This window comes from Procambarus clarkii, chromosome 91 (genome assembly GCF_040958095.1).
Source record: "Procambarus clarkii isolate CNS0578487 chromosome 91, FALCON_Pclarkii_2.0, whole genome shotgun sequence".
NCBI lineage: Eukaryota > Metazoa > Arthropoda > Malacostraca > Decapoda > Cambaridae > Procambarus > Procambarus clarkii.
This window is the reverse complement of record NC_091240.1, coordinates 16,047,851-16,119,939: the sequence shown is the minus strand read 5'-3', so window position 1 is coordinate 16,119,939 and position 72,089 is coordinate 16,047,851. Positions and strand designations below refer to the sequence as shown.

Below are 72,089 nucleotides of genomic sequence, written 5' to 3'. Positions count from 1 at the left end.
TTCTGGTGATGTGATCTTCTGGTGATGTGATCTTCTGGAGATTTGATCTACGGGGGATGTGATCTTCTAGTGATGTGATCTTCTGGAGATGTGATCCTCTGCAGATGTGATCTTCTCGAGATGTGATCTTCTGGAGATGTGATCTTCTGGAGATGTGATCATCTGGAGATGTGATCTTCTGGTGATGTGATCTTCTGAAGATGTGATCCTCTGGAGATGTGATCTTCTCGAGATGTGATCTTCTGGAGATGTGATCATCTGGAGATGTGATCTTCTGGTGATGTGATCTTCTCGAGATGTGATCTTCTGGAGATGTGATCATCTGTAGATGTGATCTTATGGAGATGTGATCTTCTGGGGATTTGATCTTCTAAGGATGTGATCTTCTGGGGATGTGATCTTCTGGGGATGTGATCTTCTGGGGATGTGATCTTCTGGGGATGTGATCTTCTGGTGATGTTATCTTCTCGAGATGTGATCTTTTGGAGATTTGATCTTCTCGAGATGTGATCTTCTGCTTATGTGATCTTCGGGAGATGTGATCTTCAGGAGATGTGATCTTCTCGAGTTGTGATCTTCTCGAGATGTGATCATCTGGTGATGTGATCTTCTGGAGATGTGATCATCTGGTGATGTGATCTTCTGGAGATGTGATCTTCTGGAGGTGTGATCTTCTCGAGATGTGATCTTCTCGAGATGTGATCTTCTGGTGATGTGATCATCTCGAGATGTGATCTTCTCGAGATGTGATCTTCTGGTGATGTGATCTTCTGGAGATGTGATCTTCTGGTGATGTGATCTTTTGGAGATTTGATCTTCTGGAGATGTGATCTTCTCGAGATGTGATCTTCTGGTGATGTGATCTTCTGGTGATGTGATCTTCTGGAGATGTGATCTACTGGGGATGTGATCTTCTAGTGATGTGATCTTCTGGAGATGTGATCCTCTGCAGATGTGATCTTCTCGAGATGTGATCTTCTGGAGATGTGATCTTCTGGGGATGTGATCTTCTGGTGATGTGATCTTCTGGAGATGTGATCCTCTGGAGATGTGATCTTCTTGAGATGTGAACTTCTGGAGATGTGATCATCTGGAGATGTGATCTTCTGGTGATGTGATCTTCTGGAGATGTGATCCTCTGGAGATGTGATCTTCTCGAGATGTGATCTTCTGGAGATGTGATCATCTGGAGATGTGATCTTCTGGTGATGTGATCTTCTCGAGATGTGATCTTCTGGAGATGTGATCATCTGTAGATGTGATCTTATGGAGATGTGATCTTCTGGGGATTTGATCTTCTAAGGATGTGATCTTCTGGGGATGTGATCTTCTGGGGATGTGATCTTCTGGGGATGTGATCTTCTGGGGATGTGATCTTCTGGGGATGTGATCTTCTGGTGATGTGATCTTCTCGAGATGTGATCTTTTGGAGATGTGATCTTCTCGAGATGTGATCTTCTGCTTATGTGATCTTCTCGAGATGTGATCTTCTGCTTATGTGATCTTCAGGAGATGTGATCTTCTCGAGTTGTGATCTTCTCGAGATGAGATCATCTGGTGATGTGATCTTCTGGAGATGTGATCATCTGGTGATGTGATCTTCTGGAGATGTGATCTTCTGGAGGTGTGATCTTCTCGAGATGTGATCTTCTCGAGATGTGATCTTCTGGTGATGTGATCAACTCGAGATGTGATCTTCTCGAGATGTGATCTTCTGGTGATGTGATCTTCTGGAGATGTGATCATCTGGAGATGTTATCTTTTGGTGATGTGATCTTCTGGAGATGTGATGTTCCCGAGATGTGATATTCTGGAGATGTGATCTTCTGGAGATGTGATCATCTGGTGATGTGATCTTCTGGAGATGTGATCTTCTGGAGGTGTGATCTTCTCGAGATGTGATCTTCTCGAGATGTGATCTTCTGGTGATGTGATCAACTCGAGATGTGATCTTCTCGAGATGTGATCTTCTGGTGATGTGATCTTCTGGAGATGTGATCATCTGGAGATGTTATCTTTTGGTGATGTGATCTTCTGGAGATGTGATGTTCCCGAGATGTGATATTCTGGAGATGTGATCTTCTGGAGATGTGATCATCTGGAGATGTGATGTTCTGAAGGCGTATCTTCTGGAGACGGGATTTTCTAGAGATGTGATCTTCTCGAGATGTGATCTTCTCGAGATGTGATCTTCCTCTGGAGATGTGATCTTCTGGAGATGTGATCTTCTGGAGATGTGATCTTCCTCTGGAGATGTGATCTTCTGGAGATGTGATCTTCTCGAGATGTGATTTTCCGAAGATGTGATCTTCTGGCGATGTGATCTTCTCGAGATGTGATCTTCTCGAGATGTGATCTTCTCGAGATGTGATCTTCTCGAGATGTGATCTTCTGGGGATGTGATCTGGAGATGTGATCCACTGGGAATGTGATCTTCTAGTGATGTGATCTTCTTGAGATGTGATCCTCTGCAGATGTGATCTTCTCGAGATGTGATCTTCTGGAGATGTGATCTTCTGGGGATGTGATCTTCTGGTGATGTGATCTTCTGGAGATGTGATCCTCTGGAGATGTGATCTTCATGAGATGTGATCTTCTGGAGATGTGATCTTCTGGGGATGTGATCTTCTGGTGATGTGATCTTCTGGTGATATGATTTTTTGGAGATTTGATCTTCTGGAGATGTGATCTTCTCGAGATGTGATCTTCTGGTGATGTGATCTTCTGGTGATGTGATCTTCTGGAGATTTGATCTACGGGGGATGTGATCTTCTAGTGATGTGATCTTCTGGAGATGTGATCCTCTGCAGATGTGATCTTCTCGAGATGTGATCTTCTGGAGATGTGATCTTCTGGGGATGTGATCTTCTGGTGATGTGATCTTCTGGAGATGTGATCCTCTGGAGATGTGATCTTCTTGAGATGTGATCTTCTGGAGATGTGATCATCTGGAGATGTGATCTTCTGGTGATGTGATCTTCTGGTGATGTGATCTTCTCGAGATGTGATCTTCTGGAGATGTGATCATCTGTAGATGTGATCTTATGGAGATGTGATCTTCTGGGGATTTGATCTTCTAAGGATGTGATCTTCTGGGGATGTGATCTTCTGGGGATGTGATCTTCTGGGGATGTGATCTTCTCGAGATGTGATCTTCTGGAGATGTGATCATCTGTAGATGTGATCTTATGGAGTTGTGATCTTCTGGGGATTTGATCTTCTAAGGATGTGATCTTCTGGGGATGTGATCTTCTGGGGATGTGATCCTCTGGAGATGTGATCTTCTCGAGATGTGATCTTCTGGAGATGTGATCATCTGGAGATGTGATCTTCTGGTGATGTGATCTTCTCGAGATGTGATCTTCTGGAGATGTGATCATCTGTAGATGTGATCTTATGGAGATGTGATCTTCTGGGGATTTGATCTTCTAAGGATGTGATCTTCTGGGGATGTGATCTTCTGGGGATGTGATCTTCTGGGGATGTGATCTTCTGGGGATGTGATCTTCTGGTGATGTTATCTTCTCGAGATGTGATCTTTTGGAGATTTGATCTTCTCGAGATGTGATCTTCTGCTTATGTGATCTTCGGGAGATGTGATCTTCAGGAGATGTGATCTTCTCGAGTTGTGATCTTCTCGAGATGTGATCATCTGGTGATGTGATCTTCTCGAGATGTGATCATCTGGTGATGTGATCTTCTGGAGATGTGATCTTCTGGAGGTGTGATCTTCTCGAGATGTGATCTTCTCGAGATGTGATCTTCTGGTGATGTGATCATCTCGAGATGTGATCTTCTCGAGATGTGATCTTCTGGTGATGTGATCTTCTGGAGATGTGATCTTCTGGTGATGTGATCTTTTGGAGATTTGATCTTCTGGAGATGTGATCTTCTCGAGATGTGATCTTCTGGTGATGTGATCTTCTGGTGATGTGATCTTCTGGAGATGTGATCTACTGGGGATGTGATCTTCTAGTGATGTGATCTTCTGGAGATGTGATCCTCTGCAGATGTGATCTTCTCGAGATGTGATCGTCTGGAGATGTGATCTTCTGGGGATGTGATCTTCTGGTGATGTGATCTTCTGGAGATGTGATCCTCTGGAGATGTGATCTTCTTGAGATGTGATCTTCTGGAGATGTGATCATCTGGAGATGTGATCTTCTGGTGATGTGATCTTCTGGAGATGTGATCCTCTGGAGATGTGATCTTCTCGAGATGTGATCTTCTGGAGATGTGATCATCTGGAGATGTGATCTTCTGGTGATGTGATCTTCTCGAGATGTGATCTTCTGGAGATGTGATCATCTGTAGATGTGATCTTATGGAGATGTGATCTTCTGGGGATTTGATCTTCTAAGGATGTGATCTTCTGGGGATGTGATCTTCTGGGGATGTGATCTTCTGGGGATGTGATCTTCTGGGGATGTGATCTTCTGGGGATGTGATCTTCTGGTGATGTGATCTTCTCGAGATGTGATCTTTTGGAGATGTGATCTTCTCGAGATGTGATCTTCTGCTTATGTGATCTTCTCGAGTTGTGATCTTCTGCTTATGTGATCTTCAGGAGATGTGATCTTCTCGAGTTGTGATCTTCTCGAGATGAGATCATCTGGTGATGTGATCTTCTGGAGATGTGATCATCTGGTGATGTGATCTTCTGGAGATGTGATCTTCTGGAGGTGTGATCTTCTCGAGATGTGATCTTCTCGAGATGTGATCTTCTGGTGATGTGATCAACTCGAGATGTGATCTTCTCGAGATGTGATCTTCTGGTGATGTGATCTTCTGGAGATGTGATCATCTGGAGATGTTATCTTTTGGTGATGTGATCTTCTGGAGATGTGATGTTCCCGAGATGTGATATTCTGGAGATGTGATCTTCTGGAGATGTGATCATCTGGAGATGTGATGTTCTGAAGGCTTATCTTCTGGAGACGGAATTTTCTAGAGATGTGATCTTCTCGAGATGTGATCTTCTCGAGATGTGATCTTCCTCTGGAGATGTGATCTTCTGGAGATGTGATCTTCTGGAGATGTGATCTTCCTCTGGAGATGTGATCTTCTGGAGATGTGATCTTCTCGAGATGTGATTTTCCGAAGATGTGATCTTCTGGCGATGTGATCTTCTCGAGATGTGATCTTCTCGAGATGTGATCTTCTCGAGATGTGATCTTCTCGAGATGTGATCTTCTGGGGATGTGATCTGGAGATGTGATCCACTGGGAATGTGATCTTCTAGTGATGTGATCTTCTTGAGATGTGATCCTCTGCAGATGTGATCTTCTCGAGATGTGATCTTCTGGAGATGTGATCTTCTGGGGATGTGATCTTCTGGTGATGTGATCTTCTGGAGATGTGATCCTCTGGAGATGTGATCTTCTTGAGATGTGATCTTCTGGAGATGTGATCATCTGGAGATGTGATCTTCTGGTGATGTGATCTTCTGGAGATGTGATCCTCTGGAGATGTGATCTTCTCGAGATGTGATCTTCTGGAGATGTGATCATCTGGAGATGTGATCTTCTGGTTATGTGATCTTCTCGAGATGTGATATTCTGGAGATGTGATCATCTGTAGATGTGATCTTATGGAGATGTGATCTTCTGGGGATTTGATCTTCTAAGGATGTCATCTTCTGGGGATGTAATCTTCTGGGGATGTGATCTTCTGGGGATGTGATTTTCTGGGGATGTGATCTTCTGGGGATTTGATCTTCTGGTGATGTGATCTTCTCGAGATGTGATCTTTTGGAGATGTGATCTTCTCGAGATGTGATCTTCTGCTTATGTGATCTTCTCGCGATGTGATCTTCTGCTTATGTGATCTTCAGGAGATGTGATCTTCTCGAGTTGTGATCTTCTCGAGATGAGATCATCTGGTGATGTTATCTTCTGGAGATGTGATCATCTGGTGATGTGATCTTCTGGAGATGTGATCTTCTGGAGGTGTGATCTTCTCGAGATGTGATCTTCTCGAGATGTGATCTTCTGGTGATGTGATCATCTCGAGATGTGATCTTCTCGAGATGTGATCTTCTGGTGATGTGATCTTCTGGAGATGTGATCATCTGGAGATGTTATCTTTTGGTGATGTGATCTTCTGGAGATGTGATGTTCCCGAGATGTGATATTCTGGAGATGTGATCTTCTGGAGATGTGATCATCTGGAGATGTGATGTTCTGAAGACGTATCTTCTGGAGACGGGATTTTCTAGAGATGTGATCTTCTCGAGATGTGATCTTCTCGAGATGTGATCTTCTCGAGATGTGATCTTCCTCTGGAGATGTGATCTTCTGGAGATGTGATCTTCTGGAGATGTGATCTTCCTCTGGAGATGTGATCTTCTGGAGATGTGATCTTCTCGAGATGTGATTTTCCGAAGATGTGATCTTCTGGCGATGTGATCTTCTCGAGATGTGATCTTCTCGAGATGTGATCTTCTCGAAATGTGATGTTCTGAAGGCGTATCTTCTGGAGACGGGATTTTCTAGAGATGTGATCTTCTCGAGATGTGATCTTCTCGAGATGTGATCTTCCTCTGGAGATGTGATCTTCTGGAGATGTGATCTTTTGGAGATGTGATCTTCCTCTGGAGATGTGATCTTCTGGAGATGTGATCTTCTCGAGATGTGATTTTCCGAAGATGTGATCTTCCTCTGGAGATGTGATCTTCCTGAGATGTGATCTTTTGGAGATGTGATCTTCCTCTGGAGATGTGATCTTCTGGAGATGTGATCTTCTCGAGATGTGATTTTCCGAAGATGTGATCTTCTGGCGATGTGATCTTCTCGAGATGTGATCTTCTCGAGATGTGATCTTCTCGAGATGTAATCTTCTCGAGATGTGATCTACTGGGGATGTGATCTTCTAGTGATGTGATTTTCTTGAGATGTGATCCTCTGCAGATGTGATCTTCTCGAGATGTGATCTTCTGGAGATGTGATCTTCTGGGGATGTGATCTTCTGGTGATGTGATCTTCTGGAGATGTGATCCTCTGGAGATGTGATCTTCTCGAGATGTGATCTTCTGGAGATGTGATCATCTGGCGATGTGATCTTCTGGTGATGTGATCTTCTCGAGATGTGATATTCTGGAGATGTGATCATCTGTAGATGTGATCTTATGGAGATGTGATCTTCTGGGGATTTGATCTTCTGGGGATGTGATCTTCTGGGGATGTGATCTTCTGGGGATGTGATTTTCTGGGGATGTGATCTTCTGGGGATTTGATCTTCTGGTGATGTGATCTTCTCGAGATGTGATCTTTTGGAGATGTGATCTTCTCGAGATGTTATCTTCTGCTTATGTGATCTTCTCGAGATGTGATCTTCTGCTTATGTGATCTTCTCGAGATGTGATCTTCTGCTTATGTGATCTTCAGGAGATGTGATCTTCTCGAGTTGTGATCTTCTCGAGATGAGATCATCTGGTGATGTGATCTTCTGGAGATGTGATCATCTGGTGATGTGATCTTCTGGAGATGTGATCTTCTGGAGGTGTGATCTTCTCGAGATGTGATCTTCTCGAGATGTGATCTTCTGGTGATGTGATCATCTCGAGATGTGATCTTCTCGAGATGTGATCTTCTGGTGATGTGATCTTCTGGAGATGTGATCATCTGGAGATGTTATCTTTTGGTGATGTGATCTTCTGGAGATGTGATGTTCCCGAGATGTGATATTCTGGAGATGTGATCTTCTGGAGATGTAATCATCTGGAGATGTGATGTTCTGAAGACGTATCTTCTGGAGACGGGATTTTCTAGAGATGTGATCTTCTCGAGATGTGATCTTCTCGAGATGTGTTCTTCCTCTGGAGATGTGATCTTCTGGAGATGTGATCTTCTGGAGATGTGATCTTCCTCTGGAGATGTGATCTTCTGGAGATGTGATCTTCTCGAGATGTGATTTTCCGAAGATGTGATCTTCTGGCGATGTGATCTTCTCGAGATGTGATCTTCTCGAGATGTGATCTTCTCGAGATGTGATCTTCTCGAGATGTGATCTTCTGGGGATGTGATCTTCTGGAGATGTGATCTTCTAGAGATGTGATCTTCTGGAGATGTGATTTTCATGACATGTGGTGTTCTGGAGATGTGATCTTGTGGAGATGTGATCTTCTGGTGATGTGGTCTTCTCGAAATGTGATCTTCTGGGGATGTGATCTTCTCTTGATGTGATCTTCTGGTGATGTAATCTTCTCGAGATGTGATCTTCTCGAGATGTTATCTTCCTGTGATGCTATCTTCTCGAGATGTGATCTTCTCGAGATGTGATCTTCTCGAGATGTGATCTTCTCGAGATGTTATCTTCCTGTGATGTGATCTTCTCGAGATGTTATCTTCTGGAGATGTCATCTTCCTGTGATGTGATCTTCTCGAGATGTGATCTTTTGGAGATGTGTTCTTCTCGAGATGTGATTTTCTCGAGATGTGATCTTCTCGAGATGTGATCTTTTCGAGATGTGATCTTCTCGAGATGTGATCTCCCTGTGATGTGATCTTCTCGAGATGTGATCTTCTCGAGATGTGATCTTCCTGTGATGTGATCTTCTGGAGATGTGATCTTCTGGGAATGTGATCTTCTGGTAATGTGATCTTCTGGAGATGTGATCTTCTGGAGATGTGATATTCTGGAGATGTGATCTTCTCGAGATGTGATCTTCCTGTGATGTGATATTCTCGAGATGTGATCTTGTCGAGATGTGATCTTCTCGAGATGTGATCTTCTCGAGATGTGATCTTCTGGAGATGTGATCTTCTGGGAATGTGATCTTCTGGTAATGAGATCTTCTGGAGATGTGATCTTCTGGGGATGTGATCTTCTGGTGATGTGATATTCTGGAGATGTGATCCTCTGGAGATGTGATCTTCTTGAGATGTGATCTTCTGGAGATGTGATCATCTGGAGATGTGATCTTCTGGTGATGTGATCTTCTGAAGATGTGATCCTCTGGAGATGTGATCTTCTCGAGATGTGATCTTCTGGAGATGTGATCATCTGGAGATGTGATCTTCTGGAGATGTGATCTTCTCGAGATGTGATCTTCTGGTGATGTGATCTTCTGGTGATGTGATCTTCTGGAGATGTGATCTACTGGGGATGTGATCTTCTAGTGATGTGATCTTCTGGAGATGTGATCCTCTGCAGATGTGATCTTCTCGAGATGTGATCTTCTGGAGATGTGATCTTCTGGGGATGTGATCTTCTGGTGATGTGATCTTCTGGAGATGTGATCCTCTGGAGATGTGATCTTCTTGAGATGTGATCTTCTGGAGATGTGATCATCTGGAGATGTGATCTTCTGGTGATGTGATCTTCTGGAGATGTGATCCTCTGGAGATGTGATCTTCTCGAGATGTGATCTTCTGGAGATGTGATCATCTGGAGATGTGATCTTCTGGTGATGTGATCTTCTCGAGATGTGATCTTCTGGAGATGTGATCATCTGTAGATGTGATCTTATGGAGATGTGATCTTCTGGGGATTTGATCTTCTAAGGATGTGATCTTCTGGGGATGTGATCTTCTGGGGATGTGATCTTCTGGGGATGTGATCTTCTGGGGATGTGATCTTCTGGGGATGTGATCTTCTGGTGATGTGATCTTCTCGAGATGTGATCTTTTGGAGATGTGATCTTCTCGAGATGTGATCTTCTGCTTATGTGATCTTCTCGAGATGTGATCTTCTGCTTATGTGATCTTCAGGAGATGTGATCTTCTCGAGTTGTGATCTTCTCGAGATGAGATCATCTGGTGATGTGATCTTCTGGAGGTGTGATCATCTGGTGATGTGATCTTCTGGAGATGTGATCTTCTGGAGGTGTGATCTTCTCGAGATGTGATCTTCTCGAGATGTGATCTTCTGGTGATGTGATCAACTCGAGATGTGATCTTCTCGAGATGTGATCTTCTGGTGATGTGATCTTCTGGAGATGTGATCATCTGGAGATGTTATCTTTTGGTGATGTGATCTTCTGGAGATGTGATGTTCCCGAGATGTGATATTCTGGAGATGTGATCTTCTAGAGATGTGATCATCTGGTGATGTGATCTTCTGGAGATGTGATCTTCTGGAGGTGTGATCTTCTCGAGATGTGATCTTCTCGAGATGTGATCTTCTGGTGATGTGATCAACTCGAGATGTGATCTTCTCGAGATGTGATCTTCTGGTGATGTGATCTTCTGGAGATGTGATCATCTGGAGATGTTATCTTTTGGTGATGTGATCTTCTGGAGATGTGATGTTCCCGAGATGTGATATTCTGGAGATGTGATCTTCTGGAGATGTGATCATCTGGAGATGTGATGTTCTGAAGGCGTATCTTCTGGAGACGGGATTTTCTAGAGATGTGATCTTCTCGAGATGTGATCTTCTCGAGATGTGATCTTCCTCTGGAGATGTGATCTTCTGGAGATGTGATCTTCTGGAGATGTGATCTTCCTCTGGAGATGTGATCTTCTGGAGATGTGATCTTCTCGAGATGTGATTTTCCGAAGATGTGATCTTCTGGCGATGTGATCTTCTCGAGATGTGATCTTCTCGAGATGTGATCTTCTCGAGATGTGATCTTCTCGAGATGTGATCTTCTGGGGATGTGATCTGGAGATGTGATCCACTGGGAATGTGATCTTCTAGTGATGTGATCTTCTTGAGATGTGATCCTCTGCAGATGTGATCTTCTCGAGATGTGATCTTCTGGAGATGTGATCTTCTGGGGATGTGATCTTCTGGTGATGTGATCTTCTGGAGATGTGATCCTCTGGAGATGTGATCTTCATGAGATGTGATCTTCTGGAGATGTGATCTTCTGGGGATGTGATCTTCTGGTGATGTGATCTTCTGGTGATATGATTTTTTGGAGATTTGATCTTCTGGAGATGTGATCTTCTCGAGATGTGATCTTCTGGTGATGTGATCTTCTGGTGATGTGATCTTCTAGTGATGTGATCTTCTGGAGATGTGATCCTCTGCAGATGTGATCTTCTCGAGATGTGATCTTCTGGAGATGTGATCTTCTGGTGATGTGATCTTCTGGTGATGTGATCTTCTGGAGATGTGATCCTCTGGAGATGTGATCTTCTTGAGATGTGATCTTCTGGAGATGTGATCATCTGGAGATGTGATCTTCTGGTGATGTGATCTTCTGAAGATGTGATCCTCTGGAGATGTGATCTTCTCGAGATGTGATCTTCTGGAGATGTGATCATCTGGAGATGTGATCTTCTGGTGATGTGATCTTCTCGAGATGTGATCTTCTGGAGATGTGATCATCTGTAGATGTGATCTTATGGAGATGTGATCTTCTGGGGATTTGATCTTCTAAGGATGTGATCTTCTGGGGATGTGATCTTCTGGGGATGTGATCTTCTGGGGATGTGATCTTCTGGGGATGTGATCTTCTGGTGATGTTATCTTCTCGAGATGTGATCTTTTGGAGATTTGATCTTCTCGAGATGTGATCTTCTGCTTATGTGATCTTCGGGAGATGTGATCTTCAGGAGATGTGATCTTCTCGAGTTGTGATCTTCTCGAGATGTGATCATCTGGTGATGTGATCTTCTCGAGATGTGATCATCTGGTGATGTGATCTTCTGGAGATGTGATCTTCTGGAGGTGTGATCTTCTCGAGATGTGATCTTCTCGAGATGTGATCTTCTGGTGATGTGATCATCTCGAGATGTGATCTTCTCGAGATGTGATCTTCTGGTGATGTGATCTTCTGGAGATGTGATCTTCTGGTGATGTGATCTTTTGGAGATTTGATCTTCTGGAGATGTGATCTTCTCGAGATGTGATCTTCTGGTGATGTGATCTTCTTTTGATGTGATCTTCTGGAGATGTGATCTACTGGGGATGTGATCTTCTAGTGATGTGATCTTCTGGAGATGTGATCCTCTGCAGATGTGATCTTCTCGAGATGTGATCTTCTGGAGATGTGATCTTCTGGGGATGTGATCTTCTGGTGATGTGATCTTCTGGAGATGTGATCCTCTGGAGATGTGATCTTCTTGAGATGTGATCTTCTGGAGATGTGATCATCTGGAGATGTGATCTTCTGGTGATGTGATCTTCTGGATATGTGATCCTCTGGAGATGTGATCTTCTCGAGATGTGATCTTCTGGAGATGTGATCATCTGGAGATGTGATCTTCTGGTGATGTGATCTTCTGGAGATGTGATCTTCTGGAGATGTGATCATCTGTAGATGTGATCTTATGGAGATGTGATCTTCTGGGGATTTGATCTTCTAAGGATGTGATCTTCTGGGGATGTGATCTTCTGGGGATGTGATCTTCTGGGGATGTGATCTTCTGGGGATGTGATCTTCTGGGGATGTGATCTTCTGGGGATGTGATCTTCTGGTGATGTGATCTTCTCGAGATGTGATCTTTTGGAGATGTGATCTTCTCGAGATGTGATCTTCTGCTTATGTGATCTTCTCGAGTTGTGATCTTCTGCTTATGTGATCTTCAGGAGATGTGATCTTCTCGAGTTGTGATCTTCTCGAGATGAGATCATCTGGTGATGTGATCTTCTGGAGATGTGATCATCTGGTGATGTGATCTTCTGGAGATGTGATCTTCTGGAGGTGTGATCTTCTCGAGATGTGATCTTCTCGAGATGTGATCTTCTGGTGATGTGATCAACTCGAGATGTGATCTTCTCGAGATGTGATCTTCTTGGGATGTGATCTTCTGGAGATGTGATCATCTGGAGATGTTATCTTTTGGTGATGTGATCTTCTGGAGATGTGATGTTCCCGAGATGTGATATTCTGGAGATGTGATCTTCTGGAGATGTGATCATCTGGAGATGTGATGTTCTGAAGGCGTATCTTCTGGAGACGGGATTTTCTAGAGATGTGATCTTCTCGAGATGTGATCTTCTCGAGATGTGATCTTCCTCTGGAGATGTGATCTTCTGGAGATGTGATCTTCTGGAGATGTGATCTTCCTCTGGAGATGTGATCTTCTGGAGATGTGATCTTCTCGAGATGTGATTTTCCGAAGATGTGATCTTCTGGCGATGTGATCTTCTCGAGATGTGATCTTCTCGAGATGTGATCTTCTCGAGATGTGATCTTCTCGAGATGTGATCTTCTGGGGATGTGATCTGGAGATGTGATCCACTGGGAATGTGATCTTCTAGTGATGTGATCTTCTTGAGATGTGATCCTCTGCAGATGTGATCTTCTCGAGATGTGATCATCTGGAGATGTGATCTTCTGGGGATGTGATCTTCTGGTGATGTGATCTTCTGGAGATGTGATCCTCTGGAGATGTGATCTTCTTGAGATGTGATCTTCTGGAGATGTGATCATCTGGAGATGTGATCTTCTGGTGATGTGATCTTCTGGAGATGTGATCCTCTGGAGATGTGATCTTCTCGAGATGTGATCTTCTGGAGATGTGATCATCTGGAGATGTGATCTTCTGGTGATGTGATCTTCTCGAGATGTGATATTCTGGAGATGTGATCATCTGTAGATGTGATCTTATGGAGATGTGATCTTCTGGGGATTTGATCTTCTAAGGATGTCATCTTCTGGGGATGTAATCTTCTGGGGATGTGATCTTCTGGGGATGTGATTTTCTGGGGATGTGATCTTCTGGGGATTTGATCTTCTGGTGATGTGATCTTCTCGAGATGTGATCTTTTGGAGATGTGATCTTCTCGAGATGTGATCTTCTGCTTATGTGATCTTCTCGAGATGTGATCTTCTGCTTATGTGATCTTCAGGAGATGTGATCTTCTCGAGTTGTGATCTTCTCGAGATGAGATCATCTGGTGATGTTATCTTCTGGAGATGTGATCATCTGGTGATGTGATCTTCTGGAGATGTGATCTTCTGGAGGTGTGATCTTCTCGAGATGTGATCTTCTCGAGATGTGATCTTCTGGTGATGTGATCATCTCGAGATGTGATCTTCTCGAGATGTGATCTTCTGGTGATGTGATCTTCTGGAGATGTGATCATCTGGAGATGTTATCTTTTGGTGATGTGATCTTCTGGAGATGTGATGTTCCCGAGATGTGATATTCTGGATATGTGATCTTCTGGAGATGTGATCATCTGGAGATGTGATGTTCTGAAGACGTATCTTCTGGAGACGGGATTTTCTAGAGATGTGATCTTCTCGAGATGTGATCTTCTCGAGATGTGATCTTCTCGAGATGTGATCTTCCTCTGGAGATGTGATCTTCTCGAGATGTGATCTTCTGGAGATGTGATCTTCCTCTGGAGATGTGATCTTCTGGAGATGTGATCTTCTCGAGATGTGATTTTCCGAAGATGTGATCTTCTGGCGATGTGATCTTCTCGAGATGTGATCTTCTCGAGATGTGATATTCTCGAAATGTGATGTTCTGAAGGCGTATCTTCTGGAGACGGGATTTTCTAGAGATGTGATCTTCTCGAGATGTGATCTTCTCGAGATGTGATCTTCCTCTGGAGATGTGATCTTCTGGAGATGTGATCTTTTGGAGATGTGATCTTCCTCTGGAGATGTGATCTTCTGGAGATGTGATCTTCTCGAGATGTGATTTTCCGAAGATGTGATCTTCCTCTGGAGATGTGATCTTCTGGAGATGTGATCTTTTGGAGATGTGATCTTCCTCTGGAGATGTGATCTTCTGGAGATGTGATCTTCTCGAGATGTGATTTTCCGAAGATGTGATCTTCTGGCGATGTGATCTTCTCGAGATGTGATCTTCTCGAGATGTGATCTTCTCGAGATGTAATCTTCTCGAGATGTGATCTACTGGGGATGTGATCTTCTAGTGATGTGATTTTCTTGAGATGTGATCCTCTGCAGATGTGATCTTCTCGAGATGTGATCTTCTGGAGATGTGATCTTCTGGGGATGTGATCTTCTGGTGATGTGATCTTCTGGAGATGTGATCCTCTGGAGATGTGATCTTCTCGAGATGTGATCTTCTGGAGATGTGATCATCTGGCGATGTGATCTTCTGGTGATGTGATCTTCTCGAGATGTGATATTCTGGAGATGTGATCATCTGTAGATGTGATCTTATGGAGATGTGATCTTCTGGGGATTTGATCTTCTGGGGATGTGATCTTCTGGGGATGTGATCTTCTGGGGATGTGATTTTCTGGGGATGTGATCTTCTGGGGATTTGATCTTCTGGTGATGTGATCTTCTCGAGATGTGATCTTTTGGAGATGTGATCTTCTCGAGATGTTATCTTCTGCTTATGTGATCTTCTCGAGATGTGATCTTCTGCTTATGTGATCTTCTCGAGATGTGATCTTCTGCTTATGTGATCTTCAGGAGATGTGATCTTCTCGAGTTGTGATCTTCTCGAGATGAGATCATCTGGTGATGTGATCTTCTGGAGATGTGATCATCTGGTGATGTGATCTTCTGGAGATGTGATCTTCTGGAGGTGTGATCTTCTCGAGATGTGATCTTCTCGAGATGTGATCTTCTGGTGATGTGATCATCTCGAGATGTGATCTTCTCGAGATGTGATCTTCTGGTGATGTGATCTTCTGGAGATGTGATCATCTGGAGATGTTATCTTTTGGTGATGTGATCTTCTGGAGATGTGATGTTCCCGAGATGTGATATTCTGGAGATGTGATCTTCTGGAGATGTAATCATCTGGAGATGTGATGTTCTGAAGACGTATCTTCTGGAGACGGGATTTTCTAGAGATGTGATCTTCTCGAGATGTGATCTTCTCGAGATGTGTTCTTCCTCTGGAGATGTGATCTTCTGGAGATGTGATCTTCTGGAGATGTGATCTTCTGGAGATGTGATCTTCCTCTGGAGATGTGATCTTCTGGAGATGTGATCTTCTCGAGATGTGATTTTCCGAAGATGTGATCTTCTGGCGATGTGATCTTCTCGAGATGTGATCTTCTCGAGATGTGATCTTCTCGAGATGTGATCTTCTCGAGATGTGATCTTCTGGGGATGTGATCTTCTGGAGATGTGATCTTCTAGAGATGTGGTCTTCTGGAGATGTGATTTTCATGACATGTGGTGTTCTGGAGATGTGATCTTGTGGAGATGTGATCTTCTGGTGATGTGGTCTTCTCGAAATGTGATCTTCTGGGGATGTGATCTTCTCGTGATGTGATCTTCTGGTGATGTAATCTTCTCGAGATGTGATCTTCTCGAGATGTTATCTTCCTGTGATGCTATCTTCTCGAGATGTGATCTTCTCGAGATGTGATCTTCTCGAGATGTGATCTTCTCGAGATGTTATCTTCCTGTGATGTGATCTTCTCGAGATGTTATCTTCTGGAGATGTGATCTTCCTGTGATGTGATCTTCTCGAGATGTGATCTTTTGGAGATGTGTTCTTCTCGAGATGTGATTTTCTCGAGATGTGATCTTCTCGAGATGTGATCTTTTCGAGATGTGATCTTCTCGAGATGTGATCTCCCTGTGATGTGATCTTCTCGAGATGTGATCTTCTAGAGATGTGATCTTCCTGTGATGTGATCTTCTGGAGATGTGATCTTCTGGGAATGTGATCTTCTGGTAATGTGATCTTCTGGAGATGTGATCTTCTGGAGATGTGATATTCTGGAGATGTGATCTTCTCGAGATGTGATCTTCCTGTGATGTGATATTCTCGAGATGTGATCTTGTCGAGATGTGATCTTCTCGAGATGTGATCTTCTCGAGATGTGATCTTCCTTTGATGTGATCTTCTGGAGATGTGATCTTCTGGGAATGTGATCTTCTGGTAATGAGATCTTCTGGAGATGTGATCTTCTGGGGATGTGATCTTCTGGTGATGTGATCTTCTGGAGATGTGATCCTCTGGAGATGTGATCTTCTTGAGATGTGATCTTCTGGAGATGTGATCATCTGGAGATGTGATCTTCTGGTGATGTGATCTTCTGAAGATGTGATCCTCTGGAGATGTGATCTTCTCGAGATGTGATCTTCTGGAGATGTGATCATCTGGAGATGTGATCTTCTGGTGATGTGATCTTCTCGAGATGTGATCTTCTGGAGATGTGATCATCTGTAGATGTGATCTTATGGAGATGTGATCTTCTGGGGATTTGATCTTCTAAGGATGTGATCTTCTGGGGATGTGATCTTCTGGGGATGTGATCTTCTGGGGATGTGATCTTCTGGGGATGTGATCTTCTGGTGATATTATCTTCTCGAGATGTGATCTTTTGGAGATTTGATTTTCTCGAGATGTGATCTTCTGCTTATGTGATCTTCGGGAGATGTGATCTTCAGGAGATGTGATCTTCTCGAGTTGTGATCTTCTCGAGATGTGATCATCTGGTGATGTGATCTTCTGGAGATGTGATCATCTGGTGATGTGATCTTCTGGAGATGTGATCTTCTGGAGGTGTGATCTTCTCGAGATGTGATCTTCTCGAGATGTGATCTTCTGGTGATGTGATCATCTCGAGATGTGATCTTCTCGAGATGTGATCTTCTGGTGATGTGATCTTCTGGAGATGTGATCTTCTGGTGATGTGATCTTTTGGAGATTTGATCTTCTGGAGATGTGATCTTCTCGAGATGTGATCTTCTGGTGATGTGATCTTCTGGTGATGTGATCTTCTGGAGATGTGATCTACTGGGGATGTGATCTTCTAGTGATGTGATCTTCTGGAGATGTGATCCTCTGCAGATGTGATCTTCTCGAGATGTGATCTTCTGGAGATGTGATCTTCTGGGGATGTGATCTTCTGGTGATGTGATCTTCTGGAGATGTGATCCTCTGGAGATGTGATCTTCTTGAGATGTGATCTTCTGGAGATGTGATCATCTGGAGATGTGATCTTCTGGTGATGTGATCTTCTGGAGATGTGATCCTCTGGAGATGTGATCTTCTCGAGATGTGATCTTCTGGAGATGTGATCATCTGGAGATGTGATCTTCTGGTGATGTGATCTTCTCGAGATGTGATCTTCTGGAGATGTGATCATCTGTAGATGTGATCTTATGGAGATGTGATCTTCTGGGGATTTGATCTTCTAAGGATGTGATCTTCTGGGGATGTGATCTTCTGGGGATGTGATCTTCTGGGGATGTGATCTTCTGGTGATGTGATCTTCTCGAGATGTGATCTTTTGGAGATGTGATCTTCTCGAGATGTGATCTTCTGCTTATGTGATCTTCTCGAGATGTGATCTTCTGCTTATGTGATCTTCAGGAGATGTGATCTTCTCGAGTTGTGATCTTCTCGAGATGAGATCATCTGGTGATGTGATCTTCTGGAGATGTGATCATCTGGTGATGTGATCTTCTGGAGATGTGATCTTCTGGAGGTGTGATCTTCTCGAGATGTGATCTTCTCGAGATGTGATCTTCTGGTGATGTGATCAACTCGAGATGTGATCTTCTCGAGATGTGATCTTCTGGTGATGTGATCTTCTGGAGATGTGATCATCTGGAGATGTTATCTTTTGGTGATGTGATCTTCTGGAGATGTGATGTTCCCGAGATGTGATATTCTGGAGATGTGATCTTCTGGAGATGTGATCATCTGGTGATGTGATCTTCTGGAGATGTGATCTTCTGGAGGTGTGATCTTCTCGAGATGTGATCTTCTCGAGATGTGATCTTCTGGTGATGTGATCAACTCGAGATGTGATCTTCTCGAGATGTGATCTTCTGGTGATGTGATCTTCTGGAGATGTGATCATCTGGAGATGTTATCTTTTGGTTTTGTGATCTTCTGGAGATGTGATGTTCCCGAGATGTGATATTCTGGAGATGTGATCTTCTGGAGATGTGATCATCTGGAGATGTGATGTTCTGAAGGCGTATCTTCTGGAGACGGGATTTTCTAGAGATGTGATCTTCTCGAGATGTGATCTTCTCGAGATGTGATCTTCCTCTGGAGATGTGATCTTCTGGAGATGTGATCTTCTGGAGATGTGATCTTCCTCTGGAGATGTGATCTTCTGGAGATGTGATCTTCTCGAGATGTGATTTTCCGAAGATGTGATCTTCTGGCGATGTGATCTTCTCGAGATGTGATCTTCTCGAGATGTGATCTTCTTGAGATGTGATCTTCTCGAGATGTGATCTTCTGGGGATGTGATCTGGAGATGTGATCCACTGGGAATGTGATCTTCTAGTGATGTGATCTTCTTGAGATGTGATCCTCTGCAGATGTGATCTTCTCGAGATGTGATCTTCTGGAGATGTGATCTTCTGGGGATGTGATCTTCTGGTGATGTGATCTTCTGGAGATGTGATCCTCTGGAGATGTGATCTTCATGAGATGTGATCTTCTGGAGATGTGATCTTCTGGGGATGTGATCTTCTGGTGATGTGATCTTCTGGTGATATGATTTTTTGGAGATTTGATCTTCTGGAGATGTGATCTTCTCGAGATGTGATCTTCTGGTGATGTGATCTTCTGGTGATGTGATCTTCTGGAGATTTGATCTACGGGGGATGTGATCTTCTAGTGATGTGATCTTCTGGAGATGTGATCCTCTGCAGATGTGATCTTCTCGAGATGTGATCTTCTGGAGATGTGATCTTCTGGGGATGTGATCTTCTGGTGATGTGATCTTCTGGAGATGTGATCCTCTGGAGATGTGATCTTCTTGAGATGTGATCTTCTGGAGATGTGATCATCTGGAGATGTGATCTTCTGGTGATGTGATCTTCTGAAGATGTGATCCTCTGGAGATGTGATCTTCTCGAGATGTGATCTTCTGGAGATGTGATCATCTGGAGATGTGATCTTCTGGTGATGTGATCTTCTCGAGATGTGATCTTCTGGAGATGTGATCATCTGTAGATGTGATCTTATGGAGATGTGATCTTCTGGGGATTTGATCTTCTAAGGATGTGATCTTCTGGGGATGTGATCTTCTGGGGATGTGATCTTCTGGGGATGTGATCTTCTGGTGATGTTATCTTCTCGAGATGTGATCTTTTGGAGATTTGATCTTCTCGAGATGTGATCTTCTGCTTATGTGATCTTCGGGAGATGTGATCTTCAGGAGATGTGATCTTCTCGAGTTGTGATCTTCTCGAGATGTGATCATCTGGTGATGTGATCTTCTGGAGATGTGATCATCTGGTGATGTGATCTTCTGGAGATGTGATCTTCTGGAGGTGTGATCTTCTCGAGATGTGATCTTCTCGAGATGTGATCTTCTGGTGATGTGATCATCTCGAGATGTGATCTTCTCCAGATGTGATCTTCTGGTGATGTGATCTTCTGGAGATGTGATCTTCTGGTGATGTGATCTTTTGGAGATTTGATCTTCTGGAGATGTGATCTTCTCGAGATGTGATCTTCTGGTGATGTGATCTTCTGGTGATGTGATCTTCTGGAGATGTGATCTACTGGGGATGTGATCTTCTAGTGATGTGATCTTCTGGAGATGTGATCCTCTGCAGATGTGATCTTCTCGAGATGTGATCTTCTGGAGATGTGATCTTCTGGGGATGTGATCTTCTGGTGATGTGATCTTCTGGAGATGTGATCCTCTGGAGATGTGATCTTCTTGAGATGTGATCTTCTGGAGATGTGATCATCTGGAGATGTGATCTTCTGGTGATGTGATCTTCTGGAGATGTGATCCTCTGGAGATGTGATCTTCTCGAGATGTGATCTTCTGGAGATGTGATCATCTGGAGATGTGATCTTCTGGTGATGTGATCTTCTCGAGATGTGATCTTCTGGAGATGTGATCATCTGTAGATGTGATCTTATGGAGATGTGATCTTCTGGGGATTTGATCTTCTAAGGATGTGATCTTCTGGGGATGTGATCTTCTGGGGATGTGATCTTCTGGGGATGTGATATTCTGGGGATGTGATCTTCTGGGGATGTGATCTTCTGGTGATGTGATCTTCTCGAGATGTGATCTTTTGGAGATGTGATCTTCTCGAGATGTGATCTTCTGCTTATGTGATCTTCTCGAGATGTGATCTTCTGCTTATGTGATCTTCAGGAGATGTGATCTTCTCGAGTTGTGATCTTCTCGAGATGAGATCATCTCGTGATGTGATCTTCTGGAGATGTGATCATCTGGTGATGTGATCTTCTGGAGATGTGATCTTCTGGAGGTGTGATCTTCTCGAGATGTGATCTTCTCGAGATGTGATCTTCTGGTGATGTGATCAACTCGAGATGTGATCTTCTCGAGATGTGATCTTCTGGTGATGTGATCTTCTGGAGATGTGATCATCTGGAGATGTTATCTTTTGGTGATGTGATCTTCTGGAGATGTGATGTTCCCGAGATGTGATATTCTGGAGATGTGATCTTCTGGAGATGTGATCATCTGGAGATGTGATGTTCTGAAGGCGTATCTTCTGGAGACGGGATTTTCTAGAGATGTGATCTTCTCGAGATGTGATCTTCTCGAGATGTGATCTTCCTCTGGAGATGTGATCGTCTGGAGATGTGATCTTCTGGAGATGTGATCTTCCTCTGGAGATGTGATCTTCTGGAGATGTGATCTTCTCGAGATGTGATTTTCCGAAGATGTGATCTTCTGGCGATGTGATCTTCTCGAGATGTGATCTTCTCGAGATGTGATCTTCTCGAGATGTGATCTTCTCGAGATGTGATCTTCTGGGGATGTGATCTGGAGATGTGATCCACTGGGAATGTGATCTTCTAGTGATGTGATCTTCTTGAGATGTGATCCTCTGCAGATGTGATCTTCTCGAGATGTGATCTTCTGGAGATGTGATCTTCTGGGGATGTGATCTTCTGGTGATGTGATCTTCTGGAGATGTGATCATCTGGAGATGTGATCTTCTTGAGATGTGATCTTCTGGAGATGTGATCATCTGGAGATGTGATCTTCTGGTGATGTGATCTTCTGGAGATGTGATCCTCTGGAGATGTGATCTTCTCGAGATGTGATCTTCTGGAGATGTGATCATCTGGAGATGTGATCTTCTGGTGATGTGATCTTCTCGAGATGTGATATTCTGGAGATGTGATCATCTGTAGATGTGATCTTATGGAGATGTGATCTTCTGGGGATTTGATCTTCTAAGGATGTGATCTTCTGGGGATGTAATCTTCTGGGGATGTGATCTTCTGGGGATGTGATTTTCTGGGGATGTGATCTTCTGGGGATTTGATCTTCTGGTGATGTGATCTTCTCGAGATGTGATCTTTTGGAGATGTGATCTTCTCGAGATGTGATCATCTGCTTATGTGATCTTCTCGAGATGTGATCTTCTGCTTATGTGATCTTCAGGAGATGTGATCTTCTCGAGTTGTGATCTTCTCGAGATGAGATCATCTGGTGATGTTATCTTCTGGAGATGTGATCATCTGATGATGTGATCTTCTGGAGATGTGATCTTCTGGAGGTGTGATCTTCTCGAGATGTGATCTTCTCGAGATGTGATCTTCTGGTGATGTGATCTTCTGGAGATGTGATCATCTGGAGATGTTATCTTTTGGTGATGTGATCTTCTGGAGATGTGATGTTCCCGAGATGTGATATTCTGGAGATGTGATCTTCTGGAGATGTGATCATCTGGAGATGTGATGTTCTGAAGACGTATCTTCTGGAGACGGGATTTTCTAGAGATGTGATCTTCTCGAGATGTGATCTTCTCGAGATGTGATCTTCCTCTGGAGATGTGATCTTCTGGAGATGTGATCTTCTGGAGATGTGATCTTCCTCTGGAGATGTGATCTTCTCGAGATGTGATTTTCCGAAGATGTGATCTTCTGGCGATGTGATCTTCTCGAGATGTGATCTTCTCGAGATGTGATCTTCTCGAAATGTGATGTTCTGAAGGCGTATCTTCTGGAGACGGGATTTTCTAGAGATGTGATCTTCTCGAGATGTGATCTTCTCGAGATGTGATCTTCCTCTGGAGATGTGATCTTCTGGAGATGTGATCTTTTGGAGATGTGATCTTCCTCTGGAGATGTGATCTTCTGGAGATGTGATCTTCTCGAGATGTGATTTTCCGAAGATGTGATCTTCCTCTGGAGATGTGATCTTCTGGAGATGTGATCTTTTGGAGATGTGATCTTCCTCTGGAGATGTGATCTTCTGGAGATGTGATCTTCTCGAGATGTGATTTTCCGAAGATGTGATCTTCTGGCGATGTGATCTTCTCGAGATGTGATCTTCTCGAGATGTGATCTTCTCGAGATGTAATCTTCTCGAGATGTGATCTACTGGGGATGTGATCTTCTAGTGATGTGATTTTCTTGAGATGTGATCCTCTGCTGATGTGATCTTCTCGAGATGTGATCTTCTGGAGATGTGATCTTCTGGGGATGTGATCTTCTGGTGATGTGATCTTCTGGAGATGTGATCCTCTGGAGATGTGATCTTCTCGAGATGTGATCTTCTGGAGATGTGATCATCTGGCGATGTGATCTTCTGGTGATGTGATCTTCTCGAGATGTGATATTCCCGAGATGTGATATTCTGGAGATGTGATCTTCTGGAGATGTGATCATCTGGAGATGTGATGTTCTGAAGACGTATCTTCTGGAGACGGGATTTTCTAGAGATGTGATCTTCTCGAGATGTGATCTTCTCGAGATGTGATCTTCTCGAGATGTGATCTTCCTCTGGAGATGTGATCTTCTGGAGATGTGATCTTCTGGAGATGTGATCTTCCTCTGGAGATGTGATCTTCTCGAGATGTGATTTTCCGAAGATGTGATCTTCTGGCGATGTGATCTTCTCGAGATGTGATCTTCTCGAGATGTGATCTTCTCGAAATGTGATGTTCTGAAGGCGTATCTTCTGGAGACGGGATTTTCTAGAGATGTGATCTTCTCGAGATGTGATCTTCTCGAGATGTGATCTTCCTCTGGAGATGTGATCTTCTGGAGATGTGATCTTTTGGAGATGTGATCTTCCTCTGGAGATGTGATCTTCTGGAGATGTGATCTTCTCGAGATGTGATTTTCCGAAGATGTGATCTTCCTCTGGAGATGTGATCTTCTGGAGATGTGATCTTTTGGAGATGTGATCTTCCTCTGGAGATGTGATCTTCTGGAGATGTGATCTTCTCGAGATGTGATTTTCCGAAGATGTGATCTTCTGGCGATGTGATCTTCTCGAGATGTGATCTTCTCGAGATGTGATCTTCTCGAGATGTAATCTTCTCGAGATGTGATCTACTGGGGATGTGATCTTCTAGTGATGTGATTTTCTTGAGATGTGATCCTCTGCTGATGTGATCTTGTCGAGATGTGATCTTCTGGAGATGTGATCTTCTGGGGATGTGATCTTCTGGTGATGTGATCTTCTGGAGATGTGATCCTCTGGAGATGTGATCTTCTCGAGATGTGATCTTCTGGAGATGTGATCATCTGGCGATGTGATCTTCTGGTGATGTGATCTTCTCGAGATGTGATATTCTGGAGATGTGATCATCTGTAGATGTGATCTTATGGAGATGTGATCTTCTGGGGATTTGATCTTCTAAGGATGTGATCTTCTGGGGATGTGATCTTCTGGGGATGTGATCTTCTGGGGATGTGATTTTCTGGGGATGTGATCTTCTGGGGATTTGATCTTCTGGTGATGTGATCTTCTCGAGATGTGATCTTTTGGAGATGTGATCTTCTCGAGATGTTATCTTCTGCTTATGTGATCTTCTCGAGATGTGATCTTCTGCTTATGTGATCTTCTCGAGATGTGATCTTCTGCTTATGTGATCTTCAGGAGATGTGATCTTCTCGAGTTGTGATCTTCTCGAGATGAGATCATCTGGTGATGTGATCTTCTGGAGATGTGATCATCTGGTGATGTGATCTTCTGGAGATGTGATCTTCTGGAGGTGTGATCTTCTCGAGATGTGATCTTCTCGAGATGTGATCTTCTGGTGATGTGATCATCTCGAGATGTGATCTTCTCGAGATGTGATCTTCTGGTGATGTGATCTTCTGGAGATGTGATCATCTGGAGATGTTATCTTTTGGTGATGTGATCTTCTGGAGATGTGATGTTCCCGAGATGTGATATTCTGGAGATGTGATCTTCTGGAGATGTAATCATCTGGAGATGTGATGTTCTGAAGACGTATCTTCTGGAGACGGGATTTTCTAGAGATGTGATCTTCTCGAGATGTGATCTTCTCGAGATGTGTTCTTCCTCTGGAGATGTGATCTTCTGGAGATGTGATCTTCTGGAGATGTGATCTTCCTCTGGAGATGTGATCTTCTGGAGATGTGATCTTCTCGAGATGTGATTTTCCGAAGATGTGATCTTCTGGCGATGTGATCTTCTCGAGATGTGATCTTCTCGAGATGTGATCTTCTCGAGATGTGATCTTCTCGAGATGTGATCTTCTGGGGATGTGATCTTCTGGAGATGTGATCTTCTAGAGATGTGATCTTCTGGAGATGTGATTTTCATGACATGTGGTGTTCTGGAGATGTGATCTTGTGGAGATGTGATCTTCTGGTGATGTGGTCTTCTCGAAATGTGATCTTCTGGGGATGTGATCTTCTCGTGATGTGATCTTCTGGTGATGTAATCTTCTCGAGATGTGATCTTCTCGAGATGTTATCTTCCTGTGATGCTATCTTCTCGAGATGTGATCTTCTCGAGATGTGATCTTCTCGAGATGTGATCTTCTCGAGATGTTATCTTCCTGTGATGTGATCTTCTCGAGATGTTATTTTCTGGAGATGTGATCTTCCTGTGATGTGATCTTCTCGAGATGTGATCTTTTGGAGATGTGTTCTTCTCGAGATGTGATTTTCTCGAGATGTGATCTTCTCGAGATGTGATCTTTTCGAGATGTGATCTTCTCGAGATGTGATCTCCCTGTGATGTGATCTTCTCGAGATGTGATCTTCTCGAGATGTGATCTTCCTGTGATGTGATCTTCTGGAGATGTGATCTTCTGGGAATGTGATCTTCTGGTAATGTGATCTTCTGGAGATGTGATCTTCTGGAGATGTGATCTTCCTGTGATGTGATATTCTCGAGATGTGATCTTGTCGAGATGTGATCTTCTCGAGATGTGATCTTCTCGAGATGTGATCTTCCTGTGATGTGATCTTCTGGAGATGTGATCTTCAGGGAATGTGATCTTCTGGTAATGTGATCTTCTGGAGATGTGATCTTCTGGAGATGTGATATTCTGGAGATGTGATCTTCTCGAGATGTGATCTTCCTGTGATGTGATCTTCTCGAGATGTGATCTTCTCGAGATGTGATCTTCCTGTGAAGTGATCTTCTCGAGATGTGATCTTCTCGAGATGTGATCTTCTCGAGATGTGATCTTCCTGTGATGTGATCTTCTCGAGATGTGATCTTCTCGAGATGTGATCTTCTCGAGATGTGATCTTCTCGAGATGTGATCTTCTCGAGATGTGATCTTCTCGAGATGTGATCTTCCTCTGGAGATTGTGGCCTACTCCTAATACATCGCAATTTACGTAATCGAGCAATACGTTAAAATGTGACGAACAAATTAGTTAAAATTAAAGCACCATAATATTGGTGTTTTCTTTTCATCGACCCTTGGTGTGGTGTTCACTATCCTTAGCGTAGTGTTCACTATCCTTAGTGTTATGTTCACTATCCTTAGTGTGGTGTTCACTATCCTTAGCGTAGTGTTCACTATCCTTAGTGTTATGTTCACTATCCTTAGCGTAGTGTTCTCTATCCTTAGCGCAGTGTTCACTATCCTTTGTGTCATGTTCACTATCCTTAGCGTAGTGTTCACTATCCTTAGTGTTATGTTCACTATCCTTAGTGTGGTGTTCACTATCCTTAGCGTAATGTTCACTATCCTTAGTGTGGTGTTCACTATCCTTAGTGTGGTGTTCACTATCCTTAGCGCAGTGTTCACTATCCATTGTGTCATGTTCACTATCCTTAGTGTGGTGTTCACTATCCTTAGCGTAGTGTTCACTATCCTTAGCGCAGTGTTCACTATCCTTTGTGTTATGTTCACTATCCTTAGTGTGGTGTTCACTATCCTTAGCGTAGTGTTCACTATCCTTAGCGTAGTGTTCACTATCCTTGGTGTGGTGTTCACTATCCTTAGCGTAGTGTTCACTATTCTTAGTGTGGTGTTCACTATCCCTAGCGTAGTGTTCACTATCCTTAGCGTAGTGTTCACTATCCTTAGTGTGGTGTTCACTATCCTTAGCGTAGTGTTCACTATCCTTAGTGTGGTGTTCACTATCCTTAGCGTAGTGTTCACTATCCTTAGTGTTATGTTCACTATCCTTGGCGTGGTGTTCACTATCCTTCACGTGGTGTTCACTACCCTTGGTGTGGTGATCACTATCCTTAGCGTAGTGTTAACTATCCTTAGTGTTATGTTCACTATCCTTAGTGTGGTGTTCACTATCCTCAGTGTGGTGTTCACTATCCTTGGTGTGGTGTTCACTATCCTTAGTGTGGTGTTCACTATCCTTAGTGTGGTGTTCACTATCCTTAGTGTGGTGTTCACGATCCTTTGTGTGGTGTTCACTATCCTTAGTGTGGTGTTCACTATCCTTAGCGTAGTGTTCACTATCCTTAGTGTTATGTTCACTATCCTTAGTGTGGTGTTCACTATCCTCAGTGTGGTGTTCACTATCCTTAGCATAATGTTCACTATCCTTGACGTGGTGTTCACTACCCTTGGAGTGTTGTTCACTATCCCTAGCGTAGTGTTCACTATCCTTTGCGTGGTTTTCAATATACTTAGCGTGGTGTTCACTATCCTTGGCGTGGTGTTCACTACTCTTGGCGTGGTGTTCACTACCCTTGGCGTGGTGTTCACTATCCTTTGGCGTGGTGTTCACTACCCTTGGTGTGGTGTTCACTATCCTTGGCGTGGTGTTCACTACTCTTGGCATGGTATTCACTACCCTTAGCATGGTGTTCACTTCCCTTGACGTGGTGTTCACTACTCTTGGCGTGGTGTGCACTACCCTTGGCGTGGTGTTCACTATCCTTGGCGTGGTGTTCACTACCCTTGATGTGGTGTTCACTATCCTTAGCGTAGTGTTCACTATCCTTGGCGTGGTGTTCACAATCTTTGGCGTGGTGTTCACTACCCTTGGTGTGGTGTTCACTACCCTTGGCGTGGTGTTCACTACCCTTGACGTGGTGTTCACTACCCTTGGCGTGGTGTTCACTATCCATGGCGTGGTGTTCACTACCCTTGGAGTGGTGTTCACTATCCTTAGCGTAGTGTTCACTATCCTTGGCGTGGTGTTCACAATCTTTGGCGTGGTGTTCACTACCCTTGGCGTGGTGTTCACTACCCTCGACGTGGTGTTCACTACCCTTGGCATGGTGATCACTACCCTTGGCATGGTGTTCACTCCCCTTCGCCTGGTGTTCACTACACTTGGCGTTGTGTTCACGACCCTTGGCGTGGTGTTCATTACCCGTGGCGTGGTGTTAACTACCCTTGGCATGGTGTTCACTTCCCTTTGCATGGTGTTCACTACCCTTGGCGTGGTGTTCACAACCCTTTGCGTGGTGTTCACTACCCTTGGCATGGTGTTCACTACCCTTCGACTGGTGTTCACTACCCTTAGCGAGGTGTTCACTACCCTTGATTTGGTGTTCACTACCCATGGCGTGGTGTTCACTACCCCTGGCGTGGTGTTCACTACCCTTGGCATGGTGTTCACTACCCTTGGCATAGTGTTCACTACCCTTTGCATGGTTTTCACTACCCTTGATGTGGTGTTCACTACCCTTGGCGTGGTGTTAACTACCTTTTGTGTGGTGTTCACTACCCTTGGCGTGGTGTTCACTACCCTTGACGTGGTGTTCACTACCCTTGGTGTGGTGTTCATTACCCTTGGCGTGGTATTCACTACCCTTGGCATGGTGTTCACTACCCTTGACGTGGTGTTCACTACCCTTGGTGTACTGTTCAGTACCCTTTGCGTGGAGTTCACTACCCTTAGCGTGGTGTTCACTACCCATGGCGTGGTGTTCACTACCCTTGGCATGTTGTTCACTACCCTTGACGTGGTGTTTCCTTCCCTTAGCACGGTGTTCACATCCCATGGCGTGGTGTTCACTACCCTTGACGATATGTTCACTACCCTTTGCGTGGTGTTCACTACCCTTGGCGTGGTGTTCCCTACTTTTGACGTGGTGTTCACTACCCTTTGCGTGGTGTTCACTACCCTTGACGTGGTGTTCACTACCCTTGGTGTGGTGTTCATTACCCTTGGCGTGGTGTTCACTACCCTTTGCATGGTGTTCACTACCCTTGACGTGGTGTTCACTACCCTTGGTGTAGTGTTCAGTACCCTTTGCGTGGTGTTCACATCCCATGGCGTGGTGTTCACTACCCTTGACGTCATGTTCACTACCCTTTGCGTGGTGTTCGCTACCCTTAGCGTGGTGTTCCCTACTTTTGAAGTGGTGTTCACTACCCTTTGCGTGGTGTTCACTATCCTTGACGTGGTGTTCACTACCCTTGGCGTGGTGTTCACTACTCTTGACATGGTGTTCACTACCCTTGAAGTGGTGTTCACTACCCTTTGTGTGGTGTTCACTCCCTTTAGCGTGGTGTTCACTACCCTAAGCGTGGTGTTCACTACCTTTGGCGTAGAGTTCACTACACTTGGCGTGGTGTTCACTACCCTTAACGTGGTGTAACACTGTATAAGTGTTTGGGTTAGTTTATTTAAAATATATATAGAGTACACGAGTCACAGACAAGGATCTGAGAGGCGCCAGTTGTCTGCCTGAGATCTCACACCTCTAACCGTTAATGACCCCAAGTGACCTGAGGTCAGATCATGATAATTTCACCTTGCTTCCGCTAAGCGTATAATTGGAGCCGGGTAGCCTTCAAACATGCCGACGTTTAAGGAGTGGCTTGGTAGTGCCGGAGGCTATCTACTTGTGGGCGGAGTTAGCTACTAGGTTCCCCAATATAAACTCGGAGAGCTATCCAGCATGGAGCATTAAGAGACAGAACAGCAGACGAGAGCAGAGACGACGTCCCTACCAGGGAGGCTGTCGGCCGGCAGGGGCGAGACAGTCTCTGTCAACTACAGACCCCCCCCCCCCTCTCTATTCAACTTAGACTCAGTCCTCGGTGAGTGAACATTAAGGTGACTTGGTCGTGTTTTACAAGTGTTGTGTGATGATCAGGGGCAGTCAAGTTGTAGGGTTCTCGAATTCTTGGATGATGACTCACTTTGCATATTAAACTGGAACATTTTAATTGAATTGCTAAATTATGATACTTCATGGGAAATATAATTATGAATTTATTATTTAAATTGTGTTTAACTTTGTTCCCTAGAGATTTGAGTTGAGGTGAGAAAGCCTCTGTGGTTACTGGTTTCATGATATTAATGAGTACATGTTTGGAGTTGATACATGGTAATAACATCTTTTGAGAATATTTTGATACAGACAAGTTCCATTCCTTGTCTTGTATGTAATGATCATGAATGGATGGTGGCAGCATTTCGTCTTCTACTATCTACTCTTCTACTTCTACTATCTACTCTTCTCCTTCTACCTATCTACACCTCTCCCTCCACCCCTCTCTCAACTCTCACTTTCAACTAATGACCATCCTCGCTCCTCCCACCTCTCTCCCTCTCACCCCAAACCCTCACTAATTACTTCACTATTCATTTCTTTCCTTTCGTTTTCTCTTATACGTTTGTGGCAATGATTCTGTATTCTAGAGTTCTCTCTAGAGTTTCGGGTAGCTGATCCAGTCACGACGCCTTGTAGTCTTAGTACCTAGGTAGTCAAATACCTAGGTTACAAGGTGTTGAACGAGAGAGGTTGCCTTAGGAACTCTGGGAGTGCTCTAGACTAGTTAGCTAACTGGGGACGGGATAACGGACTAGAGAGAGCTGTTTCCCCCGGCCTCGTTAGTTAACTGGGGGGTGGAATAATGGACAAGATAGAGCTATTTCCCCCCACCCCCCGTTACAATGTTGGCAGCGGTGTTGAACAATGTTGTAGGTAGTTGGTGTTCTTTTAACATTGTTCAGTCCCACGTGTCTTTTTGCCGCTCAGGCGCTATCAGGGAGATCTTGACAGGTGTTTTACTTTCGCGATTTAGCGAGTTTTTTCAGGTTAGGAGATAGTGATTCTCTTGCGTTGTGATTTTGTGAGTTTTGTGAAGTTCAGGGAATGTTCACCAGAACTTGCGTGTGTAGTGATTAATGTTAGTAATAAGATTTGGCGATTTGGGAACTTAGCGGTGTTGGTAGTGCAGGTCAGCTGAGTGTGACAGGTGACCTCGCATGTCCCACGGGGACACCCAGCCACCGCTGGTCTCCAGGTCAGTGGGGAGTGGCAGGTGTAGTTTTTAAATAGTTTAAGTAGTGGTTCTGCTCAGATTATTGCGATCGACTGTTTTACTCCATTTGAACGCAATAACCCGAGGTGTACTGGTATTGTACAGCATGCTAGGGGGAGCCTTAGTATGTCAGTAGACTTCACGTTGGGGACGCTCGACGTTAGATAGTCTGGTCACAGGGGTGGCAACAGTTTGGGGTTGTTGACCGGCGGAGAAGCTAGGGAGACACTCTGGGTCACGTAGGTGGCTGTAGGTTAAGGGTGGGAGTAATGGTTAATTATGTACTTAAGATTAGGAACGGTACAGTTAAGTTTAGGCTAGTGTTTTGTCTATTAGTGTTGATTTTTTTTGTGACAAGTTAAAGGTAGTGATGACCTTATTCTCTCTTCTCTAACTTTCCTCTGTTACTGTCTTATGTTCCACCAAGTCAATATCATTCAGTGTTAATTGGATTATTTTAAAAATTTAAGTGTAGTTGTTGCCAGGAGGAGAGCGGTATGACTGGACTGTGTAACCCTATACAAACTACAGGGTCACATAACATATCTTGGGAGCACGATATTGTCGCCTTTCTGTTCACCCACAGGTGGGAGCCAGAAGAGAGGAGAGACGCACATACAAAAGAGGGAGACGGCTGCTGTGTACCACACTCACGGGCGTTAATCACCACCACCACGACCAGCCCACTACCTGGAGGTCACGGCTCCACCACCATCACCACCCCAGGGGACCCCAAGATGCAGCCCTCTCGGTCAGTCAACATTGGTCTACCCAGTGGACCCCAGGTCGTTCTGCAGACGACCCCAGACGACCCAGTAATGATGGAAGAGGAGCAACAACGACTCCAGTCTGTCCCACCAACATCGGTCTACCCAGGATGGACCCCAGGACGGACAGACCCCCAATGGACCCCAGGTCGCTTGTCTAAGACCCAATGGGAGGAGGAAGAGAGAAGAAAGAAGAGAGAAGAAAGAAGAAAGAAGAAAGAAGAAAGAAGAAAGAAGAAAGAAGAGAGAAGAAATAGAGAGAAGAAAGAAGAGAAGATAAGACAAGCTGAGTGAGACATGATACCTAGTGTCCCTTGCTGGTGTCAGCATCATTGCATGGAGCGTAATTGCAAGACAGGATCGTTTGCCTTGACTGGCCGCCCCTCCTGCAAGCAGGTAGCTCTGTTGAGTGATTCTTCCTGTGTCATGCAGACTTGATGTGGCTGTCAGAAGTAGCTCTCTGAAGGAGGCGTGCTGGAGCAACAGGGAGGAAGAAGAGTAGGATGGGATTTCTACTGTTGGCAACTATATGAAGGTCTCGAAACTTGTAGTCCCTATAGCTGTGAAGAACCCCAATATACGTCTCTCATGGTGACTGACGTAGGGCCAATTACAGATCAGCTGGGACAACCGAATTCCACGGTCCTGTGCGCAGTTCAAGTAGTAACGGCTTTCGGGTTGACCAAGGGTTGTTGTGCGTTAACGACGGAGAAGCGACGGAGGCAGTTGTGTTGAAGAAATGTGGTACAGGATTATCTACAAGACCAAGCAGTGACGTCGCCCAGCCAGAGACAATGGACGTCTGTCTACATATTTCATTTTTTTAGAGTAGGATGATGTATATTTGTTTAGCTAGGATGTATTTTTTTTTCGTTAATAAAGTTGTTGCACACAGCTAGCTTGCTTTAGCAGTGTTGCAAAAACTTTATTTCGGGGAGAAGGGGAGATGTAACACTGTAAAAGTGTTTGGGTTAGTTTATTTAAAATATATATAGAGTACACGAGTCACAGACAAGGATCTGAGAGGCGCCAGTTGTCTGCCTGAGATCTCACACCTCTAACCGTTAATGACCCCAAGTGACCTGAGGTCAGATCATGATAATTTCACCTTGCTTCCGCTAAGCGTATAATTGGAGCCGGGTAGCCTTCAAACATGCCGACGTTTAAGGAGTGGCTTGGTAGTGCCGGAGGCTATCTACTTGTGGGCGGAGTTAGCTACTAGGTTCCCCAATATAAACTCGGAGAGCTATCCAGCATGGAGCATTAAGAGACAGAACAGCAGACGAGAGCAGAGACGACGTCCCTACCAGGGAGGCTGTCGGCCGGCAGGGGCGAGACAGTCTCTGTCAACTACAGACCCCCCCCCCTCTCTATTCAACTTAGACTCAGTCCTCGGTGAGTGAACATTAAGGTGACTTGGTCGTGTTTTACAAGTGTTGTGTGATGATCAGGGGCAGTCAAGTTGTAGGGTTCTCGAATTCTTGGATGATGACTCACTTTGCATATTAAACTGGAACATTTTAATTGAATTGCTAAATTATGATACTTCATGGGAAATATAATTATGAATTTATTATTTAAATTGTGTTTAACTTTGTTCCCTAGAGATTTGAGTTGAGGTGAGAAAGCCTCTGTGGTTACTGGTTTCATGATATTAATGAGTACATGTTTGGAGTTGATACATGGTAATAACATCTTTTGAGAATATTTTGATACAGACAAGTTCCATTCCTTGTCTTGTATGTAATGATCATGAATGGATGGTGGCAGCATTTCGTCTTCTACTATCTACTCTTCTACTTCTACTATCTACTCTTCTCCTTCTACCTATCTACACCTCTCCCTCCACCCCTCTCTCAACTCTCACTTTCAACTAATGACCATCCTCGCTCCTCCCACCTCTCTCCCTCTCACCCCAAACCCTCACTAATTACTTCACTATTCATTTCTTTCCTTTCGTTTTCTCTTATACGTTTGTGGCAATGATTCTGTATTCTAGAGTTCTCTCTAGAGTTTCGGGTAGCTGATCCAGTCACGACGCCTTGTAGTCTTAGTACCTAGGTAGTCAAATACCTAGGTTACAAGGTGTTGAACGAGAGAGGTTGCCTTAGGAACTCTGGGAGTGCTCTAGACTAGTTAGCTAACTGGGGACGGGATAACGGACTAGAGAGAGCTGTTTCCCCCGGCCTCGTTAGTTAACTGGGGGGTGGAATAATGGACAAGATAGAGCTATTTTCCCCCACCCCCCGTTACAGTGGTGTTCACTACCCTTGAAGTCATGTTCACTACCCTTAGCGTGGTGTTCACTAGCCTTGGCGTGGTGTTCACTTCCCATGGCTTGGTGTTTACTACCCATGGCTTGGTGTTCACTACCATTGGCATAGTGTTCACTTCCCTTGGCATGGTGTTCACTACCCTTAGCGTGGTGTTCACTACCCTTGGCGAGGTGTTCACTACCCTTGGCGTGGTCTTCACTACCCTTGGCGTGGTGTTCACTACCATTGGCAAGGTGTTCACTACCCTTGGCATGGTGTTCACTACCCTTGGCGTGGTGTTCACGACCCCTAGCGTGGTGTTCACTACACTTCACGTGGTGTTCACTACCCTGGGCGTGGTGTTCACTTCCCTTGGCGTGGTATTCACTACCCTTAACGTGGTATTCACTGAACGTTGCGTGGTGTTCACTGAACTTGGCGTGGTGTTCACTACCCTTGACATGGTTTTCACTACCCATGGTGTAGTGCTCACTACCTTTGGCGTGGTACTCACTACCATTGGCGTAATGTTCACTACTCTTGGCGTGGTGTTCACTTCCCTTAGCGTGGTGTTCACTACCCATGACGTGGAGTTCACTACTCTTAGCGTGGTGTTCACAACCCTTCGTGTGGTGTTCACTACCCTTGGCGTGGTGTTCACTACCCTTAACGTGGTGTTCACTACCCTTGGCGTGGTTTTCACTACCATTGGCGTGGTGTTCACTACCCTTAGCATCGTGTTCATTACCCATGGCGTGGTGTTCACTAACCTTGGCGTGGTGTTCACTACTCTTGGCGTGGTGTTCACTACCCTTCATTTGGTATTCACTACCCTTATCGTGGTGTTCACTAACCCTGCCGAGGTGTTCACTACCCTTGGAATAGTGTTCACTTCCCTTGTCATAGTGTTCACTACCCTTGGCGTGGGGTTCATTACTCTTGGCTTGGTGTTCACTACCCTTGGCATGGTGTTCACTACCCTTCATTTGGTGTTCACTACCCTTGGCGTGGTGTTCACTACCCCTAGCGAGGTGTTCACTACCCTTGGCATAGTGTTCACTACCCATGGCATAGTGTTCACTTCCCTTGGCATGGTGTTCACTACCCTTTGCATGGTTTTCACTAACCTTGACGTGGTGTTCACTACCCTTGGCGTTGTGTTCACTTCCCATTGCATGGTGTTCACTACCCATGGCGTCGTGTTCACTACCCTTGGCGTGGTGTTGACTACCCTTGGCGTTATGTTCACTACCCTTGGCGTGGTGTTCACTACCTTTGGCTTGGTGTTCACTACCATTGGCTTGATGTTCACTACCCTTGGCGTAATGTTCACTACCCTTGGCGTGGTCTTCACTACCCTTTGCGTGGTGTTCACTACCCCTGGCGTGGTGTTCACCACCCTTGGCGTGGTGTTCACTACCTATGGCTTAGTGTTCACTACTATTTGCATGGTGTTCATTACCCTTGGAATGGTGTTCACTACCCTTGGCGATGTGTTCACTACCCCTGTTGTGGTGTTCACTACCCTTAACGTGGTGTTCACTACCCTTCACATCATGTTCACTACCCTTGGCGTGGTGTTCACTACCTATGGCATGGAGTTCACTAACCTTGGTGTGGTGTTCATCACTCTTGGCGTGGTGTTCACTGCCCTTGGCGTGATGGTCGCTTCCCATGGCTTGGTGTTCGCTACCAATGGCGTGCTGTTCACAACCTTTGGCGTGGTGTTCACTACCCTTGGCATTATGTTCACCACCCTTGGCGTGGTGTTCACTACCCTTGGCTTGGTGTTCACTACCCTTGGCTTGGTGTTCACTACTATTGTCATGGTGTTCACTAGCCTTGGCATGGTGTTCACTACCCTTAGCGTGGTGTTCACTACCCTTTGCGTGGTGTTTACTACCCTTAGCGTGGTGTTCACTACCATTGCCAATGTGTTCACTACCCTTGGCATGGTGTTCACTACCCTTGGGGTGGTGTTCACGACCCCTGGCGTGGTGTTCACTACCCTGTGCGTGGTGTTCACTACCCTTGGCGTGGTGTTCAATACCCTTGGCGTGGTATTCACTGATCGTGGCGTGATGTTCACTTCCCTTGGCGTAATTTTCACTACTCTTGGCGTGGTGTTCACTTCCCTTGGTGTGGTGTTCACTACTCATGACGTGGTGTTCACTACTCTTAGCGTGGTGTTCACTACCCTTCGTGTGGTGTTCACTACCCTTGACGTGGTGTTCACTACCCCTAACTTAGTGTTCACTACCCTTAGTGTGGTGTTCACTACCCTTAGCATGGTGTTCACTACCCTTAGCGTGTTGATCTCTACCCATGGCGTTATGTTCACTATCCTTGGCGTGGTGTTCACTACCCTTTGCATCGTATTCACTACCCTTGACGTGGTGTTCACTACATTTGGCGTGGGGTTCATTACCCTTGGCGTGGTGTTCACTACCCTTGGCATGGTGTTCACTTCCCTTTGCATGGTGTTCACTATCCTTGGCTTGGTATTTACTAACCTTGGCGTGGTGTTCACTACCCTTGGCATGGTGTTCACTACCCTTCATTTGGTGTTCACTACCCTTGGCGTAGTGTTCACTACCCCCGGCGAGGTGTTCACTACCCTTGGCATAGTGTTCACTACCCTTCACATGGTTTTCACTACCTATGGCGTCATGTTCACTACCCTTGGCGTGTTGTTCACTACCCTTGGCGTAATGTTCACTACCCTTGGCGTGGTGTTCACAACCCTTCACATGGTTTTCACAACCCTTTGTGTGGTGCTCACTACCCTTGGCGTGGTGTTCACTACCCTTGGTGTGTTGTTCACAATCCTTAGCATAGTGTTCACTATCCTTGGCGTGGGGTTCACTATCCTTAGCGTAGTGTTCACTATCCTTGGCGTGGTGTTCACTATCCTTAGCGTGGTGTTCACTACCCTTAGTGTGGTGTTCACTATCCTTTAGCGTAGTGTTCACTATCCTTGGCGTGGTGTTCACTATCCTTGGTGTGGTGTTCACTATCCTTGGCGTGGTGTTCACTATCCTTGGTGTGAAGTTCACTATCCTTGGCGTGGTGTTCACTATCCTTGGCGTTGCGTTCACTTCCCTTGGTGTGGTGTTCACTATCCTTCGCGTGGTGTTCACTATCCTTGGCGTTGCGTTCACTTCCCTTGGTGTGGTGTTCACTATCCTTCGCGTGGTGTTCGCTATCCTTGGTGTGGAGTTCACTATCCTTAGCGTGGTGTTCACTGTCCTTGGCGTGGTGTTCAATATACTTAGCGTGGTGCTCACTATCCTTGTAGTGGTGTTCACTGAACTTGACGTGGTGTTCACTATCCTTGGAGTGGTGTTCAATATCCTTGGCGTGGTGTTCACTGAACTAGGCGCGGTGTTCACTATCCTTGGCGTGGTGTTCACTATCTTTTGCGTGGTGTTCACTATCCTTGGCGTGGTATTCACTATCCTTGGCGTTGTGTTCACTACCCTTGGTGTGGTGCTCACTATCCTTAGCGTAGTATTCACTATCCTTAGCGTGGTGTTCACTATCCTTGGCGTGGTGTTCACTATCCTTGTGTGGTGTTCACTATCCTTAGCGTGGTCATCACTATCCTTGGCGTGGTATTCACTATCCTTGGCGTGGTGTTCACTAACCTTGGCGTGGTGTTCACTGAACTTGCCCGAAACGCTACGCGTACTATCCTTGGCGTGGTGTTCAATGAACTAGGCGTGGTGTTCACTATCCTTAGCGTGGTGTTCACTATCCTTAACGTGCTGTTCACTATCCTTGGCGTGGTGTTCACTATCCTTAACGTGGTGTTCACTATCCTTAACGTGGTGTTCACTAAACTTTTGGTGGTGTTCACTATCCTTAGCGTAGTGTTCACTATCCTTGGCGTGGTGTTCACTACCATTAACGTGGTGTTCACTATCAAAGGCGTGGTGTTCACTATCCTTGGCGTGGTGTTCACTATCCTTGGCGTGGTGTTCACTACCATTAACGTGGTGTTCACTATCCTTGGCGTGGTGTTCACTATCCTTGTGTGGTATTCACTATCCTTAACATGGTGTTCACTATCCTTGGCGTGGTGTTCACTATCCTTGGCGTGGTGTTCACTAACCTTTTGGTGGTGTTCACTATCCTTAGCGTAGGGTTCACTATCCTTGGCGTGGTGTTCACTACCATTAACGTGGTGTTCACTATCCTTGGAGTGGTGTTCACTATCTTTGGCGTGGTGTTCACTGAACTAGGCGTGGCGTTCACTATCCTTAGCATGGTGTTCACTCTCCTTGGCATGGTGTTTACTATCCATGGCGTGGTGTTCACTATCCTTGGCGTGGTGTTCACTTCCCTTAGCGTAGTGTTCACTATCTTTAGTGTGGTGCTCACTATCCTTTGCGTGGTTTTCACTGAACTTGACGTGGTGTTCACTACCCTTGGCGTGGTGTTCACTACCCTTGACGTGGTGTTCACTACCCTTGGCGTGGTGTTCACTATCCATGGCGTGGTGTTCACTACCCTTGGAGTAGTGTTCACTATCCTTAGCGTAGTGTTCACTATCCTTGGCGTGGTGTTCACAATCTTTGGCGTGGTGTTCACTACCCGTGGTATGGTGTTCACTATCCTTAGCGTAGTGTTCACTATCCTTGGCGTGGTGTTCACTACCCTTGGTGTGGTGTTCACTATCCTTAGCGTAGTGTTCACTATCCTTGGCGTGGTGTTCACAATCTTTGGCGTGGTGTTCACTACCCTTGGCGTGGTGTTCACTACCCTCGACGTGGTGTTCACTACCCTTGGCATGGTGATCACTACCCTTGGCATGGTGTTCACTACCCTTCGCCTGGTGTTCACTACACTTGGCGTTGTGTTCACGACCCTTGGCGTGGTGTTCATTACCCGTGACGTGGTGTTAACTACCCTTGGCATGGTGTTCACTTCCCTTTGCATGGTGTTCACTACCCTTGGCGTGGTGTTCACAACCCTCTGCGTGGTGTTCACTACCCTTGGCATGGTGTTCACTACCCTTCGACTGATGTTCACTACCCTTAGCGAGGTGTTCACTACCCATGATTTGGTGTTCACTACCCATGGCGTGGTGTTCACTACCCCTGGCGTGGTGTTCACTACCCTTGGCATGGTGTTCACTACCCTTGGCATAGTGTTCACTACCCTTTGCATGGTTTTCACTACCCTTGATGTGGTGTTCACTACCCTTGGCGTGGTGTTAACTACCTTTTTTGTGGTGTTTACTACCCTTGGCGTGGTGTTCACTACCCTTGACGTGGTGTTCACTACCCTTGGTGTGGTGTTCATTACCCTTGGCGTGGTATTCACTACCCTTGGCATGGTGTTCACTACCCTTGACGTGGTGTTCACTACCCTTGGTGTACTGTTCAGTACCCTTTGCGTGGAGTTCACTACCCTTAGCGTGGTGTTCACTACCCATGGCGTGGTGTTCACTACCCTTGGCATGTTGTTCACTACCCTTGACGTGGTGTTTCCTTCCCTTAGCACGGTGTTCCCATCCCATGGCGTGGTGTTCACCACCCTTGACGATATGTTCACTACCCTTTGCGTGGTGTTCACTACCCTTGGCGTGGTGTTCCCTACTTTTGACGTGGTGTTCACTACCCTTTGCGTGGTGTTCACTACCCTTGACGTGGTGTTCACTACCCTTGGTGTGGTGTTCATTACCCTTGGCGTGGTGTTCACTACCCTTGGCATGGTGTTCACTACCCTTGACGTGGTGTTCACTACCCTTGGTGTAGTGTTCAGTACCCTTTGCGTGGTGTTCACATCCCATGGCGTGGTGTTCACTACCCTTGACGTCATGTTCACTACCCTTTGCGTGGTGTTCGCTACCCTTAGCGTGGTGTTCCCTACTTTTGAAGTGGTGTTCACTACCCTTTGCGTGGTGTTCACTATCCTTGACGTGGTGTTCACTACCCTTGGCGTGGTGTTCACTACTCTTGACATGGTGTTCACTACCCTTGAAGTGGTGTTCACTACCCTTTGTGTGGTGTTCACTCCCTTTAGCGTGGTGTTCACTACCCTTAGCGTGGTGTTCACTACCTTTGGCGTGGAGTTCACTACACTTGGCGTGGTGTTCACTACCCTTAACGTGGTGTTCACTACCCTTGAAGTCATGTTCACTACCCTTAGCGTGGTGTTCACTAGCCTTGGCGTGGTGTTCACTTCCCATGGCTTGGTGTTTACTACCCATGGCTTGGTGTTCACTACCATTGGCATAGTGTTCACTTCCCTTGGCATGGTGTTCACTACCCTTAGCGTGGTGTTCACTACCCTTGGCGAGGTGTTCACTACCCTTGGCGTGGTCTTCACTACCCTTGGCGTGGTGTTCACTACCATTGGCAAGGTGTTCACTACCCTTGGCATGGTGTTCACTACCCTTGGCGTGGTGTTCACGACCCCTAGCGTGGTGTTCACTACACTTCACGTGGTGTTCACTACCCTGGGCGTGGTGTTCACTTCCCTTGGCTTGGTATTCACTACCCTTAACGTGGTATTCACTGAACGTTGCGTGGTGTTCACTGAACTTGGCGTGGTGTTCACTACCCTTGACATGGTTTTCACTACCCATGGTGTAGTGCTCACTACCTTTGGCGTGGTGTTCACTACCATTGGCGTAATGTTCACTACTCTTGGCGTGGTGTTCACTTCCCTTAGCGTGGTGTTCACTACCCATGACGTGGAGTTCACTACTCTTAGCGTGGTGTTCACAACCCTTCGTGTGGTGTTCACTACCCTTGGCGTGGTGTTCACTACCCTTAACGTGGTGTTCACTACCCTTGGCGTGGTTTTCACTACCATTGGCGTGGTGTTCACTACCCTTAGCATCGTGTTCATTACCCATGGCGTGGTGTTCACTAACCTTGGCGTGGTGTTCACTACTCTTGGCGTGGTGTTCACTACCCTTCATTTGGTATTCACTACCCTTATCGTGGTGTTCACTAACCCTGCCGAGGTGTTCACTACCCTTGGAATAGTGTTCACTTCCCTTGGCATAGTGTTCACTACCCTTGGCGTGGGGTTCATTACTCTTGGCTTGGTGTTCACTACCCTTGGCATGGTGTTCACTACCCTTCATTTGGTGTTCACTACCCTTGGCGTGGTGTTCACTACCCCTAGCGAGGTGTTCACTACTTTTGGCATAGTGTTCACTACCCATGGCATAGTGTTCACTTCCCTTGGCATGGTGTTCACTACCCTTTGCATGGTTTTCACTAACCTTGACGTGGTGTTCACTACCCTTGGCGTTGTGTTCACTTCCCATTGCATGGTGTTCACTACCCATGGCGTCGTGTTCACTACCCTTGGCGTAGTGTTGACTACCCTTGGCGTTATGTTCACTACCCTTGGCGTGGTGTTCACTACCTTTGGCTTGGTGTTCACTACCATTGGCTTGATGTTCACTACCCTTGGCGTAATGTTCACTACCCTTGGCGTGGTCTTCACTACCCTTTGCGTGGTGTTCACTACCCCTGGCGTGGTGTTCACCACCCATGGCGTGGTGTTCACTACCTTTGGCTTAGTGTTCACTACTATTCGCATGGTGTTCATTACCCTTGGAATGGTGTTCACTACCCTTGGCGATGTGTTCACTACCCCTGTTGTGGTGTTCACTACCCTTAACGTGGTGTTCACTACCCTTCACATCATGTTCACTACCCTTGGCGTGGTGTTCACTACCCATGGCATGGAGTTCACTAACCTTGGTGTGGTGTTCATCACTCTTGGCGTGGTGTTCACTGCCCTTGGCGTGATGGTCGCTTCCCATGGCTTGGTGTTCGCTACCAATGGCGTGCTGTTCACAACCCTTGGCGTGGTGTTCACTACCCTTGGCGTCATGTTCACCACCCTTGGCGTGGTGTTCACTACCCTTGGCTTGGTGTTCACTACCCTTGGCTTGGTGTTCACTACTATTGTCATGGTGTTCACTAGCCTTGGCATGGTGTTCACTACCCTTAGCGTGGTGTTCACTACCCTTTGCGTGGTGTTTACTACCCTTAGCGTGGTGTTCACTACCATTGCCAATGTGTTCACTACCCTTGGCATGGTGTTCACTACCCTTGGGGTGGTGTTCACGACCCCTGGCGTGGTGTTCACGACCCCTGGCGTGGTGTTCACTACCCTGTGCGTTGTGTTCACTACCCTTGGCGTGGTGTTCAATACCCTTGGCGTGGTATTCACTGATCGTGGCGTGATGTTCACTTCCCTTGGCGTAATTTTCACTACTCTTGGCGTGGTGTTCACTTCCCTTGGTGTGGTGTTCACTACTCATGACGTGGTGTTCACTACTCTTAGCGTGGTGTTCACTACCCTTCGTGTGGTGTTCACTACCCTTGACGTGGTGTTCACTACCCCTAACTTAGTGTTCACTACCCTTAGTGTGGTGTTCACTACCCTTAGCATGGTGTTCACTACCCTTAGCGTGTTGATCTCTACCCATGGCGTTATGTTCACTATCCTTGGCGTGGTGTTCACTACCCTTTGCATCGTATTCACTACCCTTGACGTGGTGTTCACTACATTTGGCGTGGGGTTCATTACCCTTGGCATGGTGTTCACTTCCCTTTGCATGGTGTTCACTATCCTTGGCTTGGTATTTACTAACCTTGGCGTGGTGTTCACTACCCTTGGCATGGTGTTCACTACCCTTCATTTGGTGTTCACTACCCTTGGCGTGGTGTTCACTACCCCCGGCGAGGTGTTCACTACCCTTGGCATAGTGTTCACTACCCTTCACATGGTTTTCACTACCTATGGCGTCATGTTCACTACCCTTGGCGTGTTGTTCACTACCCTTGGCGTAATGTTCACTACCCTTGGCGTGGTGTTCACAACCCTTCACATGGTTTTCACAACCCTTTGTGTGGTGCTCACTACCCTTGGCGTGGTGTTCACTACCCTTGGTGTGTTGTTCACAATCCTTAGCATAGTGTTCACTATCCTTGGCGTGGGGTTCACTATCCTTAGCGTAGTGTTCACTATCCTTGGCGTGGTGTTCACTATCCTTAGCGTGGTGTTCACTACCCTTAGTGTGGTGTTCACTATCCTTTAGCGTAGTGTTCACTATCCTTGGCGTGGTGTTCACTATCCTTGGTGTGGTGTTCACTATCCTTGGCGTGGTGTTCACTATCCTTGGTGTGAAGTTCACTATCCTTGGCGTGGTGTTCACTATCCTTGGCGTTGCGTTCACTTCCCTTGGTGTGGTGTTCACTATCCTTCGCGTGGTGTTCACTATCCTTGGCGTTGCGTGCACTTCCCTTGGTGTGGTGTTCACTATCCTTCGCGTGGTGTTCGCTATCCTTGGTGTGGAGTTCACTATCCTTAGCGTGGTGTTCACTGTCCTTGGCGTGGTGTTCAATATACTTAGCGTGGTGCTCACTATCCTTGTAGTGGTGTTCACTGAACTTGACGTGGTGTTCACTATCCTTGGAGTGGTGTTCAATATCCTTGGCGTGGTGTTCACTGAACTAGGCGCGGTGTTCACTATCCTTGGCGTGGTGTTCACTATCTTTTGCGTGGTGTTCACTATCCTTGGCGTGGTATTCACTATCCTTGGCGTTGTGTTCACTACCCTTGGTGTGGTGCTCACTATCCTTAGCGTAGTATTCACTATCCTTGGCGTGGTGTTCACTATCCTTGGCGTGGTGTTCACTATCCTTGTGTGGTGTTCACTATCCTTAGCGTGGTCATCACTCTCCTTGGCGTGGTATTCACTATCCTTGGCGTGGTGTTCACTAACCTTGGCGTGGTGTTCACTGAACTTGCCCGAAACGCTACGTGTACTATCCTTGGCGTGGTGTTCAATGAACTAGGCGTGGTGTTCACTATCCTTAGCGTGGTGTTCACTATCCTTAACGTGCTGTTCACTATCCTTGGCGTGGTGTTCACTATCCTTAACGTGGTGTTCACTAAACTTTTGGTGGTGTTCACTATCCTTAGCGTAGTGTTCACTATTCTTGGCGTGGTGTTCACTACCATTAACGTGGTGTTCACTACCATTAACGTGGTGTTCACTATCAAAGGCGTGGTGTTCACTATCCTTGGCGTGGTGTTCACTATCCTTGGCGTGGTGTTCACTACCATTAACGTGGTGTTCACTATCCTTGGCGTGGTGTTCACTATCCTTGTGTGGTATTCACTATCCTTAACATGGTGTTCACTATCCTTGGCGTGGTGTTCACTAACCTTTTGGTGGTGTTCACTATCCTTAGCGTAGGGTTCACTATCCTTGGCGTGGTGTTCACTACCATTAACGTGGTGTTCACTATCCTTGGAGTGGTGTTCACTATCCTTGGCGTGGTGTTCACTGAACTAGGCGTGGCGTTCACTATCCTTAGCATGGTGTTCACTCTCCTTGGCATGGTGTTTACTATCCATGGCGTGGTGTTCACTATCCTTGGCGTGGTGTTCACTTCCCTTAGCGTAGTGTTCACTATCTTTAGTGTGGTGCTCACTATCCTTTGCGTGGTTTTCACTGAACTTGACGTGGTGTTCACTGAACTTGGCGTGGTGTTCAAAACCCTTGCCTTGGTATTCACTACCCTTGGCGTGGTGTTCACTACCCTTAGCGTGATATTAACTGAACTTGCCGTGGTGTTCACTACCCTTCGCGTGGTGTTCACAACCCTTGGCGTGGTGATCAATACCCTTGGCATTTTCTTCACTATAATTGACGTGGTGTTCACTATTCTTGCCGGCATGTTTACTACCCTTCGCGTGGTGTTCACTACCCTTAACGTGGTGTTCACTGCCCTAGGCGTGGTGTTCACTACCCTTGGCGTGGAGTTCACTACACATGGCGTGGAGTTCACTAACCTTGGCGTGGTGTTCACCACCCTTGGCGTGGTGTTCACTGCCCTTGGCGTGATGTTCAGTACCTATGGCATGGTGTTCACTACCCATAGCGTCATGTTCACTATCATTGGCGTCGTGGTCACTACCCTTTGGCTTGGTGTTCACTACCATTGGCATGGTGTTCACTACCCTTGGCATGGTGTTCACTACCCTTGGCGTGGTGTTCACTACCCTTGGCGTGGTATTCACTACCCTTGGCGTGGTGTTTACTACACATGGCGTGGTGTTCACTACCCCTAACGGGGTGTTCACTACCCGTGGCGTAGTGTTCCCTACCCTTAGCGTGGTATTCACAACCCTTGGCGTGGTGTTCACTACGCTTGGCGTGGTGTTCACTAACCTTGGTGTGGTGTTCACTACCCTTTGCGTGGTATTCACTAAACGTTGCGTGGTGTTCACTGAACATGGCGTGGTGTTCACTATCCTTGCCGTTGTGTTCACTACATTTGGTTTGGTGTTCACTGAACTTAATGTTGGTTACTATCCCTAACGTGATGTTCACTATCCCTGGCGTGGTGTTCACTGAAAATGGCGTGGTGTTCACTATTCTTGGAGTGGTGTTCACTCTCCTTGGCGTGGTGTTTACTATCCATGGCGTGGTGTTCACTATCCTTGGCGTGGTGTTCACTTCCCTTAGCGTGGTATTCACTATCTTTAGTGTGGTACTCACTATCCTTTGCGTGGTGTTCATTGAACTTGGCGTGGATTTCACTATCTTTAGTGTGGTTCTCACTATCCTTTGCGTGGTGTTCACTGAACTTGACGTGGTGTTCACTGAACTTGGCGTGCTGTTCACAACACTTGCCTTGGTATTCACTACCCTTGGCGTGGTGTTCACTACCCTTAGCGTGATGTTCACTGAACTTGCTGTGGTGTTCACTACCCTTCGTGTGGTGTTCACAACCCTTGGCGTGGTGATAACTACCCTTGGCATTTTCTTCACTACCCTTGACGTGGTGTTCACTAATCTTGCCGTCATGTTTACTACCCTTCGCGTGGTGTTCACTACCCTTAACGTGGTGTTCACTGCCCTGAACGTGGTCTTCACTACCCATGACGTCATGTTCACCACATTTGGCGTGGAGTTCACTACACTTGGCGTGGAGTTCACTAACCTTGGCGCGGTGTTCACCACCCTTGGCGTGGTGTTCACTGCCCTTGGCGTGGTGTTCACTACCTATGGCATGGTGTTCACAACCCATGGCGTGGTGTTCACTACCCTTGGTGTGTTGTTCACAATCCTTAGCATAGTGTTCACTATCCTTGGCGTGGGGTTCACTATCCTTAGCGTAGTGTTCACTATCCTTGGCGTGGTGTTCACTATCCTTGGCGTGGTGTTCACTACCCTTAGTGTGGTGTTCACTATCATTTAGCGTAGTGTTCACTATTCTTGGCGTGGTGTTCACTATCCTTGGTGTGGTGTTCACTATCCTTGGCGTGGTGTTCACTATCCTTGGTGTGAAGTTCACTATCCTTGGCGTGGTGTTCACTATCCTTGGCGTTGCGTTCACTTCCCTTGGTGTGGTGTTCACTATCCTTCGCGTGGTGTTCACTATCCTTGGCGTTGCGTTCACTTCCCTTGGTGTGGTGTTCACTATCCTTCGCGTGGTGTTCACTATCCTTGGTGTGGAGTTCACTATCCTTAGCGTGGTGTTCACTGTCCTTGGCGTGGTGTTCAATATACTTAGCGTGGTGCTCACTATCCTTGTAGTGGTGTTCACTGAACTTGACGTGGTGTTCACTATCCTTGGAGTGGTGTTCAATATCCTTGGCGTGGTGTTCACTGAACTAGGCGCGGTGTTCACTATCCTTGGCGTGGTGTTCACTATATTTTGCGTGGTGTTCACTATCCTTTACGTGGTATTCACTATCCTTGGCGTTGTGTTCACTACCCTTGGTGTGGTGCTCACTATCCTTAGCGTAGTATTCACTATCCTTGGCGTGGTGTTCACTATCCTTGGCGTGGTGTTCACTATCCTTGTGTGGTGTTCACTATCCTTAGCGTGGTCATCACTATCCTTGGCGTGGTATTCACTATCCATGGCGTGGTGTTCACTAACCTTGGCGTGGTGTTCACTGAACTTGCCCGAAACGCTGCGCGTACTAGTGGCTGTACAAGAATGTAATAACTCTTGTATATATCTCAAAAAAAAAAAAAAAAAAAAAAAAAAAAAAAAAATGGCGTGGTGTTCACTATCCTTGGAGTGGTGTTCACTATTCTTTACGTGGTGTTCAATGAACAAGGCGTGGTGTTCACTATCCTTAGCGTGGTGTTCACTATCCTTAACGTGCTGTTCACTATCCTTGGCGTGGTGTTCACTATCCTTAACGTGGTGTTCACTAAACTTTTGGTGGTGTTCACTATCCTTAGCGTAGTGTTCACTATCCTTGGCGTGGTGTTCACTACCATTAACGTGGTGTTCACTATCAAAGGCGTGGTGTTCACTATCCTTGGCGTGGTGTTCACTATCCTTGGCGTGGTGTTCACTATCCTTGGCGTGGTGTTCACTAACCTTTTGGTGGTGTTCACTATCCTTAGCGTAGGGTTCACTATCATTGGCGTGGTGTTCACTACCATTAACGTGGTGTTCACTATCCTTGGAGTGGTGTTCACTATCCTTGGCGTGGTGTTCACTGAACTAGGCGTGGCGTTCACTATCCTTACTTAGCATGGTGTTCACTCTCCTTGGCATGGTGTTTACTATCCATGGCGTGGTGTTCACTATCCTTGGCGTGGTGTTCACTTCCCTTAGCGTAGTGTTCACTATCTTTAGTGTGGTGCTCACTATCCTTTGCGTGGTTTTCTCTGAACTTGACGTGGTGTTCACTGAACTTGGCGTGGTGCTCAAAACCCTTGCCTTGGTATTCACTACCCTTGGCGTGGTGTTCACTACCCTTAGCGTGATGTTAACTGAACTTGCCGTGGTGTTCACTACCCTTCGCGTGGTGTTCACAACCCTTGGCGTGGTGATCAATACCCTTGGCATTTTCTTCACTACAATTGACGTGGTGTTCACTATTCTTGCCGGCATGTTTACTACCCTTCGCGTGGTGTTCACTACCCTTAACGTGGTGTTCACTGCCCTAGGCGTGGTGTTCACTACCCTTGGCGTGGAGTTCACTACACATGGCGTGGAGTTCACTAACCTTGGCGTGGTGTTCACCACCCTTGGCGTGGTGTTCACTGCCCTTGGCGTGATGTTCAGTACCTATGGCATGGTGTTCACTACCCATAGCGTCATGTTCACTATCATTGGCGTCGTGGTCACTACCTTGGTCACTACGTGGTCATTGGGCTTGGTGTTCACTACTTATCGCTTGGTGTTCACTACCATTGGCATGGTGTTCACTACCCTTGGCATGGTGTTCTCTACCCTTAGCGTGGTGTTCACTACCCTTGGCGTGGTGTTCACTACCCTTGGCGTGGTGTTCACTACACATGGCGTGGTGTTCACTACCCCTAACGGGGTGTTCACTACCCTTGGCGTAGTGTTCCCTACCCTTAGCGTGGTATTCACAACCCTTGGCGTGGTGTTCACTACCCTTGGCGTGGTGTTCACTAACCTTGGTGTGGTGTTCACTACCCTTTGCGTGGTATTCACTAAACGTTGCGTGGTGTTCACTGAACATGGCGTGGTGTTCACTATCCTTGCCGTTGTGTTCACTACATTTGGTTTGGTTCACTGAACTTAATGTTGGTTACTATCCCTAACGTGATGTTCACTATCCCTGGCGTGGTGTTCACTGAACTTGGCGTGGTGTTCACTATCCTTGGAGTGGTGTTCACTATCCTTGGCGTGGTGTTCACTGAACTAGGCGTGGTGTTCACTATCCTTAGCATGGTGTTCACTCTCCTTGGCGTGGTGTTTACTATCCATGGCGTGGTGTTCACTATCCTTGGCGTGGTGTTCACTTCCCTTAGCGTGGTATTCACTATCTTTAGTGTGGTACTCACTATCCTTTGCGTGGTGTTCATTGAACTTGGCGTGGTGTTCACTATCTTTAGTGTGGTTCTCACTATCCTTTGCGTGGTGTTCACTGAACTTGACGTGGTGTGCACTGAACTTGGCGTGCTGTTCACAACACTTGCCTTGGTATTCACTACCCTTGTCGTGGTGTTCACTACCCTTAGCGTGATGTTCACTGAACTTGTTGTGGTGTTCACTACCCTTCGTGTGGTGTTCACAACCCTTGGCGTGGTGATAACTACCCTTGGCATTTTCTTCACTACCCTTGACGTGGTGTTCACTAATCTTGCCGTCATGTTTAATACCTTTCGCGTGGTGTTCACTACCCTTAACGTGGTGTTCACTGCCCTTAACGTGGTCTTCACTACCCATGACGTCATGTTCACCACCCTTGGCGTGGAGTTCACTACACTTGGCGTGGAGTTCACTAACCTTGGCGCGGTGTTCACCACCCTTGGCGTGGTGTTCACTGCCCTTGGCGTGGTGTTCACTACCTATGGCATGGTGTTCACTACCCATGGCGTGGTGTTCACTACCCTTGGCGTGGTGTTCACTACTTTTGGCGTCATGTTCACTACCCTTGGCGTGGTGTTCACTACACTTGGCTTAGTGTTCACTACCCATCGCTTGGTGGTCACTACCATTGGCATGGTGTTCACTACCCTTGGCATGGAGTTCACTACCCTTAGCGTGGTGTTCACTACCCTTGGCGGGGTGTTCACTACCCTTGGCGTGGTGTTCACTACCCCTGGAGTGGTGTTCACTACCCTTTACGTGGTGTTCACTACCCTTGGCATGGTGTTCACTACCCTTGGCGTGGTGTTCACTACCCTTGGCGTGGTGTTCACTACCCTTGGCGTAGTGTTCCCAACCCTTAGCGTGGTATTCACTACCCTTAACGTGGTGTTCACTACACATGGCGTGGTGTTCACTACCCCTGGCGGGGTGTTCATTACCCTTGGCGTGGTGTTCACTACCCCTGGAGTGGTGTTCACTACCCTTTACGTGGTGTTCACTACCCTTGGCATGGTGTTCACTACCCGTGGCGTGGTGTTCACTACCCTTGGCGTGGTGTTCACTACCCTTGGCGTAGTGTTCCCTACCCTTAGCGTGGTATTCACTACCCTTGGCGTGGTGTTCACTACCCTTGGTGTGGTGTTCACTACCCTTTGCGTGGAATTCACTAAACGTTGCGTGGTGTTCACTGAACATGGCGTGGTGTTCACTACCCTTGGCGTTGTGTTCACTACATTTGGTTTGGTGTTCACTAAACTTAATGGTGTTTACTATCTTAACGTGGTGTTCACTATCCTTAGCATGGTGTTCACTACCCTGAGAATGTTTTTCACTACCCTTGGTGTGGTGCTCACTACCCTTGGCGTTGTGTTCACTACCCTTGGCTTTATGTTCACTACCTTAGGCGCGGTGTTCACTATCCTTTGCGTTGTGTTCACTACCCTTGGCGTGGTGTTCACTAACCTTGGCATGGTGTTTACTCCCCTGGGCGTGGTGTTCACTACCTTTGGCGAGGTGTTCACTATCCTTAGCACTGTGTTCATTACCCTTGGCGTTATGTTCACTACCTTTGGATTGGTGTTTTCTCCCCTTGGCGTGGTGTTCCCTACCCTTAGCATGGTGTTCACTTCCCATGGCGTGGTGTTCACTACCCTTGGCGTGGTGTTCCCTACTCTTGACGTGGTGTTCACTACCCTTTGCCTGGTGTTCACTACCCTTAGCGTGGTGTTCACTACCCTTGGCGTGGTGTTCACTACCCTTGACATGGTGTTTACTACCCTTGAAGTGGTGTTCACTACCCTTTGTGTGGTGTTCACTCCCCTTGGCGCGGTGTTCACTACCCTTAGCGTGGTGTTCACTACCTTTGGCGTAGTGTTCACTACACTTGGCGTGGTGTTCACTACCTTTAACGTTGCATTCACTACCCTTGACGTCATGTTCACTACCCTTGGCGTGGTGTTCACTACGCTTGGCGTGGTGTTCACTTCCCACGGCATGGTGTTCACTACCCATGGCGTGGTGAACACTTCCCTTGACGTGGTGTTCACAACCCTTGGCTTGGTGTTTACTACCAATGGCATGGTGTTCACTATCCCTATCGTGGTGTTCACTACCTTTAACGTGGTGTTCACTACCCTTGGCTTGGTGTTTACTACCAATGGCATGGTGTTCACTATCCCTAGCGTGGTGTTCACTACCTTTAACGTGGTGTTCACTACCCTTGGCGTGGTCTTCACTACCCTTGGCGTGGTGTTCACTACCATTGGCAAGGTGTTCAGTACCCTTCGCATAGTGTTCACTACCCTTGGCGTGGTGTTCACGACCCCTGGCGTGGTTTTCACTACTCTTGACGTGGTGTTCACCTCCCTGGGCGTGGTGTTCACTACCCTTGGCGTGGTGTTCACTCCCCTTGGCGTGGTATTCACTGAACGTGGCGTGTTGTTCACTGAACTTGGCGTGGTGTTTACTACCCTTGACATGGTGTTCACTACTTTTGCTGTAGTGCTCACTACCTTTGGCGTGGTGTTCATTACCCTTGGCGTGGTGTTCATTACCCTTGGCGTGGTATTCACTGAACGTGGCGTGGTGTTCACTGAACTTGGCGTGGTGTTCACTATTCTTGACATGGTTTTCACTACCTTTGCTGTAGTGCTCACTACCTTTGGCGTGTTCACTACCCTTGGCGTGGTGTTCACTACCCTTGGCGTAATGTTCACTACTCCTGGCGTGGTGTTCACTTCCCTTGGCGTGGTATTCACTACCCATGGGATAGTGTTCACTACTCTTAGCGTGGTGTTCACTACATTTCGTGTGGTGTTCACTACCCTTGGCGTGGTGTTCACTACCCTTAACGTGGTGTTCACTACCCTTGACGTGGTTTTCACTACCCTTCGCATGGTGTTCACTACCCTTGGCGTCGTGTTCACTATCTATGGCGAGGTGTTCACTAACCTTGGCGTGGTGTTCACTACTCTTGGCGTGGTGTTCACTACCCTTCATTTGGTATTCACTACCCTTATCGTTGTGATCACTACCCCTGGCGAGGTGTTCACTGCTCTTGGCATAGTGTTCACTACCCTTGGCATAGTGTTCACTACCCTTGACGTGGTGATCACTAACCTTGGCGTGGGGCACATTACCCTTGGCGTGGTGTTCACTAGCCTTGGCATGGTGTTCACTTCCCTTTGCATAGCGTTCACTACCCTTGGCTTGGTATTTACTAACCTTGGCATGGTGTTCACTACCCTTCAATTGGTGTTCACTGCCTTTGGCTTGGTGTTCACTACCCCTGGCGAGGTTTTCACTAACCTTGACGTGGTGTTCACTACCCTTGGCGAGGTGTTCACTACCCATGGCATGGTGTTCGCTACCCATTACGTGGTGTTCACTACCCTTGGCGTGGTGTTCACTACCCTTGGCGTTATGTTCACTACCCTTAACGTGGTGTTCACTACCTTTGGTTTGGTGTTCACAACCATTGGCATGATGTTCACTACCCTTAGCGTGATGTTCACTACCCTTGATGTGGTCTTCACTACCCTTTGCGTGGTGTTCACTACCTCTGGCGTGGAGTTCACCACCCTTGGCGTGGTGTTCACTACCTTTGTCTTGGTGTTCACTACTATTCGCATGGTGTTCACTACCCGTGGCATGGTGTTCACTACCCTTGGCGATGTGTTTAGTACCCTTGGCGTGGTGTTCACTACCCTTAACGTGGTGTTCACTACCCATCACGTCATGTTCACCACCCTTGGCGTGGTGTTCGCTACCCTTGGCGTGGTATTCACTACCTTTGGCGTCATGCTCACTACCCTTGGCTTGGTTTTCACTACCCATTACTTGGTGTTCACTACCATTGGCATGGTGTTCACTACCCTTGGCAAGGTGTTCACTACCTTAAGCGTGGTGTTCACTACCCTTGGCGTGGTCTTCACTACCCCTAGCGTGGTGTTCACTACCATTGGCAAGGTGTTCACTACCCTTAGCATGGTGTTCACTACCCTTGATGTGGTGTTCACTACCATGGGCGTGGTGTTCATTACCCTTGGCGTGGTGTTCACTACCCATGGCGTGGTATTCACTGAACGTGGCGTGGTGTTCACTGAACTTGGCGTGGAGGTCACTACCCTTCACATGGTTTTCACTACCCATGGCGTGGTGCTCACTACCCTTGGCGTGGTGTTCACTACTCTTGGCGTAATGTTCACTACACTTGGCGTGGTGTTCACTTCCCTTGGTTTGGTGTTCACTACCCATGACGTGGTGTTCACTATTCTTAGCGTGGTGTTCACTACCCTTCGTGTGGTGTTCACTACCCTTGGCGTGGTGATTGCTACCCTTAACGTGGTGCCCACTACCCTTAGTGTGGTGTTCACTACCCTTTATCGTGGTGTTCACTACCCTTGGCGTGGTGTTCACTACCCTTCGCGTGGTCTTTACTACCCTTATCGTGGTGTTCACTACCATTGGCAAGGTGTTCACTACCCTAGGCATGGTGTTCACTACCCTTAGGGTGGTGTTCACGATCCCTGGCGTGGTGTTCACTACCCTTGATGTGGTGATCACTACCCTGCGCGTGGTGTTCACTACCCTTGGCATGGTGTTTACTACCCTTAGCATAGTGTTCACTTCCCTTGGCATGGTGTTCACTACCCTTAGCATGGTTTTCACTAACCTTGACGTGGTGTTCACTACCCTTGACGTGTTCACTACCCTTTGTGTAGTGTTCACTACCCTTTGTGTAGTGTTCACTACCCTTGGTGTGGTGTTCACTACCCTTGACGTGGTGTTCACTACCCTTGGTGTGGTGTTCATTACCCTTGGCGTGGTGTTCACTACCCATAGCATGGTGTTCACTACCCTTGACGTGGTGTTCACTACTCTTAGTGTTGTGTTCAGTACCCTTCGCGTGGTCTTCACTACTCTTAACGTGGTGTTCACTACCTATTACGTGGTGTTCACTACCCATGGCCTGTTTTTCACTACCCTTGGCCTGTTGTTCACTACCCTTGGCGTGGTGTACCCTAACCTTAGCATGGTGTTCACTACCCATGGCGTGGTGTTCACTACCCTTGGCGTGGTGTTCACTACTCTTCACGTGGTGTTCACTACCCTTTGTGTCGTGTTCACTCCCCTTTGCGTGGTGTTCACTACTCTTAGCATGGTGTTCACTACCCTTGGCGTGGTGTTCACTACACTTGGCGTTGTGCTCACTACCGTTAACGTAGTGTTCACTAACCTTGACGTCATGTTCACTACTCTTGGCGTGGTGTTCACTACCCTTTGCGTGGAGATCATTACCTTGGCGTGTTGTTCCCCACCCTTGGCGTGGTGTTCACTGCCCTTGACGTGGTGTTCACTACCCATGGCATGGTGTTCACTACCAATGGCGTGGTGCTCACTACCCTTGGCGTGGTGTTCACTACCCTTAGCGTGGTGTTCACTACCCTTCGCGTTATGTTCACTACCCTTGGCGTGGTGTTCACTACCCCTGGCATGGTGTTCACTACTCTTGGCATAGTGTTCACTACCCTTGGCGTGGTGTTCACTACCTTTGGCGTGGTGTTCACTACCCTTGGCGTGGTGTTCAGTACCCTTGGCGTTGTGTTCAGTACCCTTGGTGTGGTGTTCACTACCCTTGGCGTGGTGTTTACTGAACGTGGCGTTGTGTTCAATGAACTTAGCTTGGTGTTCACTACCCTCTGGCGTTGTGTTCATTACAATTGATTTGGTGTTCACTGAACTTGGCGTGGTGTTCACTACCTCTGGCGAGGTGTTCACTACCCTTGGCATGGTATTCACTATCCTTCGCATAGTGTTCACTACCCTTGGCATGGTGTTCACTACCCTTGACGTGGTGTTCACTACCCTTGGTGTTGTGTTCAGTACCCTTCGCGTGGTCTTCACTACTCTTAGCGTGGTGTTCACTACCCATGGCAAGGTATTCACTACCCTTGGCATGTTGTTCACTACCCTTGGCGTGGTGTTCCCTACCCTTAGCATGGTGTTCACTGCAAATGGCGTAGTGATCACTACCCTTGGCGAGGTGTTCACTACCCTATGCGTGGTCTTCACTACCCCTGGCGTGGTGTTCATTACCATTCGCATGGTGTTCACTACCCTTAACATGGTGTTCACTACCGTTAACATGGTGTTCACTACTCCTAGCGTGGTGTTCACTACCCCTGGTGTGGTGTTCACTAACCTTGACATTGAGTTCACTACCCTTGGCATGGTGTTCACTACCCTTGGCATAGCGTTCACTACCCTTGGAGTGGTGTTCACTACCCTTGGCGTGGTGTTCACTACCCTTGGTGTGGTGTTCACTACCCTTGGCGTGGTGTTCACTACCCTTTGTGTAGTGTTCACTACCCTTGGTGTGGTGTTCAGTACCCTTCGCGTATTCTTCACTACCCTTAGCGAGGTGTTCACTATACCTATGGCGTGGTGTTCACTACCCTTGGCATGTTGTTCACTACCCTTGGCGTGGTGTTCCCTACCCTTAGCATGGTGTTCACTATTCATTGTGTAGTGTTCGCTACCCTTGGTGTGGTGTTCAGTACCCTTCGCGTGGTCTTCACTACCCTTGGTGTGGTGTTCACTACCCTTGACGTGGTCTTCACTACCCTTGGTGAGGTATTCATTACCCTTGGCGTGGTGTTCACTACCCTTGGCATGGTGTTCACTACCCTTGACGTGGTGTTCACTACCCTTGGTGTTGTGTTCAGTACCCTTCGCGTGGTCTCCACTACTCTTAGCGTGGTGTTCACTACCCATGGCAAGGTATTCACTACTCTTGGCATGTTGTTCACTACCCTTGGCGTGGTGTTCCCTACCCTTAGCATGGTGTTCAATATTCCTTGTGTAGTGTTCGCTACCCTTGGCGTGGTGTTCAATACCCTTGACGTGGTGTTCACTACCCATGACATGGTGTTTACTACCCTTGACGTGGTGTTCACTACCCTTTGTATCGTGTTTACTCTCCTTTGCGTAGTGTTCACTACCCTTAGCATGGTGTTCACTACCCTTTGCGTGATGTTCACTACACTTGGCGTGGTGTTCACTACCCTTAACGTGGTGTTCACTACCCTTGGCATGGTTTTCACTATCCTTGGCGTGGTGTTCACTACCCTTGGCATGGTGTTCACTACCTTTTGCTTGGTGTTCACTACCCTTGACGTGGTGTTCACTACCCTTGGCGTGGTGTTCACTACCCTTAGCGTGGTGTTCACTACCCTTGGTATGGTGTTCACTACCCTTGGTGTGGTGTTCACTATCTTTGGCGTGGTGTTTACTTCCGTTGGCATGGCGTTCACTTCCCTTTGCATGGTGTTCACTATCCTTTGCGTGGTGTTTATTATCTTTGGCATGGTGTTCACTACCCTTAATGTAGTGTTACTACCCTTGGCGTGGTGTTCATTACCCTTGGCGTGGTGTTCACTACGGTTGGCATGGTGTTCACTTCCCTTTGCATGGTGTTCACTACCCTTGGCGTGGTGTTCCCTACCCTTAGCATGGTGTTCATTACCTATGGCGTAGTGTTCACTACCCTTGGCGTGGTGTTCACTACCCTTGATGAGGTGTTCACTACCCTTGACGTGTGTTCACTACCCTTGACGTGGTGTTCACTACCATTTGTGTCGTGTTCACTCCCCTTTGCGTGGTGTTTACTTCCTTTAGCATGGTGTTCACTACTCTTGGCGTGGTGTTCACTACACTTGGCGTGGTGTTCACTACCCTTAACGTGGTGTTCACTACCCTTGACGTCATATTCACTACCCTTAACGTGGTGTTCACTACCCTTGGCGTGGAGTTCATTAACCTTGCCGTGGTGTTCCCCACCCTTGGCGTTGTGTTCACTGCTCTTGACGTGGTGTTCACTAGCCATGGCATTGTGTTCACTACCAATAGCGTGGTGCTCACTACCCTTGGCGTGGTGTTCACTACTTTTGGCGTGGTGTTCACTACCCTTGGCGTTATGTTCACTACACTTGGCGTGGTGTTCACTACCTTTGGCTTGGTGTTCACTACCATTGGCTTGATGTTCACTACCCTTAGCGTGATGTTCACTACCCTAGGCGTGGTCTTCACTACTCTTGACGTGTTGTTCATTACCATTCGCATGGTGTTCACTATTCTTAGCGTGGTGTTCACTACCCCTGGCGTGGTGTTCACTACCCTTGACGTTGTGTTCCTTACCCTGGGCGTGGTGTTCACTACCCTTGGCATGGTGTTCACTACCCTTGGCATAGCGTTCACTACCCTTGGCGTGGTGTTCACTATCCTTGGCGTGGTGTTCACTACCCTTGGCGTGGTGTTCACTACCCTTGGCGTGGTGTTCACTACCCTTGGTGTGGTGTTCTCTACCCTTGGCGTGGTGTTTACTGAACGTGGCGTTGTGTTCAATGAACTTAGCTTGGTGTTCACTACCCTCTGGCGTTGTGTTCATTACAATTGATTTGGTGTTCACTGAACTTGGCGTGGTGTTCACTACCTCTGGCGAGGTGTTCACTACCCTCTGGCGTTGTGTTCACTACCCTTGGTATAGTGTTCACTACCCTTGGCATAGTGTTCACATCCCTTGGCATGGTGTTCACTACCTTTAGCATGGTTTTCACTTACCTTGACGTGGTGTTCACTACCCTTGGCGTGGTGTTCACTACCCTTTGTGTAGTGTTCACTACCCTTGGTGTGGTGTTCAGTACCCTTCGCGTATTCTTCACTACCCTTAGCGTGGTGTTCACTATACCTATGGCGTGGTGTTCACTACCCTTGGCATGTTGTTCACTACCCTTGGCGTGGTGTTCCCTACCCTTAGCATGGTGTTCACTATTCATTGTGTAGTGTTCGCTACCCTTGGTGTGGTGTTCAGTACCCTTCGCGTGGTCTTCACTACCCTTGGTGTGGTGTTCACTACCCTTAACTTGGTCTTCACTACCCTTGGTGAGGTATTCATTACCCTTGGCGTGGTGTTCACTACCCTTGGCATGGTGTTCACTACCCTTGACGTGGTGTTCACTACCCTTGGTGTTGTGTTCAGTACCCTTCGCGTGGTCTCCACTACTCTTAGCGTGGTGTTCACTACCCATGGCAAGGTATTCACTACTCTTGGCATGTTGTTCACTACCCTTGGCGTGGTGTTCCCTACCCTTAGCATGGTGTTCACTATTCCTTGTGTAGTGTTCGCTACCCTTGGCGTGGTGTTCAATACCCTTGACGTGGTGTTCACTACCCTTAGCATGGTGTTCACTACCCTTTGCGTGATGTTCACTACACTTGGCGTGGTGTTCACTACCCTTAACGTGGTGTTCACTACCCTTGACGTCATGTTCACTACCCTTGGCGTGTTGTTCACTACCCATGGCGTGGAGTTCATTAACCTTGGCGTGGTGTTCCCCACCCTTGGCGTGGTGTTCATTGCCCATGACGTGGTGTTCACTACCAATTATGTGGTGCTCACTACCCTTGGCGTATCGTTCACTACCTTTGGCTTGGTGTTCACTACCATTGGCTTGATGTTCACTACCCTTAGCATGATGTTCACTACCCTAGGCGTGGTCTTCACTACCCCTGGCGTGATGTTCATTACCATTCGCATGGTGTTCACTACCCTTGGCATGGTGTTCACTACTCCTAGCGTGGTGTTCACTACCTTTGGCATGGTGTTAACTACCCTTGACGAAGTGTTCACTACCTTTGGCGTGGTGTTCATTACCCTTGGCGTGGTGTTCACTTCCGTTGGCATGGTGTTCACTTCCCTTTGCATGGTGTTCACTACCCTTGGCGTGGTGTTCACTTCCCTTGGCGTGGTGTTCACTACCCTTGACATTGTGTTCACTACCCTTCGACTGGTGTTCACAACCCGTGGGGTGGTGTTCATGACCCCTGGCGTGGTGTTCACTAATCTTGACGTGGTGTTTACTACCCTGGGCGTGGTGTTCACTACCCTTTGCGTAGTATTCACTGAACGTGGCGTGGTGTTCACTGAACTTGGCGTGGTGTTCACTACCCTTGACATGGTTTTCACTACCCTAGGTGTGGCGCTCACTACCCTTGGCATGGTGTTCACTACCCTTGGCGTAATGTTCACTACTCTTGGCGTGGTGTTCACTTCCCTTTGTGTGGTGTTCACTACTTTTAGCGTGGTGTTCACTACCCTTCGTGTGTTGTTCACTACCCTTGGCGTGGTGTTCACTGCCCTTGACGTGGTGTTCACTACCCCTGACATGGTGTTTACTACCCTTGACGTGGTGTTCACTACCCTTTGTATCGTGTTTACTCTCCTTTGCGTAGTGTTCACTACCCTTAGCATGGTGTTCACTACCCTTTGCGTGGTGTTCACTACACTTGACGTGGTGTTCACTACCCTTAACGTGGTGTTCACTACCCTTGACGTCATGTTCACTACCCTTGGCGTGTTGTTCACTACCCTTGGCGTGGAGTTCATTAACCTTGGCGTGGTGTTCCCCACCCTTGGCGTGGTGTTCACTGCCCATGACGTGGTGTTCACTACCCATGGCATGGTGTTCACTACCAATTGTGTGGTGCTCACTACCCTTGGCGTGGCGTTCAGTACCTTTGGCTTGGTGTTCACTACCATTGGCTTGATGTTCACTACCCTTAGCATGATGTTCACTACCCTAGGCGTGGTCTTCACTACGCCTGGCGTGATGTTCATTACCATTCGCATGGTGTTCACTACCCTTGGCATGGTTTTCACTACTCCTAGCGTGGTGTTCACTACCTTTGGCATCGTAATAACTACCCTTGACGTAGTGCTCACTACCTTTGGCGTGGTGTTCACTAACCTTGGCGTGGAGTTCATTAACCTTGGCGTGGTGTTCACTACCCTTAGCGTGGGGTTCACTACCCATGGCATGGTGTTCACTACCCATAGCGATGTGTTCACTACCCTTGGCGTGGTGTTCACTACTCTTGACGTTAAGTTCACTACCCTGGGCGTGGTGTTTACTACCATTGGCATGGTGTTCACTACCCTTGGCATAGTGTTCACTACCCTTGGCGTTGTGTTCACTATCCTTGGCGCGGTGTTCAATTACCTTGGCGTGCTGTTCACTACCCTAGGCGTGGTGTTCACTACCCTTGGTGTGGTGTTCACTACTTTTTGCGTGGTGTTCACTACCCTTTGGCGTTGTGTTCACTACCCTTGATTTGGTGTTCACTGAACTTGGCGTGGTGTTCACTATCCTTAACGTGGTGTTCACTATCCTTAGCGTGGTGTTCACTACCCTTAGCATGGTTTTCACCACCCTTGGTGTGGTTCTCACTACCTTTAGCGTGGTATTCACTACCCTTGGCGTAATGTTGACTACTCTTGGCGTGGTGTTCACTTCACTTGGCGTGGTGTTCACTACCCATGGCGTGGTGTTCACTACTCTTAGCGTGGTGTTCCCTACCTTTGGTGTGTTGTTCACTACCCTTGGCGTGGTGTTCACTACACTTTACGTGGTGTTCACTACCCTTCGGGTGGTTTTTCATTACCCTTTGCTTGGTGTTCACTTCACTTGGCGTGGTGTTCACTACCCATGGCGTGGTGTTCACTACTCTTAGCGTGGTGTTCCCTACCTTTGGTGTGTTGTTCACTACCCATGGCGTGGTGTTCACTACTCTTAGCGTGGTGTTCCCTACCTTTGGTGTGTTGTTCACTTCACTTGGCGTGGTTTTCACTATCCGTAGCATGGTGTTCACTACCCTTGGCGTTATGTTCACTACCCTTGGCGTGGTGTTCACTACCCTTGGCGTGGTGTTCACTATCCGTAGCATGGTGTTCACTACCCTTGGCGTTATGTTCACTACCCTTGGCGTGGTGTTCACTACCCTTGGCATGGTGTTCACTACCCTTGTCGTGGTGTTCACTAACCTTGGCGTGGTGTTCACTATCCGTAGCATGGTGTTCACTACCCTTGGCGTTATATTCACTACCCTTGGCGTGGTGTTCACTACCCTTGGCATGGTGTTCACTACCCTTGGCGTGGTGTTCACTACCCTTGGCATGGTGTTCACTACCCTTGGCGTGGTGTTCACTACCCTTGGCATGGTGTTCACTACCCTTGGCGTGGTGTTCACTACCCTTGGCATGGTATTCACTTCCCTTGGCATAGTGTTCATTACCCATAGCGTGGTGTTCACTACCCTATGCGTGGTGTTCACTACCTTTGGTGTGGTGTTCACTATCTTTGGCGTGGTGTTTAGTACTATGGACATGGTGTTCACTACCCTTCGCCTGGTGTTCACTATAATTGGCGTGGTGTTCACTACTCTTCCTATGGTGCTCACTACCCTTGACGTCGTGTTCACTACCCTTGGCGTGGTGTTCATTACCCATGGCGTGGTGTTCACTACCGTTGGCATGGTGTTCACTTCCCTTTGCATGTTCACTACCCTTGGCGTGGTGTTCACTTCCCTTGGCGTGGTGTTCACTACCCTTGACATTGTGTTCACTACCCTTCCACTGGTGTTCACTACCCTTGGTGTTGTGTTCACCACCCTTGGCATGGTGTTCACTACCTTTGATTTGGTGTTCACTACGTTTGGCGTGGTGTTCATTACCCTTGGCATGGTGTTCACTACCCTTGGCATGGTGTTCACTACCCTTGGCAAAGTGTTGGCAAAAATATAGCTTGAGGGTCGAATTTGGGATGTTTGGGATATTTTGAAAACTGTAAGGAGGGTTTGGGCAAAACATGATCCATCGGCTCTTCCAGTAATTGGCATATTTTCGGTATAAAATGTCTTAATTTCAAACTGCGAATACGTGCAGAGAGCCGGATTTTCGCTTCAAAATATGGATCACGGGTCGAATTTGGGATGTTTGGGATATTCTGAAAACTGCAGGGAGGGTTTAGGGAAAATGTGATCAATCGCCTCTTTCAGTACTTGGCATATTTTCATTATAAAAAGTCGTAATTTCAAACTGCGAATACGTGTAGAGAGCCAGAATTTGGCTCGAAAATATGGCTGAAGCGTTGAATTGTGGATGTTTGGGATATTTTGAAAAACTGCAGGGAGGGTTTGGGCAAAATGTGATCCATCGCAGCTTTCAGTAATTGGCATATTTTCCGTATAAAAAGTCGTAATTTCAAACTGCGAAGACGTGCAGAGAGCCAGAATTTGGCTCCAAAATATGGCTCAAGGGTCGAATTTGGGATGTTTGGGATATTTTGAAAACTGTAAGTGGGTTTCGGCAAAATGTGACCCATCGCTGCTCTCAGTAATTGGCATATTTTCGGTTTAAAAATTCATAATTTCAAACTGCAAATACGTGTAGAGAGCCAGAATTTGGCTCCAAAATATGGCTCAAGCGTTGAAGTGTGGATGTTTGGGATATTTTGAAAACTGCAGGGAGCGTTTGAGCAAAATGTGATCCATTGCCGCTTTCAGTAATTGGCATATTTTCGGTATAAAAAGTCGTAATTTCAAACTGCGAATACGTGCAAAGAGTCAGAATTTGGCTCCAAAATATGGCTCAAGCGTTGAATTGTGGATGTTTGGGATATTTTGAAAAACTGCAGGGAGGGTTTGGGCAAAATGTGACCCATCGCCGCTCTCAGTAATTGGAATATTTTCAGTAAAAAAAGTCGTAATTTCAAACTGTGAATACGTGTAGAGAGCCAGATTTTGACTCCAAAAATATGGCTCAAGCGTTGAAGTTGGGATGTTTGGGATATTTTGAACACTGCAGGGGGGGTTTGGGCAAAATGTTATCCATCGTTGCTTTCAGTAATTGGCATGTTTTCGGTATAAAGGGTCGAAATTTCAAACTGCGAATACGTGCAGAGAGCCAGAATTTTGCTCCAAAATATGGCTCAAGCGTTGAATTGTGGATGTTTGGGATATTTTGAAAACTGCAGGGAGGGTTTGGGCAAAATGTGATCCATCGCCGCTTTCAGTTTTTGGCATATTTTTGGTATAAAAAATCGTAATTTCAAACTGCGATAACGTGCAGAGAGCCAGAATTTGGCTCCAAAATATGGCTTGAGGGTCGAATTTGGGATGTTTGGGATATTTTGAAAACTGTAAGTGGGTTTGGGCAAAACGTGACCCATCGCCGCTCTCAGTAATTGGCATGTTTTCGGTATAAAGAGTCGAAATTTCAAATTGCGATTACGTGCAGAGAGCCAGAATTTTGCTCCAAAATATGGCTCAAGGGTCGAATTTGGGATGTTTGGGATATTTTGAAAACTGTAAGGAGGGTTTGGGCAAAACATGATCCATCGGCGCTTTCAGTAATTGGCATATTTTCGGTAAAAAATGTCTTAATTTCAAACTGAAAATACGTGCAGAGAGCCAGATTTTTGCTCCAAAATATGGCTTAAGGGTCTAATTTGGGATATTTTTAACACTGCAGGGGGTGTTTGGGCAAAATGTGATCCATCGCCGCTTTCAGTAATTGGCATATTTTCGGAATAAAAAGTATTAATTTCAAACTGCGAATAGGTGCTGAGAGCCAGAATTTGGCTCCAAAATATGGCTCAAGCGTCGAATTTGGGATGTTTGGGATATTTTGAAAACTGTAAGGAGGGTTCGGGCAAAACATGATCCATCGGCGCTCTCAGTAATTGGCATATTTTTGGTGTAAAATGTCCTAATTTCATACTGGGAATACGTGCAGAGAGCCAGATTTTCGCTCCAAAATATGGCTCAAGGATCGAATTTGGGATGTTTGGGATATTTTGAACACTGCAGGGGGGGTTTAGGCAAAATGTGATCCATCGCCGCTTTCAGTAATTGACATATTTTCAGTAAAAAAAAACGTAATTTCAAACTGCGAATAGGTGCTGAGAGCCAGAATTTGGCTCCAAAATATGACCTGAGGGTCGAATTTGAGATGTTTGGGGTATTTTGAAAACTGCAGGGAGGGTTTAGGGAAAACGTGATCAATCGTCTCTTTCAGTACTTGGCATATTTTCGCTATAAAAAGTAGTAATTTCAAAACTGCGAATACGTGCAGAGAGATAGAATTTGGCTCCAAAATATGGCTTGAGGGTCGAATTTGGGATGTTTGGGATATTTTGAAAACTGCAGGGGGGTTTGGGCAAAATGTGACCCATCGCTGCTCTCAGTAATTGTCGTATTTTCGGTATAAAAAGTCGTAATTTCAAACTGCGAATACGTGCTGAGAGCCAGAATTTGGCTCCAAAATATGACTCAAGCGTCGAATTTTGGATGTTTGGCGTATTTTGAAAACTGTAGGGAGTGTTTAGGCAAAATGTGATCAATCGCAGCTTTCAGGAATTGGCATATATTCGGGAAAAAAAAAAGTAATTTCAAACTGCGAATACGTGCAGATAGCCCGAATTTGGCTCCAAAATATGGCCCAAGGGTCGAATTTGGGACGTTTTGGGATATTTAGAAAACTGTTAGTGGGTTTGGGCAAAATGTGACCCATCGCCGCTCCCAGTAATTGGCATATTTTCGGTATAAAAAGTCGTAATTTCAAACTGCGAATACGCGCAAAGAGACAGAATTTTGCTCCAAAATATGGTTCAGGCGTCGAATTTTGGATGTTTGGGATATTTTGAAAACTGTAAGCTGGGTTTGGGCAAAACTTGATCCATCGGCGCTTTCAGTAATTGGCATATTTTTAGTATAAAATGTCTTAATTTCAAACTTTGAATACGTGCAGAGAGCCAGAATTTGGCTCCAAAATAATTCTCAAGAGTCGAATTTCGGATGTTTGGGATATTTTGAAAACTGCAGGGAGGGTTTGGGCAAAATGTGATCCATCGCCGCTTTCAGTAATTGGCATATTTTCGGTATAAAAAGTCGTAATTTCAAATTGCGAATACGGGCAGAGAGCCAGAATTTTGCTCCAAAATATGTTTCAAGCGTCGAATTTGGGTTGTTTGGGATATTTTGAAAACTGTAAGGAGGGTTCGGGCAAAACATGATCCATCGGCGCTTTCAGTAATTGGCATATTTTTGGTATAAAATGTCCTAATTTCATACAGGGAATACGTGCAGAGAGCCAGATTTTCGCTCCAAAATATGGCTCATGGGTCGAATTTGGGATGTTTGGGATATTTTGAACACTGCAAGGGGGGGGGGGGTATGGGCAAAATGTGATCCATCGCCGCTTTCAGTAATTGGCATATTTTCAGTATAAAAATCGTAATTTCAAACTGCGAATAGGTGCAGAGAGACAGAATTTGGCTCCAAAATATGGCTTGAGGGTCGAATTTGGGATGTTTGGGATATTTTGAAAACTGCAGGGGGGTTTGGGCAAAATGTGACCCATCGCTGCTTTCAGTAATTGGCGTATTTTCGGTATAAAAAGTCGTAATTTCAAACTGCGAATACGTGCTGAGAGCCAAAATTTGGCTCCAAAATATGAATCAAGCGCCGAATTTGGGATGTTTGGCGTATTTTGAAAACTGTAGGGAGTGTTTAGGCAAAATGTGATCAATCGCAGCTTTCAGGAATTGGCATATATTCGGGGAAAAAAAGTCGTAATTTCAAACTGCGAATACGTGCAGATAGCCAGAATTTGGCTCCAAAATATGGCTCAAGGGTCGAATTTGGGATTGTTGGGATATTTTGAAAACTGTAAGTGGGTTTGGGCAAAATGTGACCCATCGCCGCTCTCAGTAATTGGCATTTTTTCGGTTTAAAAATTCATAATTTCAAACTGCGAATACGTGTTGAGAGCCAGAATTTGGCTTCAAATTATGGCTTGAGGGTCGAATTGGGGATGTTTGGGATATTTTGAAAACTGCAGGGGAGTTTGGGCAAAACATGATCCATCGGCGCTTTCAGTAATTGGCATATTTTTGGTATAAAATGTCTTAATTTCAAACTGGGAATACGTGCAGAGAGCCAGATTTTCGCTCCAAAATATGGCTCAAGGGACGAATTTGGGATGTTTGGGATATTTTGAACACTGCTGGGGGGGTTTGGGCAAAATGTGACCTATCGCGGCTCTCAGTAATTGTCGGAAAATCCGACACCATTTAATATCATACAGATAATAGCTGTATTACCAACAAGTTACCCATAGAAAACGTAACTTGTAGTGGAATTACCGTCTAAAGAAAACGGGATATCATCACCACATACTATTATAATTCACCAGCTATTCTGCTGGGAATTATTCTTAAATACATTAGTCTTTGGACTTTACCATCATAAAAACATCTTATATAAATTAACTTAATTATCAATATTAAAGTAGAGTAAATGTGACCCTTCTATCACTTTCTGACATGTGGACAAAGTAGGCCAGGCGTGAGGGAGGGAGGAGGGAGCCATTGTTGTGTCACCTCCGAGACGTGTGGAGCAAATTCGGCTCCTATCATTCTGGACAATGTCGGCCAGTAACGTCAATAGTATGGAGTGTTAAACAGCCATTGTTATACGAGACCAGAGGCTCACACGGGAGCAAATTCGGCTCCTGTTAATTTTACTTGGACGTAGTGTTATGGATACCAAAGGTGTACCATCTGTCAACACGCTGTCAACAAATCAAGTTAAGTGTTCTTTCCGAAACCCATTATTTATCATTAGTGGCCATTAATGTCATTATATAGGGTGTCCCGGTTAGATCACATGGAAGCCTCAAACTAAAGGTAATTAAGCCAGGTCTTCATGTTCCATGTACTGTTTTCTCTGATATACTTGTCATATATAGGTATCTGGCTTCACAGCTAGCGCACTTTTGACAGGTCAAGACGAGGATGCAAGATTTGTGCACCAGTTACTGGGTGATATGGAAGCTACCTCAAAGAGGATAATTTGGTGTCTACACCCTAGTTATACCTGGTGGACTAACCTGCTGTACTATAAGATAAGGAACCTCTTTAATGTATGTAGTTATTTCTGTAGTTTGATTGGCTGCATATATATATTAATTTAATAACCCCCCCCCTAATGTGTAGAGGATCGATTTGTGAGATTATGAGATTATTGCAGAAATACAGTCCACTTATCATTATACAAATTGCTATCGAAGTATATAAATTAACGTAAATATAAATTCATATAAATTAAATAAATATAAATCTCACAGGTCGGTTCCCACATTATTTGGTCATCTTCGAACCGGATGACGGATTATTTGATCCTTTGAACCCACATTTGGTCATCTTAGTACCGGATGAACCAGTTAACCAGTGGATTCATTAAATATACTAGTGCAGTGTTATTTAAACAAGGCCAGCCAGTCAAAGACAGCGGCGAAGCCTCGAGGGAGCTCAGGAGCCTCCCTCAACTGAGTTCAGCCTCATCAGCGGTTTCATGCACACCCACAGATATTTGGTGGCGTGTTATTTCGTGAAATGACAGCGCTAATATTGAATCCAGCCAAATTAGTGACTGTGTCTTCGCGATATTGTTCACGGATTTCGTGGTGTTACATTTCGCGAGAGATTATCCACGAATTTTGTGGACTTTATTTCGCGAGGTCACTAATAACATTTAATACTTCTAGATAATATTAGAAGTTTCATAGAGGCTAATTAAGAGGCTATTATCAATAATTGTGTATATTATTTCTCCAAATAGAGAATTATTTAATATATATTGCACTAGTGATCACAATATATTTACTAATTGCCAACCCACAACAGGGTAGGATATGACTAGTTGAACTATTATCGTTCATCCTAGTCCCATTATTACCATAGTCAGTTGTACTATATTGAATAACCTAACACCATTAATGAATGGTGCAGACCCTATTTTGGGTGTAATTTTATCAACTCGAATTGAGTTGCATATATAATAATTTACTTATGATCATTACACCTTTGAGTGATTAATTAGTGTCAATTCCATCCTAGGGTGATATAGAAGAGCTAACCTAAAGGTACTTCCAGTGACACTGGTTTATCACTCAAATCATTAGTGTGTATGATTGTATATATATAATGTGTATTAATTTTAAGTGCTAACCTCTAGTAGAGGTAGGATTATTGCCTAGTGAGTTCAGAATTTACCCTAGGCTACCATTAGAGCTTGTTCAGTATTATGAGCAGCCCAAGTACAAGTCCCACAAGGCTTCACCAACGAGCCAGTATGGATAATGCAGGGAGAATGAAAAGAACCCTTGCAGGTCTTAAAGGCCACTTAACAAGACAGATCAAGAAATGTGAAGATTTGTCACAACAATCAACAGTTGATTATGCTGACCTGGAAAGCTATTATCAAGCAGCTGCAGGTAAATTTGAGCAAATCAAATGCCAAATGGCTGTCCTTGTGGGGACAGACTACTACCATCAATTCATTGGTAGCCCTACTAAATATCAGGGCATAACCATGTTAAACTCTGCAGGAGGTAAATTACTCTCAGGCCCAGTATCAAGCCTGAGGAGACCTATGCCTGCAGATAAACAATACCAGTAGAAATCTAAATTTGTCAGCTGATTATATTTCTCCAGTAGCATTATACTAAGGAGATTACAGCTGACTATACTAACAGAGGTTGATGTTAGTATCATCATTTAAAGCTGAAGTTGAGTTCATGAGGCCTCAGTGGCAAATCAGTGAACAGTAGCTTAAACAGCTACAAGTCACTGCGACCAATGTCACTGAACCCACTGCAGTCTCAGAACCATACTTTACTTTAATGATGAGCTATTCAATCTTCTGAATCAATTAACTAAATTAAACCCCAATAAATCTGATGACTGATTTGATACATTTATTATTTAATCAAGATGTATTCCATGGGCCTCAGTGTTTATATATCAGTGACCAGTTACCTGAAGAAACTTCAAGTTATATCTAATGTCACTGATCTCACTGCAGTCCCTGAATCATACTTGACTGTAGTACTTGATCACATCCAGTCTTCTGGGTTAAATGTAATAAGGCTTGAATATTAGCCTTTCAAGAGTTGACAGGGAAATGAAATCGCATTAGACTTCTAACCCCTGCAACTCTAGTACGGGACATCCGTCCTGTACGAACAGACACACAAATGTGTGATTACTAACTACTAACATCAAATTAATCTAATAATTCGAAGGAGGAGTATCGGTGTTCGTCTGTTCTAAAGAGGACTTCGACCCGTGAGCAGCCCCCTGGGGAATTATGTCGGAAAATCCGACACCATTTAATATCATACAGATAATAGCTGTATTACCAACAAGTTACCCATAGAAAACGTAACTTGTAGTGGAATTACCGTCTAAAGAAAACGGGATATCATCACCACATACTATTATAATTCACCAGCTATTCTGCTGGGAATTATTCTTAAATACATTAGTCTTTGGACTTTACCATCATAAAAACATCTTATATAAATTAACTTAATTATCAATATTAAAGTAGAGTAAATGTGACCCTTCTATCACTTTCTGACATGTGGACAAAGTAGGCCAGGCGTGAGGGAGGGAGGAGGGAGCCATTGTTGTGTCACCTCCGAGACGTGTGGAGCAAATTCGGCTCCTATCATTCTGGACAATGTCGGCCAGTAACGTCAATAGTATGGAGTGTTAAACAGCCATTGTTATACGAGACCAGAGGCTCACACGGGAGCAAATTCGGCTCCTGTTAATTTTACTTGGACGTAGTGTTATGGATACCAAAGGTGTACCATCTGTCAACACGCTGTCAACAAATCAAGTTAAGTGTTCTTTCCGAAACCCATTATTTATCATTAGTGGCCATTAATGTCATTATATAGGGTGTCCCGGTTAGATCACATGGAAGCCTCAAACTAAAGGTAATTAAGCCAGGTCTTCATGTTCCATGTACTGTTTTCTCTGATATACTTGTCATATATAGGTATCTGGCTTCACAGCTAGCGCACTTTTGACAGGTCAAGACGAGGATGCAAGATTTGTGCACCAGTTACTGGGTGATATGGAAGCTACCTCAAAGAGGATAATTTGGTGTCTACACCCTAGTTATACCTGGTGGACTAACCTGCTGTACTATAAGATAAGGAACCTCTTTAATGTATGTAGTTATTTCTGTAGTTTGATTGGCTGCATATATATATTAATTTAATAACCCCCCCCCTAATGTGTAGAGGATCGATTTGTGAGATTATGAGATTATTGCAGAAATACAGTCCACTTATCATTATACAAATTGCTATCGAAGTATATAAATTAACGTAAATATAAATTCATATAAATTAAATAAATATAAATCTCACAGGTCGGTTCCCACAGTAATTGGCATATTTTTGGTATAAAAATCGTAATTTCAAACTGCGAATAGGTGCTGAGAGCCAGAATTTATCTCCAAAAAATGGCTCAAGCGTCGAATTTGGGATGTGTGGGATATTTTCAAACTGCAGGGAGGGTTTAGGGAAAATGTGATCAATCGCCTCTTTCAGTACTTGGCTTTTTTCGGAATAAAAATTCGTAATTTCAAACTGCGAATACCTGCAGAGAGCCAGAACTTGGTTCCAAAATTTGGCTCCAGAGTCAAATTTTGGATGTTTGGGATATTCTGAAAACTGCAGGGGGCGTTTGGGCAAAATGTGACCCATCGCTGCTCTCAGTAATTGTCATATTTTCAGTATAAAAAGTCGTAATTTCAAACTGAGAATACGACTATACAGCAAGATTTTGGCTCCAAAATATGGCTCAAGGGTCGAATTTGGGATGTTTGGGATATTTTGAACACTGCAGTGGGGAGGGGGGGGGGAGGAGTTTGGGCAAAATGTGACCCACGCTTCCTCAGTAATTGGCATATTTACGGTATAAAAAGTCGTAATTTCAAACTGCGGATACGTGCAGAGAGCCAGAATTTGGCTCTAAAATATGGCTGAAGGGTTGAATTTGGGATGTTTGGGATATTTTGAAAACTGCATGGGGGTTTGGGCGAAATATGACTTATCGCCGCTGTGAGAAATTGGCATTTTTTCGGTATAAAAAGTCATAATTTCAAACTGCGAATACGTGTAGAGAGCCGAAATTTGGCTTCAAAATATGGCTCAAACGTTGAATTGTGGATGTTTGGGATATTTTGAAAACTGCAGGGAGGGTTTGAGCAAAATGTGATCAATCGCCGCTCTCAGTAATTGGCCTATTTTCGGTATAAACAGTAGTAATTTCAAACTGCGAATACGTGCAGAGAGCCAGAATTTGGGTCCAACATATGGCTTGAGGGTTGAATTTGGGATGTTTGGGATATTTTGAAAACTGCAGGGGGGTTTGGGCAAAATGTGACCCATCGCTGCTTTCAGTAATTGGCGTATTTTCGGTATAAAAAGTCGTAATTTCAAGCTGCGAATACGTGCTGAGAGCCAGATTTTGGCTCCAAAATATGAATCAAGCGCCGAATTTGGGATGTTTGGCGTATTTTGAAAATTGCAGTGAGTGTTTAGGCAAAATGTGATCAATCGCCGCTTTCAGGAATTGGCATATTTTCGGAAGAAAAAAGTCGTAATTTCAAACTGCGAATACGTGCAGATAGCCAGAATTTGGCTCCAAAATATGGCTCAAAGGTCGATTTTGGGACGTTTGGGATATTTAGAAAACTGTAAGTGGGTTTGGGCAAAATGTGACCCATCGCCGTTCTCAGTAATTGGCATATTTTCGGTATATAAAGTCGTATTTTCAAACTGCGAATACGCGCAGAGAGCCAGAATTTTGCTCCAAAATATAGTTCAGGCGTCGAATTTGGGATGTTTGGGATATTTTGAAAACTGTAGGGAGGGTTTGTGCAAAACATGATCCATCGGCGCTTTCAGTAATTGGCATATTTTCGGTATAAAATGTCGTAATATCTAACTGCGATTACTTGCAGGGAGTCAGATTTTGGCTCCAAAAATATGGCTCAAGAGTTGAAGTTGGGATGTTTGGGATATTTTGAACACTGCAGGGGGGGTTTGGGAAAAATGTGATCTATCACCGCTCTCAGTAATTGGCGTATTTTCGGTATAAAAAATCTTAATTTCAAACTGCAAATAGGTGCTGAGAGCCAGAATTTGGCTCCTAAATATTACTCAAGCGTCGAATTTGGGATGTTTGGGATATTTTGAAAGCTGCAA

At 45.8% G+C, this 72,089-nt stretch overlaps 1 protein-coding gene across 1 annotated transcript; it reads right to left on the bottom strand.

Moving 5' to 3' along the window:
* Positions 1-19,780: 19,780 nt before the first annotated feature.
* LOC138359588 (filaggrin-2-like) lies at positions 19,781-54,487 on the bottom strand. Its single transcript, XM_069318937.1, has 5 exons — positions 54,422-54,487; positions 45,724-46,126; positions 41,986-42,179; positions 35,870-36,163; positions 19,781-20,038 (listed from the first exon to the last, which is right to left on the bottom strand). Exons 1-5 carry the CDS (start codon positions 54,485-54,487, stop codon positions 19,781-19,783), a joined length of 1,215 nt encoding a protein of 404 aa, XP_069175038.1.
* Between the last annotated feature and the right edge of the window lie 17,602 nt (positions 54,488-72,089).

What these genes read in the sequence shown, in the direction of transcription:
- LOC138359588 (XM_069318937.1), bottom strand. Translation starts at nt 54,487, where the DNA reads ATGGGTAGTGAACACCACGTCAAGGGCAGTGAACACCACGCCAAGGGT. An exon ending in GTGGGGAACAACACGCCAAG is followed by an intron (nt 46,127 to 54,421) that starts GTAATGATCTCC and finishes CACCACGCGAAG; the next exon opens with GGTAGTAAACATGACGGCAA. An exon ending in GTGATGAACACCACACCAAG is followed by an intron (nt 36,164 to 41,985) that starts GTTAGTGAACTC and finishes CACCACGCTAAG; the next exon opens with GGTAGTAAACACCACGCAAA.